Source organism: Sinohyriopsis cumingii, chromosome 5 (genome assembly GCF_028554795.1).
Source record: "Sinohyriopsis cumingii isolate HCF-2022 chromosome 5, ASM2855479v2, whole genome shotgun sequence".
In the NCBI taxonomy this organism is placed as follows: Eukaryota; Metazoa; Mollusca; class Bivalvia; order Unionida; family Unionidae; genus Sinohyriopsis; species Sinohyriopsis cumingii.
Genome location: NC_142965.1, coordinates 10,665,814 through 10,729,284, shown reverse-complemented (window position 1 = coordinate 10,729,284; position 63,471 = coordinate 10,665,814). Strand labels below are relative to the sequence as shown.

General features: G+C 36.9%; 1 protein-coding gene across 3 annotated transcripts; it reads left to right on the top strand.

Annotated features, from left to right (window-relative positions):
• The first annotated feature begins 22,800 nt into the window (after window positions 1–22,800).
• Window positions 22,801–45,301, top strand: LOC149798628 (transient receptor potential cation channel subfamily A member 1-like). Of its 3 annotated transcripts, none has more exons than XM_089957458.1 (5): window positions 22,801–22,906; window positions 27,792–27,976; window positions 34,949–35,323; window positions 35,777–36,086; window positions 43,871–45,301. In XM_089957458.1, the coding sequence occupies exons 2-5, from the start codon at window positions 27,803–27,805 to the stop codon at window positions 44,314–44,316; spliced, it is 1,305 nt and encodes a 434-aa protein (XP_089813584.1). In that variant the 5' UTR covers window positions 22,801–22,906; window positions 27,792–27,802; the 3' UTR covers window positions 44,317–45,301. The 3 variants fall into 3 exon arrangements, with proteins under 3 accessions (XP_089813584.1, XP_089813583.1, XP_089813585.1); XM_089957457.1 differs by having other exon boundaries at window positions 22,808–22,926; XM_089957459.1 differs by lacking the exon at window positions 22,801–22,906 and adding an exon at window positions 32,369–32,540 and having other exon boundaries at window positions 27,837–27,976.
• The last annotated feature ends 18,170 nt before the right edge of the window (window positions 45,302–63,471 follow it).

The following is a 63,471-nucleotide window of genomic DNA, read 5'->3' as shown; positions in this document are numbered from 1 at the left end:
CAACTTATCCCATTTAAGCCATCTAATTATCAGATTATGTAATAATTGCGTCTTACCAAACCCAGATGGACCTATGATAATTGCTCTGATAGAATTTGGTAGAGCTGGATGATGTTTTTCTGGTTCTTGTTTTTGTGTCGCTGAGAAATCAATGACATCCATGTTGTACAAATATTAATAAATAATATGGATTTATATTGTGTTCAATGTAGAGCATCCACCCCCACAAGTGGATTAACAAATATAATAACAAAAAATAAAAAGCGTGCACTTAAGGTAAATGTGTGAAATGTGGTACAAATAAATACAAATTTATCTCCGGACACAAAGTGTCTGGTGGTGATATCGGTACTTCATTAGGAAAATTACCAGGAACTCCATGGGCTAAATACCCAGGAGTAAAACATCTTCCTGGATATAATTATTGTGGTCCTGGAACCCTACTTGATATTCGACTTGACGAGCGACATCAACCAAGACCCGGAGAGTATCCAGTAAATGCGATTGATCATGCATGTCACGTTCATGATGAAGCTTATAAAAGTAAAGATATGCAACAACGACATATTGCAGATATAAAGTTGATTCAGTCATTAAATTCCATAAAAAAATAAATCTTTTTTGAGAATCATAAGCTAATTGGTTGGTAAGATCTGCGATGAAAGTTAAACTAGTATTAGGAGCCGGTAATTAATTATCCGATTATTAAAATAATGGAATCAATTTATTATAGCCCAAGAGGATATTGGAGGGGTAGAGCAGCGATTAGTAAACTCGCTGATGTAGCAGATGTTACACGTTCAGTTGATGCAAATGGGTTAGCACGACAGGCAATATGGTCATATTATCTAACACCACCTAAAAAAATTCAGCATGCACATTTTCATGTCAGCCCTCATAATGAAGTTCATCGAGCAGATATTTTATTTTTACCACATGATACTATTAAAATTGGTAGACATCAATCACGCACATACAAATATGCGTTAACTGTCGTTGACGTTGCAAGTAGAAAGAAGGAAGCAGAACCACTATCAATTAAAACAGCAATTGAAGTTTCTTCTGCTTTTGAACAAATTTATCAACGAGGACCCTTACGATGGCCACAGGTTGATCCTGGCAAAAAATTTCTTGGTGCAGTATCATCTCTGATGAAAAAACGTAACGTCAAAATTAGACGAGAACATACGGCAGTTCATTGTGATCAGGCAATTGTTGAACGATTTAATCGAACACTTGCTGAGCGGTTATTTGGATATCAATATACAAAGGAAATTATTCAGAAAGATATGGGATCTCGCGAAGGGTTGCAAGATTACCAAGTGTGATTGCTGCGTTAAATAATGAAATTACTCGAACAACTGCCACGAAACCCATTAATGCAATTACACACACACAAAAAAACTCATACCAATACAACGATATGAATTTTCAAAACAACCAGTATTAGGTAATGCGACTGTAAGATATTTATATGAACACGGTGAACTTCAAGGTGGTAAAAAATGGCGACTGATCCTATTTGGATTATTACGAAATAAAAATGTCTAGCGTGGTAAGATCCACGAGAGTAGTATAGTGGGGCAATACAGCGACAATGGGAAAATGCATTACAGACCCACCCACCCCGGGGTAATATAGCGACAATGGGAAATTACATGACAGGTAAGGTGACGTCACGGTAGTGACGATTAGCAACAAGGTTGCAAGGATCTGACCTCAATCGGGACAAAAGAGCGGTGCGAAAACCTTGAATGCTTGGCACGAACGGGACTGGCGGGACAGAGACAGAGATAACACAGACAACAGACAATAGACGTTATACAAACAACTGTACAACAAAAAAACTTTAGGCAAGAAAGCAATTCTTTTCGAAAAGGGCCTTTGGGTTCTTCTTCTATTTTCTCCAGGTCTTCCACCATTTCCTCATTTTCTCACTGATTCCTTTCTTCTTCTTTTCCATCTCTAGCATCCAGCCAGGATGTCGATTGGATCTAAATTTCTCCTTTACTTTCATCTAGTTTTCATTCAGTCTGTCAAAGGCCTCTTTTATCTTTCTATTTTCTTTGTCCTTTGTGTTTTCTTTGTCCTTTCTCTCATTTGACCAGGTATCTTTGATTTGTTTCACCTCCACTTTCATTACCTTTCTCATTATTTCTTCTGCTTTTTTTATAGCTCGTCTAGTCCCCACTTTACAAAGGACCAATCTGTCCAATACAATGTCTCTTTTAGAAAGCACCTCACTTTGATCACATTATCAAGTGCCTCCTTCAAGGTTTCCAGTCTCACATACGGAGGTTGAATGAATTTTCTTAATTTCTCCACTTCCTCCTCTATCATACCTTGTACCAGATCTCTCGCTACTTGTAGACTGTTCACAAGTTCTAGGCTACCTGGACGCTTCAGTTCTTTCTCAAGCTTTTCCACTACATAGGCGGCATCCATCATCCAGTACCAACTGTCCTTCAATTGTTGAACAAATCGATTGCCATCTTCTTTTATTCTATGTAGAATGGCGCGAACGACGAATGCTTTGACTTTATATTTGTCAAGCACGGATGTGAAGGATAACATCCACTACACTCACTTCACATATTATCTACTATCCATACACACGAGAAGGAAAACAAAAAAAACAAACACAAAAGTACTATGCACACACGGGAAGGAACAAGAAAATAACCATATACTATCTACACACGGTAAGGACAAAAAATAACCATATACTATCCACAAACGAGAAAGAGAAAACAAACCCTTATACTATCCCAAAAAACATAATATACTATCCACACACGGGAATATAAAAAATAACTACAAATATACTATTAACACATGGGTGAGGAGCAAGAAAACAAACCTAAATATACCATCCACACACGAGAAGGTGAAAGCAAACCTTGATTATACTATCAGTAATCACAATATTACTATCCTCACATGGGAAGGAGAACAAAACAAACCCAAATATACTATCCACACAGGGAAAAAACCCACACACTTTATTATTCACACAACGTACGCGAAAGCTTACAAACCCCACAAATCTACTATCCACACAAGCGTATGCTCACTTATTCAAACACACATTCTACTATCTACACAAATGTACGTGAGCTCATACAAACACGCACACACACACACACACGCGCGCGCGCAATCACATCTGTAAAAGAGTGAGTGTTTATAATCACACTACTCCACATTCACACACATTTGCAATTTGAATAGTCTCTTATCTAAAATATTGGGATAGCCCTGGGAAGGGCTGTTTGTTTTTGAACCCCAGCTGCATTGGGTTAATGGTGGCACTCCCTGGTCTTGCGCCACAGACACAACGTCGGCTCCAGTCATTTATCCCAATTGACTGTAGCTGCTGGGAGTGCGGAGGCAGTTTGAGTGGCCTCAGCACCCCTATCTTTCGTCTCTGGGATAGTGAACACTTCCCTCTGTCTTCCCATAGGCCAGACCCGCGGATGTTGTTGTTGTTGGTGGTGGAGTGGTTGCTCTCGCAATTCCTCCAAGTTTTCCGTCTCAGGGATTATGACTCTTCCTACTGGTAGTAATGGCTGTGGCAGTGGCTGTAGCTGATATTGCTGTGGTGTTGCTGCCTGTTGAGGTATCTTCACTTTTTGTTTGACTTCACACACAGGTCTCATCATTACGTGAGGTAGGATTCCTCTTTTCTTTTCCTCCTCTTCTTTCTTTTTCTTCCCCATCTCTTCTTTTTCAACTCTGACACCTTCTTTTACTGCCTCCATGGCCAGCTCATCCAGCAGTAACTTTGCTGTTATGCTACTCGTTTTTCGTAGTTCACTAATCAACAAGGGTAGCCAGGCTGACGAGCGCTCCCTTTATATTTGTCAATCACGGACGTTAAGGAAAACATCCCATTTCACTAAAACTTACATTGCCTTTATCATTACCCCAATAAACATGTATCGCGTGGACTTAAAATAAACACTCACTCGCTTTTAACTTACAAACCCTAACAGGTGCTTATAGACACACTTCTAACAATGTCAAACAAACGAAGTGCTTATGGACACACTTCTAACAAAGTTAAAGAAACCAAGTGCTTATAGACACACTTCTAATTTTTAACTTATTAACATACCATTGGCAATTGAATAAGTATCTCTTTTCTAGTGTATTGGGTAGCCCTGAAAAGAGCTGTTTTTGTGTGGACGAGGAACTATGGCAATCTTTTTTTGTCTAAGATTGAGTCCCCGTCTGGCGGCAGGATTTCCCACAGGATAGGGTCTGCTTCTTCGAAAAGAGAAGGAGAACTCTTTGGTGTCTACACGGCAGTCGACAAAACCTCTGTCTGGTTCCTGCTGATGTTGTTGTTGCTGATGATCTTTCTGCTCTCTCTGCTGTTTCTGAAGTCTGTACTTTTCCGTCCATTCTTCTTTCTCCTTCTTGATTTCCTCTCTCAAGAGCACTTATATCAGGTCTTCAGTTACTTTCAACATTCTGACATTCTCTATCTCCGCAGGCTTCGGTATCAGGCTTTGCCTGACAAGATGTAAATTCACGTAAGCTTCGTTCAACTTGGCTAGTCTTGAGCACATCTTCATAGGAGGATGAGTCAACAATCGATGGTGAGACTCGTCGGTCGGTCGTTTTAATTATAGTCGTGTTCGCAATTGCGGGCATGTACGACTGTTTAATTTCGCTTTTGGGAATTATTGAATTTTTGGAGGGGGAAGGAATTGTGCCACTTCCCCCAACGTATTAATGCACTTAGGAAGTGCTATTTGATTAGTTAGATTTCGAGACATTACTGTCTCACGGGACTAGTGGTGAGTGGGAATGGTTCACACGCACTCACCTAGACGGTACATGTCTGGAGGTGGCAAAGGAGGATCGGACTCAGTGGAAGGGATGCGCCCTACATCTGGTATCGATTTTTGTGCCCCAATTTCCGAATAGTAAATGGCGTCGTTTGCCGTATTTATAATTTGGAAAATCAATTGTTGTGTTTGTATAAGAAGATATAGATATAGATGGCACTATGAGTCTCCTAGTCTATTTTAGGGAAAAGTTATTTAATCGAGTAATATTTCATTTTTCTATTCTAAAAATAAATATTTCCGCCTTGTGCGAGGTGCCTGATGTCTGGGAATTAGTCACCTTATATTTCAATTTTTTAAGGGCGTATTTCTTAATTATATAATTTCGTGCCACCTTGTGTGGCTGGTCTTGATGGCTTTGGGTTTTTAGCCACCTTATAGATATATTGTTGGGTTGTTACTCTAATTTCTAATTAGTTTATGAGTCATTTGCTGCATTGTGCAGCGGGCCCTGGTGGCTGAGATTTAAGCCACCTTATAATTTTTATTTTTGTTGGCAAATGGTTAGACTGGAGACTACTCCACTTTATATTGTTCAAGCGCGGACGCAATAGAAAACATCCCTACACTGTTTAGAGTCGGAACGACAAAAGATGACCATAATGGTCACAAAACCATCGATCTACTTTCTCATCGTTTCTAGATGAGTGACGATCAAAATAAGTCACTAAATGTTCTAAAGAATATCCAAGACTGCGTTGACGAAGAAATTACACACAATATTGTCCACACACCATGGAATCTGTGCCTTGTAATTTCACATTATTGAATCGCGTTGTCTGAGCATTTCTTTAGTGGATTCCTGGGAGATGACAGTCGTCCGTGTTGATGACATAAGCTTGATGGTCTTGAGGTTTGCGATGAGGCAGTAAATCTTTACCACACACTAAAGGATTCCAACAAGCAGTGTACAATCTGTGGTTCAAAAGGTAATAAAGTTCCCATGTATCCATTTTTGTGTTGTTTTTTTTTTCTTCTTGTTGTTGTTTCTTCGCAGGTAATGATAAGTGATTAATTCAATCCTAACATTTTGCTTGAAAATGTCTCACAAGTAACCGTTTCTTCGCTTCGTCTCTGCAGTCTGAGCTAAGAGAGCTTCAGTGCGATGGTTCTCTAGAGTCATCAGTGGAGGAGAGGAATTATCACGCAAGTCTTTATACCACTGATGCAACACGGTTTCTTCTGAGATAAGATTCCAAGCTTCGTCCAGATATTCGTCCAATTTTTCTTCTTGACTCAGCATCTGACATTTCTCGTGTTGAATACGACTGGGATGATCGTTTTGACATCCATAACAATCTTTCTTGATCATTTCCGTAATTTTTTTCTGCCAGGTGTTTGGCAAAACAGGAGACTAAATGTTGTTCTTGTTCCGGCCACCTGGACTTCATCCCTATATCCTTTTCGTCTATGCCTTGGAGTTCTACTTCCACAGTATCCTCCTATACCATTTTCATAGATTCTTCACCAGTCAACAAGGGATTACAGTCTATCATTGCTTCTAATAGTCTAGAATCACTTCTCTCAAACTGTTGATTTCTATGGTATTATCAAATTAGACATACAGGATGATGTTCACTGTATCATCAGGGACTCGGTGCGCAAACTGAAGTGCCACACGAATCTGGCCGGATTTTTTAGGGTGGAAATGTCCCTCGCCGCTGCTTTTGGAGTGCAATCAAAACCCAACAAAGTATTGCCTCCTGCATAATCCTCGTATGTAATACCATGATTGGTGTTGGTCCCTAACTGTCCGGTGGCTTTGTAGAGGGATAAGTACGATTTCAAGTAATTCTTCTCGTTACCAAACTTAGGTTCGAAAGGTCTGGTACACAAGGTCTTGCCATCGTGACTGACTTCGTTTTTGGACACGCTAAAGTGCTGAATGTTGAAAGGAGTTTCATTGTAGGCTCCGTTGAAGTTTGAATCCTTGACGATGCCAAGGATTAAATGCTTGGGTAACTGTCCTTGGAACAGATGATCTTCAATCATGGATCGCTGTTCAGCGGGAATGGTGAAAGTTTTCACCTCCACGCGTCGTATAGGATATTTGGCGGCAGTTCTGCTCAAAGTGTGACTGACGTCGTTTCCCACTTTAGGTAACATGGAAGACACGTCGCACGTAGAGTCTGGCTTCTTCGATTTTGGTTTTGTAAGTGGTGTCAGCTGCAGTTATCAAATTCAGTCTCAGGCGAACATCCACTCCGTTCAGCAAATACTTTTCTTGCAACCACATGCCCAAATGCAAGAAATCCATTAGTTCGAAACTACGGCTTGGTTTGATTTTCTCTTGACGTCCAATAAATCCCTTTCTCACCATCTAGGTAGTTGAATTTATTTTGGCGTGTCAAGTTTCCATACCACGCAAGCATCCAGATGAGTGTTCTTGGCCTCTGTTTCGTACGTCAAGAGATTTTCCAGGTACGCTCGATAAGGGTAAATATCCATGCTGATGCTGACTAGTTTGTTATTCAAGTACAAATCCACTCCGCTAAACAAAGAATGCATGAAATTGTTGACGGAAGCTACTTTATCTTCATATTCTATGTTAGTGTTGGGCGGATCGATCACTTTCACTTTCAAATACGAGTAACTGCTATTCAGATCGATGTAATCGTCTGGCTGTCCTTTGATTTCAAACTCGATTGTAGCTGAATCCGTCAAAGAGGAGACGGGATGAAATTCGACACATTGGGATTCTTGCATCGTCACCATGGTGGTAGGCATGGCAAACAGATCCAGTTCCGACTTGGAACAGGCGCAATACTCTCTGTGCATCATTTTTGTTCTCCCTGTGATATTTTTAATAATCAAAAACGTCTAAGTCTCAGACTGTTCTTCTTTTCTTGGTCTTTCTAGCTTTTATGGGTTAGGAAGCTTTCTGAAGGGGGATTCTTGTTCGTCGGTTTTTCCTGCTTTGTCCTTGCTGTGGCGTAAGGGGAGCAGGAATGCCTGACTCGGCAGCGTCGAGGGTATTTATGAGTTTCTCGTCGAATCAAAATGTCTTTGCCCGTTTTAAGCAAGACGTTTTTGCCTGATCTCAAGAAAGCTTCTTTAGGGTTTTATTTGTCAATGTTGACATTTTGGAGAAATTCTTTGCCTTGCGTCAGTGCGGCATCTTTCAAGGCGTTCAATCCACGTGTCACCATCGGTTTAAACACCGAACGAATGGCCGATTTCAACATATCTCATAAACCATATCCTCGCTGTCGGGCGACGCTAGGTACACTGGATGCATGACTTTCGAGTCGTTAAAGAATCGTTTTCGAAAATGGAGTTTCACCGTGACTTTCCCTTTGGTGAATGAAATATTTTGTCCCAGATCTCCTTTTATAGCAATGTTGACAGTGTCAAAATACTGCTGACGGTTAAATAGTGAAAATTTACAAATGAGCGGTGAACATGATAGGTGTTTCCACCTTCATCGTCAGCGTTCGTGACAGAATCCACTTTGAAAGGAATGACACGCAGTTACGGCACGGAGGTGTGTCACACCACGTTGTACTCCACCACATAGGAATACACAAACATCAAATTCAGTCCTTGGTTCAGCTCTACCGGGGTACGAAATAACTTGGGGAAAAGAATCGTTGTCGGAAATGACTGGTAATTCGTTTTTCTTGACCATCGTCATCTTCATCTCAACATCCTCTCCCAAAATGTCAAACAATTCAGGACGAAAAACAAGCTCAACATTTTGCCCTCCGGAAATTTTATTAGTGTGCGACGAGCTACTTTATGGTACTTAATGGTGATACTTCTCCTGACAGACTGGAAAGCTGTAAGAAACACGGCATTAAACCTGGTAGCAATCGTGTTCACCAAATGTTGACCGCTAAAATAATAGCCTGGGGGATTTTTCAAGTTATAGCTCCGCTTTTGAGTTTGTGAATTATGTTTAATTCTCATATTTTACATGGGTATCCAAGTACCTTTGCACTTGCCCGTCATGAACTTCGACCATAAAACAATTTGATTTGGAAGGACATTTAGGACTTGTTTAGGGTGAATGATTTCCATCAAAGCCATTTCCCAATGGGCTTCATGATCTAACTGTATGGCCTTAGGTAATTTGGTCGTGTAACAACACAAAGTGTTGTGGAGAAACACCTCCATGGAACTGTCACTGGGTAACGTTAAGTAAAATTGGTTGTTGTTGTTCATAATTCCAGAGTTCTGCTGCTGTCCGAGGGGTCACTCGAAGTCAGAGGAGTGTCTAAAAGAGGATTGTTGTTGGAGTGGTGACTGTTGGGAGGGTGACAGGCGTTCGACACAAGACTCCGGATGTTTCCGTTCGAGGAGTATTTCAGGGAAGGATTGGGAAGAAGGTTACCGATGCAACTGCTCAGTAAAATGGTTCACAAATGTTTGTCTCCTTGTTGCAAACTCAAATTGGCAATGGCCGCACCGATAACACAATACACCACAAAGATTTGGCAGAAAAAGACGATTTGCGTTTTAGACACACGTTCTCCTCACCACACCCATAAGGGTTGTTTTTGTAGATCTTACAAAGAAGTACTCGGTGAAGGAGTGGTTACTGCAGTGGTAGCGAGAGCAGAGGCTGCGTGTAAGGGCATGATGGTCACATCTTTTTATAGGCGATGACTTGCGAAGCGTCGATCCAAGAATTAAAACTGGGAGGATATCCTTTCCAATGTACTTTGACTTTTTTGACACGTCGTTTACCCACTGTACGTGTTCTTCGTTCGAGAATGCTTTCGATATCGTACACTTTGTCTTCTTGTTTGGTTATGCGTTATAACTCGGGCAAGTAAAACGTTCGTTTTAACACTTCCCCGTTCATGTCTTCCAATTTATAGACGGCAGGATGACAACCAAACACTCGTCCAGTGACATGAAACAATTCGGTGGTCCAGTTGGTTAAGTAACCTTTGTCGCACCCAATCTCCTGATGCCAACACTCCACTCTTCGTGGTGACAGCCACTGTCGGGGACGAACCAAACAGACTTTTAGAAAGGATCACTTCGTTGTCGGGAGTCACTTCCTGGGGGGCACGTACAATGCTCCGATGGTAAGATTGGTTGTACGCTTGGACCAGGTGCGGTAAGACGTCGATGTACTTGAGAGTGTGTTGATGCGTACAATATTTCCACATGCGTTCTTTCAAGGTGCGTTGAAAACGTTCTACGATGCTGGCTTCGGTTTCAGGATTCACGGTGGTAAAAAAAAAAATGAATGTATCGTTTCTTTAATTCTTTTTGGAAAGCATGGTTCATAAATTCATTGTCTTTGTCGGTTTGCCATCGAAGAGGGTGACGACCACTTTGCGTAAACACCAGTTCGAGGGCTCGCACTGATTCACTGCTCGATTTGGAAGTGAATGGTACGATCCAGGCAAATTTAGAAAAGACGACGATGACACAAAATAAATATTTTTAGCCACAGTTGTAGGTGGCTAAATGAGAGACATCGGCTAAATCGGCTTGCCATTGCTGATCGATGCCCTTCACTCGGGTGCGACTTCTGGAAAATTTTCGTCAAATCGGTTTGTGTAAAGTGTACGTGGCTTGTTATTGTAACCATCGTTGGACTTGAGGTAAATGGGGACTTCTCAGACGGGTTTTTGGCAGCATGATACAATTTCTGAACTCCTCCGTAACCTGGAGGATGGAATGGATCGTAGTAAATGCTGGCTAACAGATTCTCCTTTTTTAATAAGTCACCCAATCTTCGCTGATGCTCCTTTGCATGGTGCAAAAATGTGGTTTGAAAACGGCTTTACGTGTTCGATGTTCCACGGGAGTAGAAGTCGAAGGCAGTGGTGGTGGTAACCGGATGGCGTTTGTCTTCTTTTCTGTTTTCACTTCTGTTTTCAATTCTCTTTCACTTCTGTCGAAGGAGGATTGGACATCATCTTTTTAACCGAATCTTTAAGTTCTTCTTGTTGTGGAGTGGGGGAAGGGGTCAACAAAGACGCCGCAATATTACTAGGAATGGCAGCTGCTGACGGTGTTTGAAAGCCTTCCCGTATCTCTTCTTTCTCAGGCATTCGTGGGGCTGCGTCTGTCTTGACAACTGCGGGTGGTGATGGTGATGGACTTTTCGTCAAGGAATTAAAATCTTTCAGAGTGGACAGAGCTGTTTCGTCTAAAGGTTTCTGGTGAAAGAGTTGAAGTCGTTGCAAGAGTTACCGTACTTTTGCGATTTTTCTGTTTCAGACAAATCGTTGCGATCCATCAACGATTGTAATTCGTGTAGTAGCTGGGGCGTCTCGGTCAAATGAGGATTGGGAGGCAAATGCAAGGTCCGTTGTTCTTGCCAACGATGGTATTCCATCCATCGTTTGTAAGGCACTAAAGACAGCTTTTGTCATTCCATTAGATTTCAATGGTCACGAGCGAGATTTTTGGACTCCAGAGGTACCTTTTATCTTATTGGTCCTTTTTTTTATTTTGCCCCCATGAGTCCTCCCAGCATAGTTCCCAATGGAGTATTTGGAACAATGCTGGGAGGACTCATGGGAGCACGGGTCCTAACAACAGAAGCAAAATTCCTCCACGTTGTACCAACATCTTCTTTTTTGACGAATGGGTATTTTCTTTTGAACCATTGGGTGAAGAAAGTGACGATGTTTGGCTAAGCATTTTTTCTGGTGTTTAGACAAAGGGATCGTAGCTTTCAAGACGTTTAAACAACATTCGCCGACGGTATCTATGACGTCTTTGGAGACTGTTTGATTTAATTTTTTTTCGCATGGGTGGAGAAGCTGTGGACAGGACGGACATGTTACCATGTTTGACGAAACAAGGAGAACGTCCAAACTTTTTCTTTCCTTTGGGGTTAGAATAGGGATGACTTCTGTGGGGTGACATCTTTGACTGTTCCGGAGCACAAAATCTTGATTCCCATTCTTTGCCTCAGGTCTTTTTTTTATACTGGAACGAGTTGCCACTGATTGTGTTTACGTCGTATCAACATGATGAGAGGCATCACGCGTCGTGGAGTGGTTCACAACGAACTATATCGGGACAGTTCTTGCTTGGACAAATCCAGTAAACTCTGTAACATGCCGGATCTCTCTTGGACCTTGATTTTAGGACTAGGTACTTTGTGAGCAGCTGCCACTGCAGCTAAAGATGAGGAGGGTGTCACCGCTGGAGGTGAGGTTCCTGGAGATGTGGGTTTCCATTGTTCATCAACTGAGGAAGAACGGGTGTCAAATTGGGTTTGGCATGCATCACCAACAACTGAGAAGTGGAAGAACATGAGACTGCTGTTGACGCGGTCACCGTCTCAGCAGGTTGTGGTTTGCGAATGTGAGGTTGCGTCCTGGTCGAAGTGTCTCTCTTGCGGGTGGAACTTGTTTTACGTGGGCTTTCCTTTTTCTGGGGACTTTTTTATTTCTTTTTCTTTGGGCTTTTCTTTTTCTGGGGCTGTGACCTAGTCTTGACATCGTTGCTCTTTTTGTTCCTTGGGGTTGGTTTGGCTTTTTTGGTAGTGACTTTTTCTTTGGGAGAACTTTGGGGGACATTAGGATCCCATTTGAAGAGGGAGCGAATGATGACACCTCCTAGAGAACTGCTATGTCTAGGTTTCAAAATGATTTGCTTTTTGGTGTGAGTGTCGATCCGAGGATCGGCCAGTTGCTTCAAGGTTACTTTGTTTCTCGCAAAAAAGCGCTTGGTTTGATGAAGAATGTGAATGATGCCTTGTAGTAATTGACATGCTGTAAACAGGCGTGTGGGTTTTGAGTGGCATCGTCGTATGCATGATTTATCTAAAACGTTCCTAACTGTTTGGCTAAGACTTGCACTTGCGATTTATCTCTAGGGCTTTTAAACAAGACCACGTAATGAGCATTGAGACAAATTTTGAGTGATGTAAATGGCATTGGCATTACGATGATGCTCTATGCGCGTAAACTGCATTTTAATTTCATCTTCGTCTTCTCCTAACATGTCGTCGAAAAGGACCAGATGGGTTTGAATGGGGTCAGACACGATTCCGTCGTCTTCGTTATGAATGCCTTCCACAAACACGATGGAATCTCCTTGACTTTCTCGCAAGAGACTGTACACCGATTGCAACTCTTTGTAACAACACACGATCCGTTGAGGTGGAGAATCGATCAAATGATGTTTATGTTCGATCAAACGTTTGACAAATTCGGTTTTGCCTGAACCACTAGGTCTAGCTATTAACATGTTAAAGGGATGGCGAAGAAACAAAGCCTCCCAGCAAGCACGATCTAAGTGTTCGTCGATGACTGTGAAAGTGGAGGAAGAGGGAGCAGAGACTGTAGAGGTAGCCATAGTGCAGGGAATGTCACTTTTTGACACGGAGACAGACAAGACAAAAGTTTTTATACCTTTTTTCAGGAGACGTTTATTGATTTTTTTAAAAATGGAACAACACGAAAGACAAAAATACATAAAAGCCAAATGGTTAAGTACAGCGACAAAATACACATCAAAACGATCAAAGTGGAATATAACATGTCACCGTATAACATGATTTTGGTAACCAGGGTGTCCTAGGGACAGTGTGTATTGTTCTTACAGTCTCTACATTGGGTACAGTCACACGGTTTTCCTCCCGGAATGGTCTTTCGGAAATGTTTGTGACATTCCTGTCTTAAAGGGAGTCCTTGTCCTCTAGCGATCGCACTAAGTCAGGTTTAACAGTTACTTTTTCCCCTGAACGTTTGAATTGAGAATCAAAACTCTTGGGCATAATTGGCCACTTGTTTGGTCCAAGCCTCGAATCCCCAATTTTTCCAGTTACGTACATCTATCCAATGAGGGTGTAAGTCACAAGATACACACACACACACACACACACACACACACACACACACATCTTCAGTACCTAAAAGTTGACGAATCTTTTTTTCCCGTAGAGGTCGAGAAGTATCAAGATGAAAACGCAAGGCTTTTAACAAAATGAGTCTCTCGTGGACATTTAAAAAGACCACTTTAATGTTTGATTTGGTAGTAAGTACTGTTTGTAATGAGTCCACAAGGAACCGGCTGATAAGCGAAATCCCGGAAAGGAAGTCACTAAGACACACAACACGTCGACCCCAATTCAATGGAAACAGTTCTCATAATAAGTGTTGGTAATCCTCCACTGTCTGAATAATGTCATTGATTTCCTTTCACGGAATCTGTTGTATCACCACTGATAAAGGTCGTGGCTTGGTAGCAAGTTTTTATACCCTCTTTGGTGTAAGGTAATAAATATACTTTTTGTACAGCATCTGTTTTATTTTAGTTATGTACCAAAATTGTTTAGTAACTAACTCACACACCACACTTCGTACAGAAGTTTACTCTTGAACCAAGATTTCTTGTTGTAAATGATTTAGGTAATCTTCTAACTTGTCCGTTTGAATTCGGTGTATTAGGATCACCTTGTGAGCAAAATGAGTGGCATCCAGTACTTTATGAATCTCACGCGATTCATCAATGTCTGACCAAAATGAATCAGTGCTCTTATACCTTTCAGGTACCAATGGTTGCAAAATCGGTGAGGTGAGGGCTGAAATTGTTCTTTGCGTTGAACTTGTATTTTGACCAGCTCTCGGTAAATGCGTTCTCTCAATTCCACATGCAAACCACGAATGTTCTCCTGTAAAGTATCCATCCAGAGATTACTGAGGTCGTCCCACTAAAGGTAAGTAGTGACAATCCGAAGATTATCGAGCATGTTCCAGGTAAGCCGAATCATTTTGCTTCTACTGGTGTAGTGACACACCACAACTGAAGCTCTTGACTTTATCCCGGTGGCCCACGTAGAAAAATCCGGCTCTGGCTAATTCTTCGGGTGTAGGTCCTCTTAGATATTTAGTTCATTTTCCTTGGAAGATTTGGGATCGACTTTCAAAGTTGCAGTATTCAGGCAAACGCACAGGGAACGAATATTCGTCTTTCACAGACTCATTTCGATGAGGGTACGGTGAAATCCGCAGGAGTTTGCACATATTTGGATGACATCTGTAGGGCGGTAGACGCATGGTCTCGCGTGGAGGTTGACATTGACCATGAAAAAAATGAAAGAGTCCACGATAACGAATGGCATCGCTTTTGCATCCGTCAGGTTTGACACGCACATCATCACTTTCCACGGTAGATGTAGTGATAGTAGTAGTGGTAGTCATTGTAAAGTTCCTATGATTTGGTACTGCATCGCTGAGGTCACAGCGTAAGGCATCGCTCTCATCGCAAGGCACAGCATCGCACTCCACTTGAGAATCACCGAACTTGAATGATGTCTGTTTAAAAGTATTCATCTTTCTCGCTTGGTCTTGGTAGTGACAATGAACTATCGGTCTTGGACGTCGTCCCTTTTTATATGCTGACCAACATCGATGTGACCGTACGGTAAAGTGAAGTGGTTGGGAAGCCGCAAGTGGTACACGATTTGATAAACATTTTCCAAAGGCCTACAGACGATTTGGTGTGTGGGTAAACGTACAATCTTGTGCGGTTCGGAGGTGGTCACTCTAAATATTCGATCCTCTCTAGACTGCAAGGCTTCTGTCAGCACACCAAATTTTACCACTTGACTGGAGAGATAATTGAGAGTCAATCCTTTCATTTTACACTCCGTGTACACTTCTCCTTGTGGGTCCCGGTATTCGTAGCCGTAATGTGTAGGACAACCACTAGCAAAACTTAGAATCTCGTCGTCGGGGTGCTCGTCCGTCCAGGCTCTTAAGCGGTCTCCTTCGATGTCAGGGTGACTTTGAACCAGGCGATCGATGTATATGCAACTGTCCATGTCAAAGTACAGGACGCAGTCACCTAACAGTTCTAAAGCTTCGTACAGTTTAAGCGAGGATGGGCTGTCACGTAAGCCACAATGCTTACATTTCCAAATTCGGTGGCTTCTACAAAGTCCCGATCTTCTACGTAATTGACTAAGAACAAATCCTCACGAACGACGTCCACGTGTTTCATGTATTTAGTTTTGCCGTGAATCATCTGTAAGTAACGGAAGGTTCTGTCAAATATTCTGTCTTGGGTCAACACGGTCGTTGTGCCATTTTGCCCCACAAGCAATTTAACATCACTTTGGCAAACGATCGCCTGCATTCGTTTTTCTCGACGTGGTCTAAGGTGATGCCTTCCTGCTCACAGTATTTCTCTTTGAATGTCTTTTCATCTTCGGGAGTGTGACACCAGGAAGGATAGCCGCTCGCTTTTTGTTTCAGTTTCAAAAAGGCATCCACGTAGTCTGCGAAAATGTCTTTCTGAGTTGGGTCATCTTTGTTGTATTTCTTTGTCTTGGGAAAGTGGTAAATTTCGTACGCTTCTAACAGTTGGTATCCCATGTCCAGAGCTTTAAACAATTTCACGCTGACCCACGTTCCCGTCAAGGCGCGTTCGTCCTGGGTGTGCTGACAAGGCTGGTCTTGGTTACACGTTTCGGCACAAGTACGGCACAAGGGAAACATCAGTTTGCTTTGGCAATGGTGAGGTAACACGGCATGGTACAAGTTCGTGGGAGGCAAGACTTTGCACTCGATCAAGCCTTCGTATTGTCGAATGTGGTCTAGGTCGATGTGTTCCGTCAGCAATTGCGGGTGTCCTGCAGGAAAACGACAATATTTTCACACGTAAGGATACAGCGAACACGTCCAAGTATTTGATTTCTTATCCTTTCTCTTCGTCAGCGTGGTACAGCAAACAGGTGGCATTTGTCCTTCCTCCGTACAAACTATCCCTCGGGTTCAGGGGGTCCATCAACTTGTAACTTTCTACGATGTGTTTAAACTCGGGATCGGTTTTCAAGCGTAGAAAGCTTCTCGTTGTTCGTGTCACACAATTAGGCAAAAAAATAACTTGGTTTTTCCTTAGAACTATTTGACTATTTTTCGTTGTACATACGTACGTTACCTAGGGTGAATAAGTGTTTTTCCAGGTAAGCGACTGTATTAACATGTACCTCGCCGGAATTTACTTGCGACGAGGGACATTAATAACATGATATGCACGGGTATTTTACCCTGACTATTGCTCACTCTCCTATGGATTTAAGTAAGATCAGTTTCTAATCCGACACTGGTTGTTTTAGATCACGTCAAGGAGTGTACGCTCTCCATTATTCTCCAGCCATAGGGGTAAGTGTTAAATTTATATTTCATTTGATATGCGAAGCTTATTCGGTCTGTAATGTCTTATCGCGTAATAATGCATTTATTACAAAGCAGATTTGAACTTTGAGTTACAAGTCACTATTAGAGGTTAATGTATTAGCATATATCTAGAGATTTTACAGAAACTATTATTATGACCAGTTTGGTTTTATTGTAACTGACTGTGACTATGACTAGAGCTGAATAGAGTTGACTAGAGATGTCTAGAGCTATCTGAAGCTGTTTAGAGCTGTCTGGAATTTCCAGAGTATTTAAAGCTGCGTGCTGTCGATACGTATGTATGTATGTACGTATGTCTGAGCCACGGACGTAGACGTAGCTAATTCAAAAGGGGGCTGTATGCTGTCTGTACGTGTGTATACGTATTACTGTACATGTGGTGGATCCATGAAGGGTGCGAGCGGCCGATAAGAGTGGGCCAACCCAGGGAATCGTGCGACTGTACAAGGGGTCTAGAAGCATACGTTTGGTTCAATTTTTGTTCCAATTGGGTGCATTTTTATGTTCGTAAGATTATTTTGAATCTTACTTGTGTTCCAAGAGATTATGTGAATAACTCTTACAGTTTATGACACTATTTTGAAACACATTTGAATATCATAAGATTATTTTGAATCTTAATTGGAGTCCATACTTGAGATTATGTGAATCTCTCTTGAAGTGTATAATACTGTTTGAAACGTATCTGTAGTCCATGAGGTTTCTTGGGTCTGTATTTCATATTGATTTCATATTTTTGGTTTATTTTCAATGCGTGAATGTTTGTGTAGAGTGATTGGATCAATCGTATGTTGAGAGCGTGAGAGAATCATTGTATTATTACACCATATATTTTTCTTTATTAATTCATTTCATAAATTTTCATCTTTCACACATTGTGTTTGTCTTATTCATTTAGTCCAAAAACCCACTCGGTTTCTATTCTGCGACAGTTCGGTACGAATGTTGTCGGGGTCGTAGTCGTGAGCCTCAGGCAAATGGGGTAGAACGGCGTGTTAATTGGCTTCGGTAATGAAAAAGTGCGGAAAATAAGCTTGGGTTATTTCTGTCATTCCAAACGTTTTAGGCATTCGACTCAAAGGGATGGCCAAGTAACTCATTGAATCTTTAAACTGCACTTGTCCCACTTGCATGGAAATGATTTTGGCTGCGTTCAAAGTCACTTGAGGGCGTTCGATACTTTGTTCCGTATAGTATCTAAAAAGAAACTGTCCATCGTATCCCGAAAAATTGTGAGTCATGACTGTGGCATGGCGATGACAATCTCCGTAACATTCGATGTCCTCTTGGCTCCACGTCTCGTCGATGGGGTCTAAGATCCGTTGGGCTAAATCGGCTTGCGTGTTCGGTCCCCGAAAGCTTTTTTGACGTCCTCCAGGAATCTTGCTGCAGTGAGAACAATGACTAAAGATAGTTGGTGAGAAATTTGACATTGATTCTTTTCTGAACCTACGTGTACCTTGGCATTATTGGTACGTATGCCTTGTCCACAAGTAGGACATAATCTCAGCAGTTGACAGGCACTTTTCTGCTGTGAACCTTGCGTCTTCAGATGTTGTTGGTGACAGGCAGGGCTGACACAAGTGCGCTGGCAATGCAGTCGTGGTTGTCCTTCGTCCAGACAGGGTTGAGAGGCCAAACATCCCTCACATTTCGATCCACAATTCTTGTGTTGCTCTCGATTATTATATCCATAGTCACACTTCTCACAGCAATAACCGTATCACAGGAATGAAGTGGTACTTGTAATGGTATCGAATGTTCATCGTGATGATAGACGTGAATGTATTTTCCGTCTTTGAAATCTTTGCCTCGAAACAACAGAGGACCGCGCACTTCTCGAGGGTGCACTTTCAACGTGTAGCGTGGAGCCAATACGCCTTGCAATTTTTGCATTCCAGGAATGCCACAGGGTGTCTCTTTGGATATCCCCGCTTGCTGTAACAAGAGTTCTGCTTCACTTCGTTGTTTGCTTCTGTCAGATTGTCGAATAGTTTTCCAGGCTCTTTGCCACGGCCAATGCCTACTTCTGGACTGGCTCCTGTCGATGATGATTTGGTAGAAATCACTAAGGATGGTATCGAAGGCGTTGTAACAGGGCTGGGTTGTTTGGCTCGGGAAGGTCTTTCTCTCTTGGGTCGTGTTAAAGAAGTCTGAAACATTTGTTTCAGACTCCTTAACTCTGCAAAAATGTCTAAGAGTACCGTTACCGTGTGACTTTCACTGTCCTCCTTCTCTTTTAGACCTTGTTTCTTCTCTACTGCTGCTTCTTCTTCCTATCGTTTCCTTCTTCTTGCCTCTTCTTCTCGCTGTTGCTGTTGAAGGAGAAAAGCTTGTTCTGCTTCTTTCTGCTGCTGTAAAAATTTCTTCAATTCTTCTTTTTGTCTCTGTTTAAAATCGTCGATGTGTGGTAAAGAAGGTGAAGGTGGCGAAGGTGATGGTACTGAAACAAATGCTTGTGAAGAAGAGAGAAAATCCACTAAATTCCAATTAAAATCGATCTTTTCTGGAAGTAAGACTGTTGACTTTGATAGCCGTTGCTATACCATCGCTTCTCGTCTCCACGGCCGGCGCACCCCAATTCATCGTCTTCTTAGTTTCCGTCATGTTTGAAAACTTTGTCGCATTGATTCGCGGCGCACAGACGCTAGCGGACCTATATAGGGAATGTGAGGTCAAAGTCATCTCTCTTCGGATTGTAAGACAGACTCCGCACTGTCACTGAATTTTGTAACGCGTGTTAGGATTGGTGAAAAAAAAACTCAATCCGTTTCAATGCGATCTTCCATTATAAATAACCGCAGTTCATTTCATTACCTTCACCTGTTCTCGTCACACGATGTGGATGAAGTGCCCGTTATTGTAATCTAACGTAGACAGAGCCTCCGGTTATTCTGTAAGTGCCCGTTATTCATATCAGACGTCTTCATAATTATCCGGTCGCCCGATTGAAATGGGGACATTTTCCCGCCAATCCTGCTGTGGACAGAATCACCATGGAATTTTGATCTACCGCAGAAGACATTTCCGACAGGAAGTCAGCTGGGTGGAATCTAGTTTCTAACACGTTCCCAGTACCTTTAACCAGGAATAAAACATAAAACCACGAAACCACAAGGACTATGAAATGGATTATTCTAAATTAGAAAAGAAAATTTCTTGGTGATGGAATGAACATAGAAACAAAAATGGACTTGAATTTGGAATTTCGGATGATTCATATGGAATTTTTAAATAACAAGTTCACAGTGCCTTTAACAAGGTATAACCAGTGACACCACAAAATCACAAGGACTATGATATGGAATATTCTAATCCAGGAAAATTTCTTGGTAATGGAATGAACATATAAACGAAAATGGACTTTGAATTAGAATTTCGGATGATTCATATGGAAATTTAAAGGTGTTAACCCATATTTACTACAGATGAAATGAAAAAGAACTCTGAACTTGATTACAAATAGATACATAACAAAATCAACCTAAGAAAAAAACGATACCAGTTGGACAATGGCTACTAAATTTACTAATCAAAATTGTAAAATTCTTCTTATACAAGACACTGAAACTTATTCAATATGTTACAAATGGACAGATAATGAAATTAACCATGGAAAAACGACATCAGCTGGATAATGATAACTGATTTACTAATCAAGATTGCCAAATGATGAATTTATTTTATTTAAGATACTGGATCTCAGCAGGTGTACAATACTATAATTTGGCGCGCTTTTGACTGATGCATGTTTTCCACCACGTCCACGTGATGAAAAATTTCAATCCTTCCGGAAGTGCCAAGGTACTCCAAGTTTTGAAACTATCTAACTGAGGCAATCTGTAAACAATTACTACATACCAAAAAGGAAACAGGGCTCTCTTGACTGTTAAGCCGTCTAAGGATGTGCACTCCAAAGAGAAGCTATACGGGAGAGCCTTGCGATTGGCAACTTAACTTTTTTTTTAATACACTAAACCATTTGAGTCAGCGCGATAGAGATTTTAGGTTAGACATTGGCATCAAGATGCAAAAAATAACAAAACTAATTGCAATACAAAAACAAATTAATGACTGTGTTTTTCATCACGTCCGCGTGATGGAAGATTTCAATCCTCTTTTTGCACCAAGGTGCAACAAGAAAGTTAAACACAATTAGACCACAATATGCTACTGCATATAGAAATAACTGAAAAACCTATAACAATACGCAACACATGCACGCGCTAAACAAAAACAAAAGCACTGATTCACCTTATTATTTTTAATACTAAATATTTTATTTTCGGCTTGAAATATCTTTTTGAAAATTTTATTATCACATTAAGCTTAGATAAGAATAAATGACTTCAATTAATTTGATTTAGATATAGCTGTCCTTACATCAGTATGGGTACAAATACAACACAACACTCATCAATATACAACGCAAGGACAAATGACTCTGGCAGAGTCACTATAATAAAACTAACTTCAAGGGACAGAAAGGAAAGGAATCCCTCCCTTAGACTTGATAGTCTTAAGGGGGGCTAGTACTATCCTAAATTCAAAGTGATGACAATTTGGAAATCAGCCACAATGCCAACCTGGGCATAGGGAATAAAGCACAATTATCTAAAACTTTTTCTGGGATAATGCAAAATTATGTAATTACCATTTGACGACCAAAACAGAGAGCAACCCTGTTTAAATTACACTTATTTTATATTTTCATTATTACTTTGTATTAACACCAAAACAGGCAACACTAATCCGGTTGTCAGGGAAACCTAGCACCTTTCAAAACATCTTTAGAAAACCAGGGTGTCACTTCTAAGTCTTAACCAACTAAATGTGTTGGGATGAGGCTAAGAGGTGTCAACAGTAGAATCATATACCCTCGTATCGTCGATGCTGTTCCGTAAGGACGTACCCAAAGGTCCTTTTCAGGACCACTCATATGCCTCGAAAAAACTTGCTTTCTTGCCTAATTATTTTTTAGTCGGTTGTTATCATCAATCTAAGTCTGTATGTTGTATGCTGTATGTGTTAAATAAGTCTCTGTCCCGCCATAAGTTCTAGGGTTTTTCCCCGCTCTTTGGTCACGATTGAGGTCAGCCCGATGCACCCCAACTGCTAGATTGTTGCAACATTGTTTCCAATCTTCATTACCGTGACATCACCTCACCTGTTCCTACAGTTGTTGCAACAGTTACCAATTTTCAGTACCGTGACGTCACCACCTGTTCCATTCCTATTGTCTTCACATAACAACCCCACTTTCCTTTGACGCTATACAGACCCAGTATTCTCCATGTTCAATTCCCCTTGAGGTTATAGTGTCCCAGGGTGGGTCTGTAATGTATTTTCCCATTGAGGCTATATTATTTGTATTTGAGGCTATATGTTCCAACGACCTTTTTGATTGGGATTTCCATTGAGGCTATAGTATCCCAATATACTACTATTTATCAGCGTTATTCTAAAACGTTGTACAGAGTATCATACTTGAAACTTAAATCTGGTGCTTAAAACTTTTTGAACATACGAGTCCTGTGATCGCTTTTTTTCTAAACCGATTTTCATAGAAACGTGGATTCTTTTTCTTTTTCTTTTTTCTTTTCTTCTTTTTTATTCTTCTTTTTGTTTTTGTTTGTTTCAAAGATGCTATGTATTCAAGACAAAGAACATTCTACACGCATTGGATTACAACACAGATGAAACGAAAAACAATCCGAAATCAATTAAAAAACCTATAAATCATCGGAAGAGATTATACTCGCTTAGTGAAGTCTTTTGGGGGTAAGGGACATAACTCATTGGAACATCATCTCGCCAGAGGTCGCACACAAATCTCAGCATCAGCAACTACAAACAAAAGCAGAATAGGAAACTTTCGAAACTCGAAGAAAGTGTGCGAGCATTCATGTCCGTGCTGCATTTGCCGTAATATCCTTTTCATAGTGGTATTTGTTTTCTCTTCTTGTTTAGGATGTTGTGCATGAACTGTTGTGGCAAAGAACATAGTAATGTAGCAAATAGAAAAAGGTAAACACATCCGTGATGCTTGAGTTGTTAAGTACACCTACGCAAATATTGGGTATTGAGTACAGGTATACAGTGTTTACATGTTTGTTGGCGGGGGAGGGTGTCTGGATCGCACCAAGTTTATTATGTACAGGGTACGATCTAGAAGAAAAATGTAAACACTAAGATAGGTGAAAACACGTATTTTTGAATAGGATACTTATCGTCGATTCGTATAGCTGCTTGTTTTTAATTTATAACAAATGGAAGAAAAAAAATCAGACAGTATTAATCCATAAGTCTGTTTACGTAAGCAGTATCGTTGTGTTCCACGTTGCTTTTGCTTTTATTTATTTTGTTTCATTTACCTTACCCCACTCCCTCCAAGTTGTAGGAATTGACTGAATATTTGAAGTCTATGATGTTGTTTTTTATGTACTGTTGTCATGTTATGTGTCATTTTTTATATGTACTTGTTGTTTTTTATGTATTGTTGTCATCTGTCATTTTTATGTGTACTTGTTGTTTTTTATATTTGAAAACAGTTGTTTTACAATCTACAAGGTATCTAATAAAAAAAGCCATAATATCGATGCGTTGCTATTGATTTCAACTTATTTTTGTAATTAAGAGATTGTTAGTGACCATAAATTGAGAACTAGATTAACATTTTGCTGGCATACTAGTTTAATGAGTGGATATTTAAGACCAGGCATAATCAACTATAGAGTGGATATCTAAGACTGGGCATAAAAGTTTATAGAGTGAATATCTAAGACTGGGCATAAAAGTTTATAGAGTGGATATCTAAGACCAGGTACATTAATTTGTAGTCTGGATATCTAAGACCAGGCATAATAGTTTATAGAGTGAATGTCTAAAACCAGGCATAATAGTTTATAGAGTGGATATCTAAGACCAGGTACATTAATTTGTAGAGTGGATATCAAAGACCAGGCACAGTAGCTGATAGAGTGGATATCTAAGACCAGGTACATTAATTTGTAGTCTGGATATCTAAGACCAGGCATAATAGTTTATAGAGTGGATATCTAAGACCAGGTACATTAATTTGTAGAGTGGATATCAAAGACCAGGCACAGTAGTTGATAGAGTGGATATCAAAGACCAGACACACTTGTTTATAGAGTGGATATCTAAGACCAGGCATAATAGTTTATAGAGTGGATAACAAGACCATGCATAATAGTTTATAGAGTGGATATCTAAGACTTGGCATAATAGATTATAGAGTGGATAACAAGACCAAGCATAATAGTTTACAGAGTGGATAACAAGACCATGCATAATAGTTTATAGAGTGGATATCTAAGACTTGGCATAATAGATTATAGAGTGGATAACAAAGACCAGACACAGTAGTTATAGTGTGGATATCTATTATCTAAGACCATGCATACTAGATTATGGAGTGGATATCTAAGACCAGGTATAATAATTCATAAAGAGATTTCTAAGACCAGGTATAGTAGATTATAGAGTGGATATCTAAGACCATGTATAACAGATTATAGAGTGGATATCTAAGACCTATGAGAAATAGCATGATTCAATAATCACATTCAGTATATTTATTTTTTTAGAGATAGAAAATGAAAGTGATGAATGGTTTGAAAGATATTCTTCAGTAATTTTTTCAAGCTTGATGAATAAAAAGAGGGATATCTATTTTGACTGGACAACTGTTATTTCTTGTTCAGCATTCATGATCCTTCTAATATATAACCTGAAATGTTCCTCTCACATTTTATCATCGCATCCTCATACGATGCAGAAGACAAATCAGATGCTATGTTGTGTTGTTCCAATTATTGATTATAATCGATCATCAGTTAAGCAAAACAAAAAGATGATTGTGAAACTCCAGAAATGATTGTGTGTAAAGGGAGACTACATCCTTTAAGTTGCATGCAAAACACAAAGGTTGGTAACTCCTATGTAGATGGTAAGCTAAATAGGGCTTCCAATCCACTAAAGTTGATCTGAATTATTTATTTCTTTCACAACTTACAAATTTAAAACCATACCATATTCCGTAGCTACAGATTTTAATAATTAGGAACATGTAGTCATGATTACATGATTAAGCTGTTAAATTGTTGAGTTAATAAATTTAAACACATTTTGATGAGTTCTTTCAGTTTATATGTTAAATCCTTTGCAGTATTTGTAAATAATCACAAAAAAGAAAACCATGCCCTTCTATACTTTAAATTATAGACACATCACATATGAATGAAACGATTTTGGGGGATTGCAGTGGTAATTCAGTTACATAAGACTAATCAGCCATAAAAAGTTGCTTTCATTTAACAAAGTTTTAGAACAAAAATAATAATACAATATTAAAAATGTAATATTTTTATTGGGCTAAAATATACATGTCATTAAAAGAGATTACTCCTGTACATTTATTAAAATGTTTAACTCTTAAGCAAAGATATTAATGTATAACAAACAAAAAATAAAATTTGCCCTTAGTAAGCAATTATAATTGATTATTAGTGGAACCGATTATCAGTTATGAAATTCGACCGATTCCCATCATTAGCTATGACTACATGATAGTGATATTTACTCCCACTGGTGCTGCTTTATTCAATTTTTGTTAAAGGTTTAATTTTTCTCTCCTCTCTTGGCCCAAACTTTGATGAAAAGAATTTGGCACTTAATTGTGATTTCTTGCAATAATTATTTTAATCACACTGATTTACAAGACACTGGAATTGTATAAACGTACCTCCTAATATTGATCCTTTGATTAAATTTTTTTCCTTCAAAAACGTAATGTTGCCTAAAGGTCTTTCTTTCAATAAAAATAAACCATTTTTCATTTTATTTCACAAATTGTTCCCAGCAGAGAGACACCAATAATATTTCACTCAATGGTTGCAATAGCATGTTTTCTTTCATACTCTTGCACCAAGTTCACACAAAATTACATTCTTCATAAACTTTAGAATATTGATGCCTGCCAACCCTAGCAAGAGTCCCATGAACAGACAGGAAAGAATTAAATAATTGTTCAGATATTGTCCCAGATTTGTTTGTCATACTTTTCCATTACATTTAAAGTAAATTTACAAGGAAATCAATAAGATGTTGGATCCATATGCTGTTCAAAGTCACTATTCAGTAATGTGAGTTTTATGCAAGAAATTCTGAGATTATTCACTAGATGTTCCTTCATATTTGAAAACAGTAGCATGAAATCTAAAATGTTCATGCCAGAAACGGAAACCATCTTAAATCGTGGGATCATAAAAGAAACAACACAAAAATAAGAGGTGTCACAATATCCTTACCTGTTTCATGTTTATTAAAGAAAATTGAAAAATATTTCATTATCAGTCTCTCCAACCATTGGCCTTCTGTACCAGGAATTTTGTTATCAGCCTTCCCTGCCATAGGCCGTCTGTACTGGTAATTTCATTATCAGCCTTCCCTGTCACAGGCCCTCTGTACTGGTAATTTCATTATCAGCTTTTCCTGTTTTAGGCGTTCTGTACCAGGAATTTAATTATCAGCCTTCCATGCCATAGGCCTTCTGTACTAGAAATTTCATTATCAACCTTCCTTCCCATATGCCTTCTATACTGGTAATTTCATTATCAGCCTTCTCTGTCACAGGCCTTCTGTACTGGTAATTTCATTATCAGCCTTCCCTGCCATAGGCCCTCTGTACTGGTAATTTTATTATCAGCTTTTCCTATTTTAGGCGTTCTGTACCAGGAATTTCATTATCAGCCTTCCATGCCATAGGCCTTCTGTACTAGGAATTTCATTATTAGCCTTCCTTCCCATAGGCCTTCTATACTGGTAATTTCATTATCAGCCTTCCCTGCCATAGGCCCTCTGTACTGGTAAGTTTATTATCAGCTTTTCCTATTTTAGGTGTTCTGTACCAGGAATTTCATTATCAGCCTTCCATGCCATAGGCCTTTTGCACTAGGAATTTCATTATCAGCCTTTCTTCCCATAGGCCTTCGATACTGGTAATTTCATTATCAGCCTTCCCTGCTATAGGCGTCTGTACTGGTAATTTCATTATCAGCCTTCCCTGCCATAGGCCCTCTGTACTAGGAATTTCATTATCAGCCTTCCTTCCCATAGACCTTCTATACTGGTAATTTCATTATCAGCCTTCCTTGGCATAGGCCTTCTCTATTGCTTGAGTAACCATCCCCCTTATGATTTGATTTTGGACACTTGAGTTTTTTAATTTTTCCTGCTTCCCTGCATTCTACTTTGAAAATAAATACAGTCAGTGCTTTTGCATAACATTTCATCTTTTTACATTTTCTATCCATGAAAATTGACAATATACTATTGATTTATGCACAAGCTAGTCAGACTGAATAAAACATTAAACTCACCCATTGTCATGAACCATCTTATGATTTTGTGGCAAGAGCACAGGCTATTTAGGAAGACGGCTTGGAGTGCCCTTGATTCAGTCTAGAATGAACAATAATAATTGCATACAGTATCTTTAGTTATTGGGTCATTGTATGCATCCGATGAGTGATATACATACACCTTTCTTTTGCCAAAGATGAAAATTATAGATCAGTTGTGCACTCACACAGCCTAAGTTGAACAATATCTCCAATTTATTCAATCTCTTCAAAGTGAAGAAATGAATTAATTGCATATTTAAGTGCTTGTAATATATGCATCGTTTCCTGTTTTTAACTAAATTCTGTTTTAAAAGCATAATTGATGGTTCCCCAGTAGTTCATTGTCATTGGGCACCATACTAGCTGTTCTTTTTGTATTTCAGGCAAATCAGTCATGGATTTCCAGTATGAGCTCTTTCACGCGGTGTCCAATAATGAGCCAGAGCGATTAAAAGCATTGCTGGAAGCTGGGGCTGATCCAGATCAGTTTTATGAGGACTTGACAAAGATCAGCTCAAAATCGATACTGCACATCTGCTGTGAAAAGGGAAGAGAGGAGTGTGCTAAGGTGAGACATTATGAAGGTAGACAAATTAAGAAATAAGACCTTTAATTTCAAAAGAGCATTGCTGCTATATTTCAATGTTATCATTTAAAGTTCTGCATATCTCTACTGTCATCTGGATAAGGCATTACATTTACTTAAAATTAAGTGAAATGTTAAAATTGTTTGTGTATAGCAGAGGTCCCATTAGTGAAAAAAAATTGAGTACCCAAGCCCCAAGCTTCGGACAGAAATCTAATAACTAGGAGGAAGAGAATCATACTTGTTGAGGAGTAGGACATAACAAAGGGCCAGTTTGTATCAGAATTTGCCATATTTTGTTCATCATAATTAACAGAAATTTAAATTTTTCACAAAGTCAACATTGTTTATATATGATCAATACCAGATTTATATATAAGTTTTTATTTCATGTACAATATTTTCACTTTTTCCTGATCATCATAAATGGTTTCTGACCCAGTTATCTTTATAATCAAATGTTTGTATATGGCTTTCTTTTCTATGCCTTTTTTGGAGGATAGCTAAACATTCTTGACACTGTATAGCTAGGATTGTGCTGATGTGCAGTTAAACCCTATACATACATGTACATTCATGCTGATCTGTTGAGAGCCATGGTAGCTGAGTTGGTTGTTTTTCAGACTCAAAATCCAAGAGCTGCTGGTTTCAGTATCTGCAAAGCCCAATCACAGTTCAGCGTCTTCAGTGTGTGCATGGAAAATGCACGTAGCATCCATTTCCTCATCATGATTTAGCAAATAACATGCTAAAGAGTGTCATTAAAACCAACAACCTGATTTGTTAACCTTTGTTAGTTATGGTAGTTACGCCACTTTTGGTGGCCTAAGTGGTTAGGGCATCTGCCTCAGATGCAGGAGGTTGTGGAATTAAATCTTGGCCGAGTCATACCAAAGACGTATAGAAATGGTACTACAGTGGAACCCCGCTATAACGCGATGATCGGGGTCCATAAAATCGGATCGCGTTAAAAGCGGGGTCGCGTTAATGCGGGGTTTTACAATATTTAACTTTTTTTTCCGAGAACATATACGTGTATACATGTACAATGATCAAAAGTCGGCTTATCATCTGATGAATATTAACTGGAATGCATTAATTAAGATATATTCAAAATAATCGAAGGCTAATATATTTATAGGTTATTACTGTGCATTAAAAACATTTACTAATTTTTATTTGTTTGAACGATAATACAGATTGACCGATAATACCAGACTATCGCTATATCATGAAAAGTGTATCAACACCGTATGCTACCGTGCCGTCGTGGCATGCAGTTCATCCATAATGGATGTAATTTCATTGAAAATCGTACAGATTTAAAATATTCAATAATTTTGTAATAGTCTGAATTCGTCGTGTAAAATATAGGATGAACAAAATATTGAAACCATTTACTTGCCGTCTGATATCGTACGGTCATTGCATGCAGCTATTCCCGGGTCTACATACGGTGTCTGTACAAATTTCATACCGCTAAAATTTTATCATATGCGACAACTGCAAGAATAATTAACAATCAACGCATGATTTCAGCGTGCAAATAACTTTTATTTCAGATTTTGTGAACATCAAAAGAAACATGTGAAAACTGCTAAATTAATACTTCTTTTAAGTTGAGTAATGCCAATGATGTGTCGACGGATGCGTTATTATCTGCTACCATTCCCTTTATCATTTCATGGCGATAATTTTGTTTAAATACGGAAATTATGACTTGGTCAAGTGGCTGGATTTCTGACGTAGTGTTTTTCGGGAGGTACGAAACTTTGATCTTGCCATCACTGCTGACAAGATTTTCCGCTGGGGGGTGGGCAGGGCAATTATCCAGCAGGAGGAGAGCTTTTTCCTCCAGCTTGAGTTTTCGTAAATGAGCCCAAACATCTGGAACGAATGTTTTGTGAAACCAGTCGTCAAATATGGAGCTATTCATCCAAGCATTCTTGCTGTCAGTGTACTGAAATGGAAGTGCCTTCATATTTACATGATGAAAACATCTGGGAGCTTTCGATTTTCCAATCATCAGAGGTCTGACTTTGTGGCTGCCAGACTTGTTAACACAAAATAAGAGAGTCACTCTGTCCTTCCTCTTCTTGAAACCTTCTCGTTTGTGACTGTCAGTCTTGGTTGCAAGGGTGCGATCGGGTAACATTATATAACATTAACCAGTCTCATCGCAGTTGTAAACTTGGTCGGCTGTGTAGCAACCGTCCTCCAGCAACTTTTTAAGCCCAATCGGGTAGGAATTGGCAGCCTCTTTGTCAGCGGAGCGGATTTCCCCAGACACAAGAACTTGGCTGATAGCGTGCCTTTTCTTGAATCTATCTAGCCAGCCATTACTCGCCTTAAATTTGGAATCATCTCCATTCATACGGCGATCAAATTTCTCTGCTTGGGCTTTCAGAATTGGGCCAGAAATTGGAACACCTTCTGAGCGAGCTTGTACAAACCATTGGTACAAAGCTGAATCTAGGACATTGTCATTAGCTAACTTAACCCTTTTACGCTGTAAACCAGTTTCCTCTTCAAGAATGTTGGGTAGACTACGGAGCTTTCCTTCATCTGTTTTCCACCCTCGCAAAGTGGACTCGCTGATTCCTAGATCTCTGGCAAGCTGAGTTTGTTGTTTGCCCTTCTTTAGTTGATCTAGGGCATACAGTTTCTCTTTAGCAGAAAACGACTTGCGTTTTTGAACTTGCTTTTCCATAACAGTAAAATATTTTTTTATATAAGCAAACAACGTACAGAGATAAAGCTGAATAACTAAGTAATGAAGGCCTGCAATGGTTACGAATCACTTTTTATATAAAACAAAATTAAGCTGAACGGATGTACAATTTCATACCCTTTTAATTTACAGATAATAAAGTGGATATTATTTACTTTCAACTGTTTGTTGTTTGATCACACCGCCAAGCACAGCATACATGTTGGCGGCTTTCGTCCTTTGATGTTTATTAAATTGTGCGACTCTTGTATCAACCACAACTTTGTCTGCTGCTTGGCTGTGATTGCAGTTAAATAAGAAGCCCATGTCGGCTATTGTTTGAGCAACGACTGTATACAGAATTCATGGAAGACAATCACAAAGACGATTTACTGGCTTTACTCATGGATCCGTAATAAGTAACACTTCCGATAATGTTTACTTCGGCTTAACAATTCAAAAACCTAATGAAACCAGTTTTCTCTTCTAGAGTAGAATACGGAGCTTCACCACAACCTGTTCAAATTGATAAATTTCAGAAGCCAAGCGTTGTACACACTATTTCTCGTACGTTATATATATCGTATTATTTTAGAATTCATACACCATCACTTCTCCAAAATCACTTAAAGAACCAGGATAAATTGTTAAGTTCCAATCGTTTATTATTAAAAGTCATACGCGAATTCTTCCACCAAATTATAATAAACGTTTTACACACTATTTCTCGTACGTTAAACAAATATTTTCACGGTCCGATAAAAATACACATAAATGAATTTCAAATTTCAGGAACCATGCCACGATCATATTATTTTAAAAGTCACAACTAATCTCATGCCCAAAATGAAGTTAATTTCTTGTTTTGTTTTTTTTTACTTTTCTCCAAATTTTTTTTCTCCATGTGTGAATGAATATACGAAATTTCAGGAGCCATGCTACGACCGCGTTATATCCGAATTCGCATTATGGCGGGGCGCGTTATAGCGGGGTTCCACTGTAGCAGCTGCCTCGCTTGGTGCTCAACATTAAGAGGGTAGTGTTGGGACTGGTCAGCCTTGTGTTAGGATAAGTTGACTGGGTGGGACATGATGCCATATATCTGCGGCATGATGCCCCATTGCTAGACATTACTATAAACTGCCACACTGCAGACATCATAGCGATATGACTCAAATTGTTATGTTAAAAATCCAAATCACACCCACGCACACACACACACACAAACACACACACTATAGTTACAGAATAATATTTCTGTTGCTGCAAATGCAGACAGGTGGTAATGAATTATGTTCAAGATTATAGTGTCTCTTTTTATTATATACCTAAGTTTGAAATATAGAGACTTATTGCTGAAATGATTTTATAGTTTTTTTTATTGTGGTGGTGACATCAAATAATTATTTTGCATGATTGAAACTGATTTTTTTTTCCATTAGCTTAATACATTTTCATAACAATTGGTGCTTCAAAGGTAATTTTTTTTTTTTTAAATTTCAGCAAACTGTTTTATCTGGGTACATTTGTAAAAAACCAATTGGCTGTAATTTGGTCAATTGTAGATATCACTGTTCCTCCCTGTCTGTTGAATAGACCAACAAGTAAGATCTTGTTTTTTTTGTGTTTTTTTTTTGTTTGTTTGTTTTTTACATTTCTGGTAGTGGAGTGAGGCTGCCTTCCATGCATGCATCAGAAATTTACAAAAGGGTCAGTGGACAGTAGAGAAGCAGGTGTTCTGGTCTGATAGAGATTACTACAGAAAATATGAGTGCGCTGAAGGATTTAACTCTGAGTGAAAAGAAGAGGAATTTTACTTATCATCCACACACAAATGTCAGTCTATGTAAATATATTAATTACTAGCAAGTGGCCGATTATCCTACGAAAGATAGATTATGAGATAATGCCTTGTCCGGATGATCTCTGCTACCACAAATGTTACCCCCCACCCCCCAATATCTTACAGTATACAGTGCTCATGCTAGATGCCAGCATAAGCAGATTATGATATAACAATGCACTCAGTGTATCCCCCAGGGGTGTAAAATTGTGGATACAAAAAACCCCTTGGTGTCAAAACTGGGGGTCAAATAAAAAATGTGGGGGTCAAAAAAATACTGACAAATTTTGACAAATTTTCATACGACTCGTACTTTTTCAGCTTGAAATAGGATATTACAACTTGCACAACATACTCTTTCTCTCTCTCTCTTTCTCTAAACATACAAATACACCAACATGCACATTTAACAAACAAATGCATTGTCTGTTTAAAGAATAATTGTATTAGTTCATTTTTCTTTTAAAGTCGTACTTTTAAGTCTCCTCAAGCAATATTATAGCCCAACACATTACATATAAGCCAATACAGAAAGCCAAATAAATCTTTTTAACGAAATGGGAGTTAATTTACCGCCTTTCATAAAATGTGTACTATCATAGGTTACATTGTACTTTGTCCTAGAACACATTTATCCAAATATCCAGGAGGATAATGATTCATCTTCTTTCTAATAAGTTACACTTGAACTTTAAGATCTTTATTTTATTGTAGCAAAAGTTAAAAACAAACAAAATCTGCAATGACCCGCTGACTTTGTAATCCAAATAACGCATTTGTCTCTCCAAGTTTACTGATTTCATTGTTGTGAAATAATGTCTTAGGTTATAATGTGTTCTCCAGATATCTTATGGTGAACGAGGGCAGATTTTTGAAAATTCTAAAATCCTGTCACAAAAAGATTATTCACTTTTGCAGTCTTTGCAATCACGTGATCAGAAATCACACCGGTAATCATAATGAATGTGCCGTATTCCAGTCAAGGGAATTATTTTCTCCATTTTTCATTAAAGTTAGATCCACAGTTACTATTTTGTGTTCTGCTTCTTTCACTTTCTTCACTAATACATTTTAGTGCATGATGTTTTAATCTGGAGATCACTTTCTAGTACAACAAGCCTTGAGGTTCAACATCTAGATGACAGCCTGCTGAGCTCGATGGAACTCGCGAGATTAGGTGGAGCTACTCTGTCATAACATTGCCTATGCTAGTCTGATTCATTGTTTTATATGTTCCCTGCATTGCACTTTGCTATACGAATAGAGGAGCGCAAGGCAGGGAGCACACAAAGCGGGGAACCAGTCAATGCCTATACTCGAAGTATATACGATGCTATCCATCGTCCAATGCATTGGGTATTAAATAAATCCTGATCATATTATGAAAATCCTTTGCGTCAAAAAAACGCACGGCAACAAAATGTGTGCATCAGTTTTCTCCAGCATGTTTCCCTGATGCACAACTGTGCGTAAAGGGAAACACTGGCACTGTTAAGATGGTTTGTCAGTATGGACAAAGAATTTGTTTATTTAACAATAGATAAATTTCAGTGCATTTTGTATCAAGTTTGCAGCTTCCTTTCATGAGGCCTCTGAATTTCTCCACTCCAAACCAATGGATGTATATACAAGTTTAAACAGCTAACAATGTCGCTTAAAAATAATCACCAGATGGTATATTTTGCTGCCAATAAGGATTTTTTTAAAGCAATTAGTGACATTGGCAAAGCCCTGCGCGATCCCTGAATAAACTTTTTACACATTATTTGTCATACTTTTAAGAAGAAAAAACTATTTTTTCATGTACAAGAGAAGTATATATAAAATTTCAGGAGCCACACCATGATCGTCTTGTATTATTCATACGCCATCTCTTCCCAGAAATGAAAATAAACTGTTTTTTCTTCATACTTTTAAGAAAGAATTGTTTTTCATGTACGAGAAAGTTACATGTATATGAAATTTTACAAGCCATGCCATGATCATGTTATATCCAAATTTGTGTTATAACGGAGCATGTTATAGCGGGGTCACGCTGTATCTCAGTATGATCAGTTATGAAAGTGAGGTGAATTTATGAAAAGGGGGTTATCATGTTGTGCCAAAGAGTGTATTTACTCTTCTAAATTTAGATTCTGGAGCAAGTTTAGTATATAATAAAAAGAAAATTTTCTTTTCCTACATTAATACCAGGTATATTTCATTTTGCAGTACCAAAAACTATATATTTTAACTCAATGCTTTGCCACACATTAAAATATCATATTTTTGGTACCATGCCATGAAATATAACCGGTATTAGTGTAGGAACAGAAATTATCCTCTATGTACTGAACTTGTTTATTTTTTGTGTGGACGTTTTCACTTATCCTGACCCTTTTCAGACTTAATGTAATTTTAGGTTCTGTTAGAACACAATGCTAATCCACGCTTCCGGGACCCGTGGGGTCACACACCACTGATGTGTTGCATGATGACACACCACTATGAGATAGGGGAAATTATACTGCAGCAGGAGCCATCAACAGTTGATGATGTTGACAGGTATGGTAAAACAGCACTGCATAAAGCCGTTGAGACGGGTTGTAAGGAATCAGTCCATTTGTTGCTGAGATATGATGCCGACGTTAATTGTAGAACTCAGGATGGGATCACAGCGATGATGTTTCTTTGTGATAACAGGGAGCTCGACAATGCGGCTGATGTTTTGAAAATTCTTCTGGATGCTGGGGCTGAGGTGGATATGAAAGATGGAGCCCATCGCACCGGCTTGCATGTAAGATGGTACTGGCTCTGGTATAGTAACATTTTCACACTTAAAATTTCTAACTACTACGACTACTGTACTTCTTTTATTAATTGCTATTACTACTGCTGCAACTAACACTGCTGTTACTTCTACAACTGCGATACTGTATTTTTACTGAAGTGTGTGCATGCGAATTGTTGTTAATGCAAAGAGGATTATCCAGGCTGTTGTTTTTCAAGATAAAACATTCCAGTAAGATTGAAGAAAAAGCTCTGATAACTAACATTCAACATTAATCTTTTTTGGTTGGTTCAAATCTATCAGGTGTTCGTAAAACATCAGGCAAGTGACATTAATTTAACATATTTGTTTCACCTTGTATTGTGAAACAGATTCTACCAGAATTATTTTCTTTCACCTTGTATTGTGAAACAGATTCTACCAGAATTATTTTCTAAGGTTTGTTTGTTCTATTTTTAGTATGCTGCCATTAGAAAGAATCCTAAAACTGTGGAGTTGTTACTTAAGGCTGGTGCTGATCCCAATATAATGGATAAAACATGGCGCACACCACTAACCAACATCATCTGGGAAAATGTTCGCATTAAGGATGGTCAGAGTGTGATTGATCCAAATGTAATGGCATGTATTGAGTTGCTGACACAGGCAGGCAGTGACCTGAATGTGACTGTTATGGAGTATAGTAACCCCCTGATAGTGTCAGCTTTCCTCAAGGCTTGGATGCTTGTCAGATACTTTCTTGAACATGGAGCTGACCCTAACCCAAAGTGTAAGCATTTTTGTAATTAATCATATAATGTGCATTCAACTTTCAAGAGCAGACAAGAGTTGTGATGGCTTAGTGTATAATATGCATTGAACTTTGAAGGGCATACTGGAGATGTGATGGCTTAGTTTGTAATATGCCTTGAACTTTGAAGGGCATACTGGAGTTGTGATGGCTTAGTGTATAATATGCATTGAACTTTGAAGGGCATACTGGAGTTGTGATGGCTTAGTGTATAATATGCATTGAACTTTGAATGGCATACTGGAGTTGTGATAGCTTAGTGGATAATATGCATTCAGCTTTGAAGGGCATACTGGAGTTGTGATGGCTTAGTGTATAATATGCATTGAACTTTGAAGGTCATACTGGAGATGTGATGGCTTAGTTTGTAATATGCCTTGAACTTTGAAGGGCATACTGGAGTTGTGATGGCTTGGTGTATAATATGCATTGAACTTTGAATGGCATACTGGAGTTGTGATGGCTTGACATAAAATATGCATGGAACTTTGAAGGGCATACTGGAATTGTAATGGCTTAGTGTATAATAATATGCATTGAACTTTGAATGGCACACTGGAATTGTAATGGCTTAGTGTATAATATGCATTGAACTTTGAATGGCATACTGGAGTCGTGATTGCTTAGTTTATAATAATATGCATTCAGCTTTGAAGGTCATACTGGACTTGTGATGGTTTAGTGTATAATATGGATTGAACTTTGAATGGCATACTGGAGTTATGATGGTTTAGTGTATGCAGTGAACTTTAACTGGCATCCTGGAATTGTGATAGCTTAGTGTATAATATGCATTGTACTTTGAATGGCATACTGGAGTCATGATGGCTTAGTGTATAATATGCCTTGACCTTTGAAGGCATACTGGAGTCGTGATGACTTAGTTTATAATAATATGCATTCAGCTTTGAAGGTCATACTGGAGTTGTGATGGTTTAGTGTATAATATGGATTGAACTTTGATGTGCAGACAGGAGTTGTGATGGATTAGTTTATAATATGCATTGAACTTTGAAGGGCATACTGGAGTTGTGATGGTTTAGTGTATAAGATGCATTGAACTTTGAATGGCATACTGGAGTTGTGATGGTTTAGGTGGCACTCTACAGTTTCGTATTTTGCGTAGGGTTAGAATTTTAAAGAAAAAGAATTTTCCTGGGTTTCCTCGCTGGTTATAGTGGCTATTTAAAAATTACCTGGTATATCTTAGGTATAATTCAAAGAATCTTTAATTCCCTTTATTTTGGTGTATGATTGATGCATGTAATATGGGTTATAGAGTATACAGCTTGGCCTTACTTCAGATGTACACCTTTCAAAAAAGTGCTAGCTCCACTTGGTCATTTTTACTTCCTGAACTTCAGATGTAAATTGTATAAAAAAAGAGCCAATAACTTTTTTATATTTGGTAATTCATTCATTGCACGTTCAGAAGCTGGTATGTCTAGTCTGGTGAAACTCATTTTCTCTATTTGAATAGCTGCTATGGATAGTGTACTTTAGACTAATTCAGGCTGAGTTTTTAGTTTTAGTTTTGATGGCATAGTGTATAATATGCATTGAACTTTGAATGGCATACTGGAGTTGTGATGTCTTAGTGTATAATATGCATTGAGCTTTGAAGGTCATACTGGAGTTGTGATGGCTTAGTGTATAATTTGCATTGAGCTTTGAAGGTCATACTGGAGTTGTGATGGCTTAGTGTATAATATGCATTGAACTTTGAATGGCATACTGGAGTTGTGATGTCTTAGTGTATAATATGCATTGAGCTTTGAAGGGCATACTGGAGTTGTGATGTCTTAGTGTATAATATGCATTAAGCTTTGAAGGTCATCCTGAAGTTGTGATGGCTTAGTGTATAATATGCATTGAACTTTGAAGGTCATACTGGAGTTGTGTTAGCTTAGTGTATAATATGCATTGAACTTTGAAGTTCATACTGGAGTTGTGATAGCTTAGTATAATATGCATTGAACTTTGAAGGTCATACTGGAGTTGTGATGGCTTAGTGTATTAAATGCATTGAACTTTGAAGTTCATACTGGAGTTGTGATAGCTTAGTATAATATGCACTGAACTTTGAAGTTCATACTGGAGTTGTGATAGCTTAGTATAATATGCATTAAGCTTTGAAGGTCATACTGAAGTTGTGATGGCTTAGTGTATAATATGCATTGAACTTTGAAGGTCATACTGGAGTTGTGATGGCTTAGTGTATAATATGCATTGAACTTTGAAGGGCATACTGGAGATGTGATGGCTTAGTTTGTAATATGCCTTGAACTTTGAAGGGCATACTGGAGTTGTGATGGCTTAGTGTATAATATGCATTGAACTTTGAAGGGCATACTGGAGTTGTGATGGCTTAGTGTATAATATGCATTGAACTTTGAATGGCATACTGGAGTTGTGATAGCTTAGTGGATAATATGCATTCAGCTTTGAAGGTCATACTGGAGTTGTGATGGCTTAGTGTATAATATGCCTTGAACTTTGAAGGGCATTCTGGAGTTGTGATGGCTTGGTGTATAATATGCATTGAACTTTGAATGGCATACTGGAGTTGTGATGGCTTGACATAAAATATGCATGGAACTTTGAAGGGCATACTGGAATTGTAATGGCTTAGTGTATAATAATATGCATTGAACTTTGAATGGCATACTGGAATTGTAATGGCTTAGTGTATAATATGCATTGAACTTTGAATGGCATACTGGAGTTGTGATTGCTTAGTTTATAATAATATGCATTCAGCTTTGAAGGTCATACTGGACTTGTGATGGTTTAGTGTATAATATGGATTGAACTTTGAATGGCATACTGGAGTTATGATGGTTTAGTGTATGCAGTGAACTTTAACTGGCATCCTGGAATTGTGATAGCTTAGTGTATAATATGCATTGTACTTTGAATGGCATACTGGAGTCATGATGGCTTAGTGTATAATATGACTTGACCTTTGAAGGCATACTGGAGTCGTGATGACTTAGTTTATAATAATATGCATTCAGCTTTGAAGGTCATACTGGAGTTGTGATGGTTTAGTGTATAATATGGATTGAACTTTGATGTGCAGACAGGAGTTGTGGTGGATTAGTTTATAATATGCATTGAACTTTGAAGGGCATACTGGAGTTGTGATGGTTTAGTGTATAAGATGCATTGAACTTTGAATGGCATACTGGAGTTGTGATGGTTTAGGTGGCACTCTACAGTTTCGTATTTTGCGTAGGGTTAGAATTTTAAAGAAAAAGAATTTTCCTGGGTTTCCTCGCTGGTTATAGTGGCTATTTAAAAATTACCTGGTATATCTTAGGTATAATTCAAAGAATCTTTAATTCCCTTTATTTTGGTGTATGATTGATGCATGTAATATGGGTTATAGAGTATACAGCTTGGCCTTACTTCAGATGTACACCTTTCAAAAAAGTGCTAGCTCCACTTGGTCATTTTTACTTCCTGAACTTCAGATGTAAATTGTATAAAAAAAGAGCCAATAACTTTTTTATATTTGGTAATTCATTCATTGCACGTTCAGAAGCTGGTATGTCTAGTCTGGTGAAACTCATTTTCCCTATTTCAATAGCTGCTATGGATAGTGTACTTTAGACTAATTCAGGCTGAGTTTTTAGTTTTAGTTTTGATGGCGTAGTGTATAATATGCATTGAACTTTGAATGGCATACTGGAGTTGTGATGGCTTAGTGTATAATATGCATTGAGCTTTGAAGGTCATACTGGAGTTGTGATGGCTTAGTGTATAATATGCATTGAACTTTGAAGTTCATACTGGAGTTGTGATAGCTTAGTATAATATGCACTGAACTTTGAAGGTCATACTGGAGTTGTGATGGCTTAGTGTATTATATGCATTCATCTTTTAAAAGACATACAGAAGTTATGATGGTTTAGTAGTTAGCATGCTGGACCCCTACCAGACCCCTAATCATTTGGTTGTGGGTTCACTTCCTGCCCTTATCAGCCAGATTGACTGCTGTGATATATCTTTGTTATCTTCATTGCAGCTGGCACCATATGACTTCATTGAGCTGAAATGCTTAATCAGTGAACAGCATTAGACAAAGATGTGCATAATGTATCTGCAGGTCATAGGTTACACTGATTTGGATGCACATTATGCATTGCTATATATAGATTTAGTGTATGATGCAAAGTTTGATTTTACATTTATCTTGAAAACCTTCTGTAAAGAATAATTTTCAAGGTACATTACAAGTATCCTTTATGGGTAAATGTATTTCATGTGTGTAAGTCTATTAAAAATTAGTGCTTTTTCATTACCATTTTGGTATTATTTTTTTAAAACAATTAGCTCATTATTCATCATTTTTAAATAGAAATTGTTGTTTCAGGAAATACTTTAGACTGCTGTTTTCATGTTTGCTTTATAACCCTTATTCTTTAGTACTTTCTTGAGATTTAGTAAGATAAATAAATTAAATTCTTTGATTTGCTGGAACCATAAATCCATTACTAGGGGAAGCCATTACATGGGGAAGCCATTACTTGGGGGAGTGCATCACTTCCTCTTTACTCTGTGCTACAGCAGTACACTCCTTTACTTACCTATTGCAGTACTGTATGAAATAATTTAAGCCCAGGTTTCAGAGTTAAGGGTGAATTAGTGCTTGTATTAACAATAGTTGACATGTTTGCTTGGTAGAGACTGGGGGAAAAGTTCCTACACTGTATGCCTAGTTGTGCACTTAATAACTCACGAGACCCCAGTGGTGACTGCAAGGGGTGTCTATTTTTAGTTACAATTGCCTTGCTAAATAAACCATACCCTGTGGCTGAGTCTGTTTAATGGGGGTACAGTGCCACAGGTTTATGTCGTATTTTATCCGTGTCCTCTGTTTGTCATTATGCATATTTGCATTTCATATGCAGTGTATTCATACTTGTAAGTGTGTATGTTTGGATGAATTGTTGTATTTATTGACAGCTGGATGGAAGATGGATGTATGAACACAAAAACCCCAGCTTTTATTGCATTCATCATCATAATATCGTTGTATTACATTTTCATCAATCAATAATTCGTAGAAAGTTTAGAACTTCTGAAAAGTTTTTAATTCACATAAATGTTAAATATACTAGCATAATCGACCACTTTATATTTTATTTATCTTCTCACATTTTCTTCTTTCCACTTTTCCATTAGGCTTTGGTAAAGACAAAGTTGTTCATTTTCAGCGCATCCACAGATGTTTGCATAGCATGTTCAAGTTCTTGTCATTAAAATTTGTGGAGTACCTAGTTATAATTCTCTTTTAAATAGAAAATTCATATTCACAATGAACAGTTGATGCAGGATATATCACACAGCACATGAGGTTTATGTACTCATCATGGTCATTATGCCATGTATTTTGTCCATCTGAATTGAAAAAAAGACCACAGTAGAAACCATACATTGTAATTAATTTTAACTGATAGGAGTACCTTAATTATATTATAATAGTTACAGAATCAACTAACTCTTAAACAAGCAAATTAATTTTGTGTATTTTCTAAAAAGTCAAAAACATTTCGAAACTAGATTGAAACAACCCCTAAAAATGTAAATGAGAGGACATGCACTAGTATTCAGTATTTTTATACAGCAAGCCATAATAGTCACTGATGTTATGGACGAGTAAAGTCAACTTTGAAAGGTTAATTTAAACTCTGACAGCGTGAATCTTTTGGACGTTGTCAGATCTTGGTAAAGTTTTTGAAAACTAAGAAAAACATTATACATTTATTGCTTTTTCTAATGGAGCAGATAAATTGTCTCTAGCTGCAATTACAATAATCTACCGGTAGGTACATCTATCAGTCAGAATTAAGTTATACAGTGCATATATTCTGCTGTGTTTAATTGATGTAAAGTCATCTGGGCAATATACATTGTGTAATGATTAACAAGGACACATAAACCTTAAGTAAGATGACCATATTTGGAAGTGTGACCATATTTTTCCTGTTGATGTTGCTTGTACATTCCATTAATGAGCACTGTTTCATTAGTCAATCAGCTATGACCTCTGGGACCATACATTTGGTGATGCATACATTTTAACCTGCTATGGGAGATACCTTAACATGAAGGACATTTTCTACAAAGGACAACATTTCAGAAGTTTCAGACTTAATCCAGGTTCATAAGACACTTGAAAGTGTGAGTTTCATCTTGAGATTTTGTTTTTAACCAATCATTAACAATGTTATATTTCAAGGGTTGTTTGTGATTGGCTGATAGGGAAAACTTGGGGTAGAACTTGGGCTCAGAGTTTGATAACATTCAACCTTGACCTTTGAGTGGCCTCTGTAGATCTCATATGCAGATTGTAAGCTTTGTTCATTCAGGCATTCTTAAATTTGAGTGGCTTATATAGACTTCAGTGTATGCAGATTGTAAGATATGTCCATTCTTAAGACTGTCTCTTTGTCAACCCTACCTGGATGTAGGCCACCCTCACAAACTCTGGGGAGGAAATGGATGAGAACATGTTCATTGATTTTGATATTCACATATATATTCCACTGGCAGTTGAAGTCTGTTCTTTTATATTTAAAGATAACCCTTCAATGCTGCCAGTATTATAAACTGTACAAAAGCTAGGCCTTTGTTTCCTGGTTTGATACGTAAATGAAGAATGTTTTTGACATTGATTCATTCATACATTTTTATTTACTTATTCATCTACAATCCATACATTATTTATTTTTTGAGTCATTCATTCATTCATTCATTCATTCATTCATTCATTCATTCATTCATTCAGACTCTATCATCTTAAACTAAGTAACATCAAAGAGTGAAAACCAAAAAGTTGTGTAAAATTCAACAAATAATTTATTTCCCTTAAATACTAAGTGAAAATTTGTGTGTGTGTGTGTGTGATTTGGATTTTTAACAAAGCTTTAAAAAAAAATCAGTCATATCACTATGATGTCTGCAGGTGTGGCAGTTTATAGTTTTATCTAGTACTGGGGTATCATGCCATAGACATGAAGTATCATGTCCCACCCAGTCACATTATCTTGACACCAGACCGACCAGTCCTAACATCAACCTTGTAATGCTGAGCTGCAAGTGAGACAGCTGCTAGTACCATTTTTAGAAGTCTTTGGTATGACTTGGCTGTGATTCGAACCTGCACCCTCCCACATCCAATGTGAAGGCTCTAAGCACTTAGACCAAAATGAAAATTTAGAAAGAACTTACAGTATTGTGAATTAAATCAGAAATAGTCCTAATAGTTCCATCTCAAGTCCAATTCTATAGAGTTCCAAATGAATTCCAGTGGTGTTCTGAATAATTTCCAAAAATGAATGTGCTGGTAATCTTGATTGTGTTAACATGCCTCCATTAATAATGGTCTGAAATATTTAATCTGTAATCATAGAAAAATATTAGCTATGTTTTATGATGTTTACTAAAGAAATGCCACTAGTCAGGTAGGCCCTTTAATTGATTACTGACCTAGGTCAGTCGCATAACATATAATTATAAAGGAAAGGCAACATAGTACAAATTAATTATAGCTAACACATTCATTCCTTCATTTGTTCATTCATTTGTCCATCCATCCATCCATTCGTTTGTTTGTTCATTCATTCATTCATTCATTCATTCGTTCATTCATTCATTCAAGTACACATTTTACTATTGCCACTACAACTGCTGCTGCTATTATATTATCATTATTATTTTTATTATTTTTATTATTATTATTATTATTATTATAGTCCATTCATTGGTGACCCCACTTCTGATTAGTGCCAACAAGCAAGACACAGAAACAGCAAAGATTCTCTTGGACTGGGGTGCCAACATTTATTGCAAAGGCCGAATTAATCGAGGAGCAGAGGATATGTTTCGCGATCCAGTTGAATTGGCCATAGAGAGTGGCTGTATTGAGTTTGTTATGCTTCTTGTAGAGTGTGGATATTTTCCAAATAGAATTGAATACCTCAGGGAAGATATAGCTTCTGGAATACCACTGACTCTTCTCAACGAACCAGAAATTTTAGCATGGTTGAAGGTGAATGCCAGAAATCCTCCATCACTTTTCCGATCTGCAATCTTCCAGATCAGAAAAATTTTAAGGAAGGAGATTTGTAGAAAGGCAGAGAACCTGCCATTGCCAAGGAAACTGATTGATGCAGTACAGTTAAAAGACTGGCTTGGATAAATGATCTCTTCAAAAATGTTGGGCATTAAAACTTTTACTCATAATTATTTGTGACTAATGCAAGATTTGATTATAGCAGTTGATATACAGGTATGCTCAACAGTAGAACCGTTGTATTAAGAATGTTTATGCACATTACAGTCAAATTTGCTATAAATGTCACATGCATTTAATCACCAGCCTTCGCCCACCACTTTCCCAGAATCTTCAAGTAACATAGACATCTTTAAACCAACCACCTGTATGTGTAGATGGCATTATGGCTTCTCAGTTTTTTATTACAGGTTTGATACTACCTTTTATAAGTTTTTGCAAATGTTTTACAAAAGTTTAAAAGTAATTGTGATTTAAAAAGAGTTGGGTGGATTTTTCAGTTGCTTGAGAATTAAAATAATGTGTATGTTTGTAATTGTTTATTGGAGCTTAACGGCACCTCAGTACAAAAATGGCTGTATGGTACCAAGTAAAAGTAAAGCTTTCAAAATTTACAAATGAACGGCACAAAAGCTTTAGGTAGATAAACCCTTTCAGATAAATGTCAATAGGAAGCACATGTTAAAGCTCACTTGATTAAATTTTGTTTTGATAAAACATCCAAAAATATACTATTAGGAAAATAACTGCACCTTTGGAAGATGGTGATTCTTTCTTATTTCTTATGGTTTTGATTGCAGTTAAATCAGATTGATAATTTAAGTGTATTTGTGTGCAGATGACATACATGTTGTATTTGCTCTAGTGATGAAGCAGATGTTCTACATAAGTGTATTTCCTCCTTCAGCCTGTAATTGTATACCATTGTAACGCTATACTATATTTACTGTGATATCTATCAGAGAAAAAAAAATTAAAGCAGATTTGGTGATATTTTTACGTATCATTTTAACATGCTTTCTCTTGAATATTTATGTGCAATACTTTAAATAAATGTTGTCCTATATCATAACTTTATGAAATGTGCAATAAAATGTTTTAAGATTTCAAACTTTTTACTTACAATTTGTTTGCAATGCTTATTACCCTACTGAGTTTTTTTGCTACCCTTGACTGAAAAATTTAAAAAGTGTTTAAATTACAAAACATATTTAAAAATGTTAATACTTACATGAGTTCATTTATAAGCAGAAACAAAATTTTAAAATTTCAAATTGATATTTTTTCTTTATTATTATATTCTTATATGCATCTAACATGATCATATGCTTGCTGTGGATAAATTGATGTGTAGCAAGTACAACTACATGCTTACTGTGGATAAATGTATGTGTAGCAATACAACTACATGCTAACTGTGGATAAATTGATGTGTAGCAAGTACAACTACATGCTTACTGTGGATAAATTGATGTGTAGCAAGTACAACTACATGCTTACTGTGGATAAATTGATGTGTGTCAAGTACAACTATATGCTTACTGTGGATAAATTGATGTGTAGCAAGTACAACTACATGCTTACTGTGGATAAATTGATGTGTAGCAAGTACAACTACATGCTTACTGTGGATAAATTGATGTGTGTCAAGTACAACTACGTGCTTACTGTGGATAAATTGTTGTGTAGCAAGTACAGCTACATGCTTACTGTGGATAAATTGTTGTGTGGCAAGTACAACTATATGCTTACTGTGGGTAAATTGATGTGTAGCAAGTACAACCATATGCTTACTGTGGATAAATTGTTGTGTAGCAAGTACAACTACATGCTTACTGTGGATAAATTGATGTGTGGAAAGTACAACTGAATGCTTACTGTGGATAAATTGATGTGTGGCAAGTACAACCATATGCTTACTGTGGATAAATTGATGTGTAGCAAGTACAACTAAATGCTTACTGTGGATAAATTGATGTGTGGCAAGTACAACTATATGCTTACTGTAAATAAATTGATGTGTGGAAAGTACAACTAAATGCTTACTGTGGATAAATTGATGTGTGGCAAGTACAACTATATGCTTACTGTGGATAAATTGATGTGTAGCAAGTACAACTACATGCTTATTGTGGATAAATTGATGTGTAGCAAGTACAACTATATGCTTACTGTGGGTAAATTGATGTGTAGCAAGTACAACCATATGCTTACTGTGGATAAATTCTTGTGTAGCAAGTACAACTACATGCTTACTGTGGATAAATTGATGTGTGGCAAGTACAACCATATGCTTACTGTGGATAAATTGATGTGTGGCAACTACATGCTTACTGTGAATAAATTGATGTGTGGAAAGTACAACTAAATGCTTACTGTAGATAAATTGATGTGTGGCAAGTACAACTAAATGCTTACTGTGGATAAATTGATGTGTGGCAAGTACAACCATATGCTTACTGTGGATAAATTGTTGTGTAGCAAGTACAACTAAATGTTTACTGTGGATAAATTGATGTGTGGCAAGTACACCTATATGCTTACTGTAAATAAATTGATGTGTGGAAAGTACAACTATATGCTTACTGTGGATAAATTGATGTGTGGCAAGTACAACCATATGGTTACTGTGGATAAATTGTTGTGTAGCAAGTACAACTATATGCTTACTGTGGATAAATTGATGTGTGGCAAGTACAAGATCGAAAATGTTTTTGCAAAGAAATCACAGCACTACAGAATTTTTCTCTTCCAGATGATATTATGCAAGTATGTGACCATTTCAGAACGCCAAACAATCAGTACTCTCAGTGCTTTGATAATGGCCATTTAATAGTTTTACTGGTTGTAGGATTCAAATAGAAGCTTGAAGCTGTATTACTTGATAATTAGTCACATGGCTCTTATATCTCAGACATGTCTAGAGAGTTGGGCAAAAAATGTACATTAAGGTTCGGCCTAAAAACTAAATTTACCAAAATGTTTGAGAACTTGGCTCCATTCCTCAAACATTTTTACAGTTACAATCATAAAACCTGATGCACACTTCACTGTCAGCAAAATGTAGGTCAAAGTGACATAGTCTTAACACACCAGTAAGTATGTTAAAGTTTTGGATTAAGGTTCATCTCTTATATACATGTACTGTGGTTTATGCATTCATGAAACATTACAAGTGATTTCCTTTTGTCGTCTAATGTTTTTGTTGCCTACCATTCTATTTTTCTTGCCTTGGTCCAGGCTCTGATAACCTTGTTAGGTTTTGGAATTGTGAATAAAGCAGGCAGTGGAATTTTCTTTGCAATACATTTTTGTATAGGCCCAACCTAACTTGTTCATTTTATTAATTCTTCTTTCTTGTCTTTCCTTTGTTTGTGGTCAGATACCATTTTCTACCTGTCGGTTTAAAAACAGTAGTAGATTGCTAAAGAGATTGTGAAAGATTAATAACTTAGACCAATATATCTTGGAGCTGCTGCTTTTTAATTTTATGATTTAGAATGTAATCTGAATGTTAAAATAGTTAAAGTGATTTTTTTCCCCAAAAAATGGTTGTCTTTAAGGGGTCAGACATTACAGATGAATTTTCCAAAGTAATTATTAGACATGCTATTACATTTTTCATGCATCCTCAAATACTATTATGGAGTTTGCGTTATAATTCAGCGTCATTCTAGTAGCAGAATAAATTGAACTATTTCTTTTCTTGTTGGTGGATGCAGTATCTGTCAATCAGGACACATGGAAACAATGGAATCGATAGGAGTGCAAGATATTGTGTGTTATTTGGCAACCATGATATTGTAGGTGAATATTATTTTCATTAACTGAATCCAAATTAATAAATGCTAACAGGCAGACTTATTTAAAAGGTACTTCTGGAACAAATTACCCATTTAAAAGTGGATTTAACTGTTAACTTACAGTACTAAGAAAAGTGTATGTACATTAGCTAAATTTGCATATGAAGGATTTAAATAAGGGACTAAACTTGTACTACATGTACATGCCAGGACTACATGTATATGCCAGGACCCTACAGACATTAAGTAACAGGTCACATTCTACCATATACATGGCTTTTTTTTAAAGTTTTCTGTGTGTGATTTGGATTTATAAGGTAGCTTTACTAAATTTTCAGTCTGCAGCGTGGCAGTTTATAGTGATGCCTAGCACTGGGACATCACGCTGCACAGATGTAGCATCATGTCCCACCAGTCATATTATCCTGAAACCAGGCTGACCAGTACTAAGACTGACCTCTTAATGTTCTTAGTACCATTGTTATAAGTTTTTGGTATGACTTGGCCCGGGTTTGAACCTGCAACCTCCTGCATCCAATGCGAACACTCTAACCCCTTAGGAATCATCCAATTAGTATGTACGCATGGAGGGAGAGGTGGGCTAACCCAAATGCATATGCTTGCGTATGGGAGGGGTCTACTGATAATGTATGTATGCATAGGAAACGGGGGTGGGGGGCCTTGATAATTATTTGTCTAATACGTAACCTGTTCGACTGTGTTTGAATTTTAGCGGACACTAGACAAGCTTTTTAAAGTTATGCAACTTATTTATTTGATGCTGCCAGACATTCAACATTAGTGGACTATCTGTTTTATTAAACACATTAGTATTATTAATCCTTGATTGTTTCTGTGTAGATTAAATATAGGCCATTCTATAGAATTAGGGGGGTTGGGTGCGTCAAGCATACGTACACAGGTGGGGGGAGTGTAAAAAAAAGTATGCATATGTACAGGGAAGGGTGAGGGGTCAAGCTTGGCCAGATTTTTGCGTATGTACTAAATGGATATCTCCTTATACAACTGGAGCTGTCCTTTTAAAGGTGAGTTTACATGTAATAAAGTGCTACTAGTTGTAATGAGTAAAAATTTGTTTTTGTTACTTATCATTTTTGGCTTATTTGGCATTTTATGAAAATACCATGCTAAATCAGATTCAAATGGGTTATTTTTTGGAATTACCACATAAGCCTGTTTACAGGAAGAATTGTATGCGAATTTAAAGTAACCTTCCCTCTGTTCAGATATAGTAATATCTTTTTATTTTGTGGTTATTTTTACTGATGGACATTTTCTAAAACACAATAATCTATTAAATGATGAACTTACTGTATATACATGCGTATAAGTTTTGTCCAACTGCAAACAAGTGATACCCTGATCTGCTGTCACATAATGTACTTCACACAAACTGCATAAATCCAGGTCCAGTGCAATATGCGATGGCGGATCTGGTTATATACAGTTTGACCTGACTTGTACATGAGTTTATATGGTAAGTATTTGGATGGATGTTGATGTGTATCACAGTGTTATACAAATTATGGCATTGCCACCCAGTTTTCATGTTTTGTATTTCTACATTATATCCAGTAAAATGTCAATACCATTTTTACTTTCCGCTGCCAGTATTTGATATCATAAATGCACGTGACCATCAGCGTATTAAGCTGTGTCCATGGATATGCTGATGACTGAGGGAATATCTAGGTTCCATGCGGGATATCTAAGATAAACAACATCAACTTGAAATGAACTAGGGAAACTTGGCTGAAGGGATGACGGTGCAGCCTTGTATGCATGCCACTAAGTTCTATTGAATCAGTGGCTGTATTTAAATATCATGTCTAACATCAACAACAACAGTATATAGCAAGAACATATGACTAGATGGAGTAAAATGCATCTAATTTCCCTTTGTCATTCGTGCCACAATGGACAGTCTCAAATGCCATTAATAGACAGTCTCAGATTTCCCTACATCATTCTTGCTATGGACAGTCTCAAATTTCTCTTCATCATTCTTGCTATAATGGATTGTCTCGAATTTTAATTCGTCATTCGGGGGGCCCCGAATGGCCGAGTGGTCTAAAGTGCTCACCGTTCCGGATCACTGCCATCTCACCTCTGTCTGCTTGGGTTCGAGTCCAAGGCTCAGCTAGCATGGGTACGTGGGAAAGCCTGCCAGTAGCTTTTCGTGGGTCGGTGGTTCATCCCTGGGTTTTCCAGGGTTCTTCCTCCACCAGTTATACTGGCCGCCATGTATAGCCTATCTTGTGCTGAAAAATGGCATTAAACCCTAGAACAACAACAACAATTCGTCATTCATGCCATCATGGACAGTCTCAAATTGTTCTTCATTATTCATGCCATCATGGACAGTCTCAAATTGTTCTTCATTATTCATGCCATCATGGACAGTCTCAAATTGTTTTTCATTATTCATGCCATCATGGACAGTCTCAAATTGCTCTTCATTATTCATGCCATCATGGACAGTCTCAAATTGTTCCTCATCATTCATGCCATCATGGACAGTCTCAAATTGTTCTTCATCATTCATGCCGTCATGGACAGTCTCAAATTGCTCTTCATCATTCATGCCATCATGGACAGTCTCAAATTGTTCTTCATCATTCATGCCATCATGGACAGTCTCAAATTGTTCTTCATCATTCATGCCATGATGGACAGTCTCAAATTGTTCTTCATCATTCATGCCATGATGGACAGTCTCAAATTGTTCTTCATCATTCATGCCATCATGGACAGTCTCAAATTGTTCTTCATCATTCTTGCCATCATGGACAGTCTCAAATTGTCCTTCATCATTCATGCCATCATGGACAGTCTCAAATTGTTCTTCATTATTCATGCCATCATGGACAGTCTCAAATTGTTCTTCATTATTCATGCCATCATGGACAGTCTCAAATTGTTCTTCATTATTCATGCCATCATGGACAGTCAAATTTCCTTTCATCATTTATGCAATCATGCACAGTCAAATTTCCCTTCATCATTCATGCCATCATGCACAGTCAAATTTCCCTTCATCATTTGTGCAATCATGCACAGTCAAATTTCCTTTCATCATTCATGCCATCATGCACAGTCAAATTTCCCTTCATCATTTATGGAATCATGCACAGTCAAATTTCCTTTTATCGTTCATGCCATCATGCACATTCAAATTTCCCTTCATCATTTATGCAGTCATGCACAGTCAAATTTTCCATCATCCTTCATGCCATCATGTACAGTCAAATTTCTCTTCATCATTCATGCCATCATGCACAGTCAAATTTCCCTTCATCATTCATGCCATCATGCACAGTCAAATTTCCCTTCATCATTCATGCCATCATGCACACATTTCCCTTCATCATTCATGCCATCATGCACAGTCAAATTTCCCTTCATCATTCATGCCATCATGCACAGACAAATTTTCCATCATCATTCATGCCATCATGCACAGTCAAATTTTCCATCATCATTTATTCCATCATGCACACATTTCCCTTCATCATTCATTCCATCATGCACAGCCAAATTTCCCTTCATCATTCATGCCATCATGCAAAGTCAAATTTCCTTTTATCGTTCATGCCATCATGGACAGTCTCAGTTGTCATGTATTGATATTACCGGTACTCTTTCCTTATATTACACAACAAAACTGAGAAGCTGGAAAAATATCAAGGAGAACTGACAGTAATCACCTCTTGTGTAACACTGAATAAATATATTTATTAAAAAAGATCAATTATTAGCAACATAAATTCTGTTTGCATTGCTATCTCCCACTAATAGAGGGTTGTTTGAACATGCATAGTTATATGTTAATGAAGTTACCTAGTCGTATTTTCTTGTATTGCAGCTAAAGGATGATGATGATGATGATGATTAGCCATGCATTAATGGTTACTCAGTAATAGGGTTTATCATATTGCTGGTACCATACAGTATATAGCTAAAGGTAGAAAATAGTTAGCTATGCATGAATAGTTATGCATTAATAGGGTTTGTCATATTGCTGGTACCATACTTTATATATCTATAGGTAGAAAATAGTTAGCCATGCATGAATAGTTATGCATTAATAAGATTTGTCATATTGCTGTTTGGAAGAAAATGGTTAGCCATGCATGAATGGTTATACATTAATAGGGTTTGTCATATTGCTGGTACCATACTTTATATATCTATAGGTAGAAATTAGTTAACCATGCATGAATAGTTATGCATTAATAGGGTTTGTCATATTGCTGGTACCATACTTTATATATCTATAGGTAGAAATTAGTTACCCATGCATGAATGGTTATACATTAATAGGGTTTGTCATATTGATGGTACCATACTTTATATATCTATAGGTAGAAATTAGTTACCCATGCATGAATGGTTATGCATTAATAGGGTTTGTTAAATTGCTGTTTGGAAGAAAATGGTTAGCTATGCATGAATGGTTAATGATTAGTAGGGTTAGTCATATTGCTGATACCATACTTTATATAACTAAAGGTAGAAAATAGTTAGCCATGCATGAATGGTTAAGCATTAATGCGGTTTGTCATATTGCTTGTACCATACTGTATATAACTAAAGGTAGAAAATGCTTAGTCATGCATGCATATTTATATTTTAATTCATTTAACCATATTTACATGTACAGTTAAGTGTTTATGAAGTTAGCAGTGAATGCAATATTGGCAAGTTTTGTTGAGATAAAAACTATGCATGTTTAAATGTCATAATTTTTTATTATTATAGAATCCTAAAATAGTTTGGTTAAATTTTTGATAGGTCTACACAACACTGCATTATAATTTTTAATTTATTCAGGATTGTTTACATGCTATTTAATTTTATTATTATTTTTTATTCTGTTCTGGTGGAGTAAAATATGAATCTGGAGTCACCCTTCCTTAGCACCGGCTCCCCCCCCCCTTAGCAAGGGTTAAAAAGCAACAACAAAAAAGATTTGGTTTAGTTGCAACATAGACTTAGATACGTTCACTGGCTGTCAGAATAAAAAGCCAACTCAAGCTGGATAGCTTACATTAAGACTCTGGCCCCACCTACATAATTACAGTTAGCATTTCAGCATTAAATGCCCTCTGTTGATGCACATGCACATATAATGTTGTACATTAGCTGTCATTTAAAATTATTGACCATGTTCACTCTACAGTTGGCTAATCCGAGATGTTATTTTGCTTCACTGAACACTACTATTAATCAATAGGGAAAAACCAGACCATACTTAGAAATAGTTTTGCATTGACTTACAAATGATCTTCATTAGCTGTACTAAATCAACAAAAAAAAAAAAAAAAAAAAAGCATGCAGGTGTTCCAGCATAGTGATCGTACGCGAATTTTTGAGCTCGGTCTTCAATGTCCCCATTCCCCATGGAGCTTGCCGAACACTGGTACAAGAAAACCCCCACAAAATAACAAAATAACAAACAAACATGAATGATCGCTTTATTACCTATCGATTTAATCGTACTTGGCTGGTCTGGCATTCGATACAGATGTTAAGTATGCGACTCCGTATCGCACGTCTAAAATGTCTGTATCGAACGATTTTTACAACTTAAAATATTCAATCATAAACCACTTATAAAATATCTGGATTGATTTATCGCCATACATTTGAAATTATTCAAAATGTCACGTTTGTAATTTTAAGAAATGCAGTCATATTGGATAAAAATGGCCTCTTTTGCACCTGGGAAAACGTGACAGTATCGTAGCGACAAGTAGTTTATATGTATTAGCAGCGTGGGGGGGGAGAGAGAGGGGACAAACCTCTTTATAGGAGCCCTCAATTTTGAAAAATAATGTTTACAAAGAAATCGAAAAAAGGTAAAGGTTTATTTTCCTGAAATAAGGCTTATAAAAAATGCTTTGTACCATTTTGGGCATTTACATGAGGCTCCCCCCCCCCCCCCGCTTCTGTTCTTTTTTATCCGAATATTTTATCAAGTCCTATATGATATTGTGTTCGGGGGTCATGTCAGTTTATTGTTATAAATCCATGCGGGGCTGCTTGTGCTTTTGAAAAGAAATTTTTAAACTTAATTATATTCATATCTCCTGAACACCAAGTTTGATGAATATTCCTCAAAGTATGTGTATCAACTCCGTTAAATACAGCACGAATATTACAGTTATCTCTGATTACTTTAGGTATTTGTGTATATCGTAGAGTAACATAAATCACATCAGTGTTTTTATGCCTACCTCTAGAAAGTATTCTAGCCGGATTTGACTGCTTATCCAGCATCACGTCGTCGTAAACCACTAAATTATTCATAAATCCGTCTAATTCATCTTGGATGGTGCTTCTTCAATATTTGTCATAAAATTAATAACATCATTACCATCTTCGCTTAATAATTTTACTTTTTCATTAAAATCTTGTAAGCACATCATAACATCTCTGATCATCAGCTGACGGAGCTACTAAATATAAGTTATCCCACTTAAGCCATCTCATTAAATTAAGTAATAATTGTGTCTTGCCCGATCCGGATGGACCTATAACAATAGCTCTGATAGAATTCGGTAGCGCTGGATGATGTTTTACTAGCTCTTGTTTTCGTGTCGCAGAAAAATTAATTACATCCATGTTTTGCAGATATATATGGATTTATATTGTGTAAAATGTAGAATATCCACATCCACAAGTTGAATAAAAACAATAAAAACAAAAAATAAAAATGCACACTTATAGGCAAGTGTGTAAAATGTGGTACAACAAATATAAATTTATTTCCCTTGACATGTCAAGGAAAATCGGTAGTGATATCGCTGTTTCATAAAGAAAATTACCAGGAACTACATGGGCTAAATACGCAGGAGAAAAACACCTTCCAGGATATAAATAGTGTGGTCCCGGCACCAGACTTGATATTCGACTAGATAAATAAGATCAACCAAGACCTGGAGAATATCCGATAAATGAAATTGATAAAGCATGTCATGTTCACGATTTGGCTTCTAAAAATCCAGACCTTCGACACAGACATATTGCATATGTAAAGTCAATTCACTCATTAAATTATATATATATATATATATATATATATATATATATATATATATATATATATATATATATATATATATATATATATATATATATATATATATATATATATAAAATCCTTCAGAGAATCATTAGCTAATTGGTTGGCAAGATCTGCAATGAAAGAATGAAAGGTAAATTATTATGCGGAGCCAGTAATTAATCAACCGATTATTGAAATAATTGAATCGATTTATTATAGCCCAAGAGGATATTTGAAGGGTAGATCAGCAATTAATAAGCTCGCGGATGCAGCCAATGTTACACGTTCTGTTGCTGGAGAATGGTTGGCACGACAGGCAATATGGCAAATTTACTTGTCATCACCTAAACGAATTCAGCATGCACAGTTTGATGTCAGCACTCCTAATGAAGTTCATCAAGCAGAGATCCTGTTTTTACCACATGATACTATTAAAATTGGAAGACGTCATTTAACATATAAATACGCATTAACTGTCGTTGACGTTGCAAGTAAATATAAAGAAGCAGGGCCACTATTATCTAAAACAGCAACTGAAGTTTCTTCTGCTTTTGAACGAACTTATCAACGAGGATCTTGATCACAAAGTGGTCTACGATGGCCACAACTATTACAGGTTGATCCTGGCAAGGAATTTCTTGGTGCGGTATCATCGTTGATAAAAAAAAACACAATGTCAAAATCAGAGGAGGACATAATACAATTCATCGTGATCAGGGAATTGTTGAACAATTAAATTGAACACTTGCTGAGCGATTATTTGGATATCAATATGCGAAGGAAATAATTCAGAAAGATATGAGATCTCGCGAATGGGTTGCAAGATTACCAAGTATGATAGCTGCGTTAAATAACGAAATTACTCGCACAATTTCTATGAAACCCATCAATGCAATTACAAAACAAACAAACATACCAATACAACGACATGACTTTTCAAAACAAACTGCATTAGGTAATGTTTTTGTCAGGTACTTATATGAACCCGGAGAACCTGAAGGCGGTAAAAAAACAAGAGCTACTGATCCTATTTGGAGTATTACAACACATACAATTTCTAGCGTGGTAAGATCAACAGCTAGACCCGCAATATACAGATTAGATTCAACTGCTCCTCAACGTGGATTTGTGCGTGAACAATCACAAGCAATTCCTGAAGATACACAATTACCACCACATGCACTTTTTGGATCAGGTTTTATTCTGTCGAGATCAAATTTATATGAATGATCTTTGTCAGGTGCAAATGAAAAATTATTCATTGTAATACTTAAATAAATTTGCATTCAATTAGTGTCTTCATGTTTTTTATAATGACCAAACAAAACAAAAAAAAAAAAAAGAAAAAAAAACAATTGTAAATGGTTGTTAATTGGCTCTACAAATTTTTGTAATCACAACTGTGAAACGAATTTTGTGCATCGCATGCACAATACACAAAATTCGGACAACGAGGACCAGTTTCATGCATAAACTGTGGATGTGGAGTACGAGGAAAAACAAAATTATGTGAAAAATGCAGAGGTAAGAAATTCTGGGAATTAATGCTGTACTACAAAAAAAAATATGATTTTGATAAAACCGTTGAGGACTACGTAAATAAATTTCCAAATATACATCACAAATGTCAATCATCATCCTGAAATTTTACCCAACACAAAAAAAAATCTTACACTTCATGACTGGGAAAACACCACCTATTATTAGATATTATATAATAATTGTGGTCTTTTCCCACCGCTGACCGATAAATAACTGTACGTATGACTGGGAAAGCACCACATATTACTATATAATATATGATAATTGTGGTGCTTTCCCACCTCTGACCGATAAATAACTGTACTTATGACTGGGCAAACACCACATATTACTATATAATATATAATAATTGTGGTGTTTTCCCACTCTGATCATTAAATGTGCTTATGACTGGGAAAACACCACATATTACTATATAATATATGATAATTGTGGCGATTGCCCTCTCATGGAGACCTCGGAATTGTTCTCATGATACAGGTGGTGTTTCAACATCATGAAATACTTAAGGTGTGTCCGTGTGGATATTAAAATAGGTAATTGTGGAGAAAACATAAAAAATTGAATATATTGTTTCATGATGAATGGAAGACAAAAATTTCGTAAAACTTTAAATATTTAAAAATTGCGAATCATCTCGTGGTGGAATTATTATACATTGTAGTTTAAGAAAATAAATTGATCATATTGTTAATAATGGTTATTCTGCGATCAAAGTCGGTGGTAAACACTATCTTTCTCATAGATTTGTTTATGAATGTTTTAAAGGTTTGATTGGTAAAAATCTTGTTATTGATCATAGTAATTCAAATAAATTAGATAATAATTTATCTAATCTGAGAGATGTTACTCAGAGTCAAAATTTAAAATACCGTAAAACTGGTGAGTATGAAACTAAAAGACCAGTTACTGCAGTTGTTGGCAGAGATGAGTGTAAATTTCATTCAATTTCTGCAGCTGCTAAATATTTCAGCATCAATATTTGGATATTTTATATACGAATCAAGAAAATAATAATGCCATTGTAAGTGAGGTTGAAAAATTACGATATGTAGGATTGTTAAAACCGACACCCAGCATTAATATAATTAAAACCCCGTATGAAATACTTGATCCTGAATTTATCAGAGATGAATTTAACTCGGTAAAAATATCAAAAAAATATAACAAGAATACACTGGATAATGAGTATCATATTATTAAATTAACCGAAAGCGCAATGGATAATTCATTAATTTATGTATCAAAAAGTGATATTCCCAAATTTCCTTCTCTTGCTCGTGCGATTAAATGTGTTAATAAAATATTATGTAACGGATACAAATAAAGAAAGAAAATAATTAGTTGTGCATTTATATTTAAAGATATTATTTCAGAAGATGAAACTAATTCTTAATTCTCCCTCGGTAGAATCATCCCCTCAATTAACGGAGCAACATTAATATCTTGTTTATCATCCAACTCTTGAATTTTTACCTCGAGTTTTTTTTTTGTGTGTGTTTGTTCGCCCCACCCCACTCCACCCCCGCTGCTGTATTTCGCGGTATCTAGACCAATAAATTGGAGTTAGTTGAGATGGACAACAAATCATGAACATGTTTGACAGTAGGTTCTCAGATGTAGCTGGTGTGCAAAGTGATATTAAACAGAGAGAGAGAGAGAGAGAGAGAGAGAGATCTTGTATTTAAATTTTAAAAACTCTAGAAAAAGGAAAGAAAGACACAGGGGATCATTCCAAGATTTAATGTATTATTAGAAATGTCCCACGTTGGAAGAAAAATTTATCCGATGTTTAATTCCCAAGATGCTTTCCACAATGTAAATCGTCTAAAATATCAAACTCGAATAAAATCCATTTCTGCTTTAGAGTTTAAAAAATAGGGTCACGGGAATTATATTTTGTTTTGGAACAAGCTTAAGTGGAGGGATCTACAATTTGCTATTAAAATTAACGACGAATCTAATATTTTAGTAAATCTGAGGATAAAACTAACAAACATTTGCAGCAAAAAGGTAGACGTACAACAGAACAGGCGTTCAACAGAAAACAGCAGCTGTTTCGATTGGGACGCAAACTTAGAAGAATTACATCTTGTTACACTGTTGATGAGAGTATTTCAACACTTGAGTATATGGAGGGAACTTTATGTTTACATTATAAAAATTTTTGCGACTGTTCAAGTGGAAAATAAAGAAAAGAAAACAGAACAACATTGTTTAGATTGTTATTGTTAAAAAATATCCAATGAATATTAAAATATAGTCCACACGTTAGAAAAATAATGTTCTTTTTCTTAAAACTTGTGGTTAAATTATAACCTTTAAGTTCAATTAATAAAATTTCAGACTGTGCATGATGGCATGAATGATGAAGGGAAATACGACTGCAATGATGGCATGAATGATGAAGGGAAATTTCAGACTGCCTATGATGGCAAGACTGATGATGAGCAATTTGAGAATGTCTCTGAAAGATGAATTAAATTTGAGACTCTCCATATTGGCATGAATGATGAATTAAAATTTCAGACTGTCCATGATGGCATGAATGATGCAAGGAAATTTGACTGTCCATGATGGTATGAATCATGAAGGAACATTTGAGACTGTCCAAGATGTCATGAATGACGAATGAAAATTTGAGACAGTCCATTATGGCAAGAATGATGCAGAGAAATTTGAGACTGTCCATGATAGCAAGAATGATGTAGGGAAATTTGAGACTGTCCATGATAGCAAGAATGATGTAGGGAAATTTGAGACTGTCCATGATAGCAAGAATGATGTAGGGAAATTTGAGACTGTCCATGATAGCAAGAATGATGTAGGGAAATTTGAGACTGTCTATATTAAGTTCAATGCATCAATAATTTGTTGTATTAAATGAACACATGAAAATAGAGTTTGAATGTACTGTAGACGAATTAGTTTTCTGAATTAACTGAATGTATTTAATTACTATTACTCTGTGAAAATTGTCCTGATATTTGCTTGGAAGCGGAGTGTCTATTCAGTAAGTAGAATGAAAGAAAAAGGATCACGTACCGATCCAAAACCTATCTTCCACATGAGAAGTAAAAAACAAATACGCTTTCTCTGTGACTGCAGATTACATCCATTCATATGTCCCATATAACTTTTTAAAAAAATAATTCAAAGCTAAAGAGTAAATCCATATTAGCAATGCAGACAGGCCGAAGACGCACCAGCACTGTATTTACATATACAGGCCTTGCCCAGGATACGTACATGATGATCTTTCATAAAACGCCAAACGCCTAATTCATTTGTTTTTAAAGTATTCATTAAAACTTTTTCAAAGAATATGTCAATAAAAAGGTGATATGTAACAAATACACATCTGCATACTTGTTTTGCTTCGAATCTGAAGAAAGAACTCGCTTGATATGGCGTAGGAACATACTGTTACAATCCAGGGGTCTTTACTTGACCGAGCGGTGTCAAAACCCTGGCGCGATTCTCGCTAGAAGTCATAAGTTTACCCCAAATTTCCAAAGACTTCCATACAACTTCATTTGTAAATTAGAAAGCTCGACGTGTCCATTCTATACATAACTTTTACTCTAATCAAGGCAAGACCACAGATCGCATAACCTGCCAAATATCCACCAACTGTACACCCGCACGGACTCTCTTCGTTTTTTTTTTCTTCCGTACAGCCAGCAGTTCTCGCCGTAGGAACTATGCAACTGTCCCTTAATACAGGGAACTATTTTAACTAAGCCACCCTAGGCCAGTCGACCCATGGTTTCCTATGAGGCGCCGCAACGGACAAAAGCTGGTCCATTGAGAAAGTTTCAGTTGAAAATTTCGATGTAGTATGCCGATAAATCCAATAACACGTCTTGGATCAAATTGCAAGTTCATAAAGTTCCATTTTCTAGATCGAGATTTTAGATTTTATATGTTGAATTATACAGCGGTGGTTGAAATTTCATTATCACATGTCGAGAATCCCTAATTCACACGTTGAATGTAACTGTTTGTGATGAAAATTTCATTTCCTATAGAGAGTATTTAGATTTCATCTGCTGAATTTCTCAACGAGAAGCTAACTCCTTGTTTCAAAATAACGTGGTCCGATCACGAGAGCGACGACTAGAGAATAAATTAAAAGTAATTCTCGACCTGTGAAGGGTAACTTTCAAACAGTAAATGCATGAAGTGTAATGGCGCCTCATACACGAATGATGTATCTCTAATACTCATTATTATTTTGAATTGTAAAAGTGGACAATGTGTAATGTTACTTTTAACAACAACACATCATTTCACCATATATAAATAGAAATTCTGATAAGCACAATAAAATATCCAACCACCGCTGTGTAATTCACAATTTTGGGACGGAGCTATTTCCCTTGTCAAACAACTTCATTCCTTTGCATGGGATGTTGATTGTAAAAATCGTGGCAGAAAAACCATTCCACATATTATGATGCACTTTGATGTAGATAATTTTTCATGAACCTATATGTGCCTATCGTGCGTTTGGTGTCATCTAATCTTATTTGGACAGAGTTATGTCCCTTACCTGTTAAATTCATGTTTGTACATATGTTGGTTGTAATTGATGAGCTATTAAAGTAACTGAATTTCACGATCCCAACTTGAGTTTGCCAACATAAGTACCCCTGTTGAGGGCTTTAAATAGTATATTGTAGGTAGAGGGACCCTTGGCAATACACCCATCGCCAATAGGTCTGGTACTTGTAACCCTAATCGTTCTAATAGCTTTCGTTTAGAACACAAATATGAATTTTAAAAATATATTCAGTTAAAATGTGTAGCATAGTTTGTCTTTTTCTTTTCTCTAGAGGTTTCTTCAACGGTAACCTGCTATACCCCAGCCACATACAATGGGCTAAGCTTGGTTAGAGCAGTAATGGCACTAGGCTGTGTCAGCAGTACATTAGGTTGGGGGGGGGGGGGGAGGGGCATTGCTTGCACATAAAGAAAAAACACTTTATTGCAATAATAATAAAAATTAATAATAATAATAATAATAATATTATTATTATTATTATTATTATTATTATTATTATTATTAATTTTTTTTATCATCATCATCATTATTATTATTATTATTATTATTATTATTATTATTATTATTATTAAATCATATGCAATATAAATAAATGAAAACTCATATAATGTTTATTAAGTATACAGCTTTTGATGATGATAGGATATCCTTAACGGTTCTTTCTGCACCTGATTTCGCTGTTGAATGCCATGATAATGGGAGCTATGTGCCATTCCCAAAGACAACATAAAATGAGTCGAATCTGTCGAGCGAATTATTGCTGCAATCATCAAGTTTTGAAAACATTTACTTTGTAAAACTGGAACATTTAGACAGATCTTGGAAGAACTGTTAATGGATATATTTTTGAAGGTTACATAGAAGGAAATCACAAATAAATGGAATTATAGACATGTGTGTGTGTGTGTGTGTGTGTGTGTGTGTGTGTGTGTGTGTGTGTGTGAGAGAGAGAGAGAGATTTTGTCGTTGAGGCATGTAATAAATTCAAACTGAATCTCATAGAAAGATGATTAACGTAAAGTAGGCAATGGGGTACAGTGGTTAGCGTGCTGAATTTGCGAACAGATCGCAGTCTTTAGAATTAATTGTAATAGTATGTCGTTCAATGGCAGAGCACTTAAGCACGACATCGTCACACGTTTCACTCAAGAAGTCATACTGACTGAAAAATAATATCGCATAATCGCGAGGTATCTCGACCTTGTATCTCGCTGGTAGAACACAATCAAAAGTAACAAATTCCAATTCTCAATAGGATATCTTGACCCAGATTTTATAAGGAAAGGTTTTGAGTATCTTGATACATTTGCCAACGATCGAGATTTAATTAATCATCCATTCTTTCATTGTTCATTGAATTATAGATAACCGTCACTTCGGGTGAGTGATAATTTCTCACTTAAGATAGATTCGGAAACGTGCCGCTTTCCATATTTTACATATAGAGGTCGGGTTTGGCATAGTTTTGATGGTACTAAAAAGAGTTCAGTTTTTCCATTACTAGAATGGATCAGGAGGACACTATCAAATTAAATTACACCCCATGTGTACTGACTTAAATCGTACAACTATATATATATATATATATATATATATATATATATATATATATATATATATATATATATATATATATATATATATATATATATATATATATATATATATATATATATATATATATATATATATTAAATCATATCCTATCATCATCAATATATATATATATCTATATATATATATATATAAATATATATATATAAGTATATCTATATATGTATATATATATGTATATGTATATATGTATGTCTATATATGTATATATATATGTATATATATGTATGTCAATATATGTATATATATATGTATATATATATATGTATGTCTATATATGTATATAAATATATATGTATATATATATATGTATGTCTATATATGTATATATATATATGTCTATATAAATATGTATGTCTATATATGTATATATATGTATGTAAATATGTATGTCAATATATGTATATATATATATGTATGTAAATAGGTATGGTCTATATCTCTGTATATATATATGTATGTATATACATATGTGTGTATATGTCTGTATATATATGTATGTATGTATATATATGTGTGTGTATGTCTGCATATATATGTATGTATATATATGTGTGTGTGTGTATTTATGCATATATACATATATATGTATGTATATATATGTGTGTGTATGTCTGCATATATGTATGTATATATGTGTGTGTGTATGTCTGCATATATATATG

What these genes read in the sequence shown, in the direction of transcription:
- LOC149798628 (XM_089957458.1), top strand. Translation starts at nt 27,803, where the DNA reads ATGGATTTCCAGTATGAGCTCTTTCACGCGGTGTCCAATAATGAGCCA. An exon ending in CCCATCGCACCGGCTTGCAT is followed by an intron (nt 35,324 to 35,776) that starts GTAAGATGGTAC and finishes TTCTATTTTTAG; the next exon opens with TATGCTGCCATTAGAAAGAA. An exon ending in AGCTGACCCTAACCCAAAGT is followed by an intron (nt 36,087 to 43,870) that starts GTAAGCATTTTT and finishes TTATTATTATAG; the next exon opens with TCCATTCATTGGTGACCCCA.